Raw genomic sequence first — 56,727 nt, 5'->3', positions numbered from 1 at the left:
AGTTTGATGATTATTTTTAATGTGCTATGAGCAGTACTGAATCATTCATTGTACCTTGTACAAAAGTTTTAGGAATGCATGCAGTGTGGGGATCCATAAGAATGATAAAATGTGAACTGGACCAGTTTGAAATTGACAAGTCTATGCAAAAGATGGTGATGGTGAAAGATTGGTATGAAAAGAAGTATGAATGTCAGCAAAAAATGATAGCAAGGTTAGGTTAGGAATCACTAGTGAAACATGGTATGTACCAAGAAGGTGAATTAGCTAGTTGGAGAGAAGGGATGGATGGAACTGTGATGGGTAATGCATAGAAATAGAACAATGGAGGAGGGAATGGTAGCCGGGTAAATGGTGAGCTCATGGATTATAGGAAACATAAGGCATTTTGTGAATATATACAAAGTAATATAGAAAGTAAGTAGCACTGCGTGATGTTATGTTGGTGTTGGAGAGAATTTTTCTTTGCCCTTTAGAATGTTGGTGTTGGGAGAGTGTAATTTTTCTTTTCCCTTCGGTATTAACTAGGGGAGATCTTTTATAATGCAGGGGTTAATCCCAGTCTTTGCTATATTGCAAAGGTTGTAAGTCATTTCACTTAATATGTTGGATGTTTGTAGATGTTTTTCATGTTAAAAAGTTTTCAGCACTTTACAATTTAGGACAAACTTAAACCAAGTCTCCTGAAGTCAAGATAAATAACCTACAGGATAACTGAATGATGCTGAGGTAAGTAATTCCTCTTCCAACAGTAATTACCATTTCCATATTGTCTGATATACCATAGTCTAATAACAATAGATAGCAAAAATGGGTATGTTTGAAGGAATAGTGGTTCCAACAATGTTATTTGGTTGCGAGGCGTGGGCTATGGATAGAGTTGTGTGGACTCCTGGAGGGTGGATGTGCTGGAAATGAGATGTTTGAGGACAATATGTGGTGTGAGGTGGTTTGGTCGAGTAAGTAATAATAGGGTAAGAGAGATGTGTGGTAATAAGAAGAGTGTGGTTGAGAGAGCAGCAGAGGGTGTTTTGAAATGGTTTGGCCTCATGGAGAGAATGAGCGAGGAAGTATTTACTAAGAGGATATATGTGTCAGAGGTGGGGGGAACGAGGAGAAGTGGGAGACCAAATTGGAGTTAGGAAGATGGGAGTGAAAAAGATTTTGAGTGATCGGGGCCCGAACATGCAGGAGGGTGAAATGCATGCATGGAATAGAGTGAATTGGAACGATGTGGTATACCGGGGTCGACATGCTGTCAATGGATTGAACCAGGGCATGTGCAGTGTCTGGGGCAAACCATGGAAAGTTCTGTGGGGCCTGGATGTGGAAAGGGAGCTGTGGTTTCGGTGCATTATTACATGACAGCTAGAGACTGAGTGTGAAAGAATGTGGCCTTTGTTGTCTTTTTCCTACTGCTACCTTGTGCACATGCGGGGGGAGGGGGTTGTTATTTCATGTGTGGCGGGATGGCGATGGGAATGACGGTTCACATGCCCTGATTCAATTCATTGACAGCACATTGACCCTGGTATGCCACACCGTTCCAATTCACTCTATTCCTTGCGTGCCTTTCACCCTCCTGCATGTTCAGGCCCCAATCACTCAAAATCTTTTTCACTCCATCTATCCACCTCCAATTTGGTCTCCCACTTCTCGTTCCCTCCACCTGTGACACATATATCCTCTTTGTCAATCTTTCCTCACTCATTCTCTCCATGTGACCATACCATTTCAAAACACCCTCTTCTGCTCTCTCAAACACTTTTTATTACCACACATTGGGGGGGGGGGGGGGGGTGGGCCATTTCTTTTGTCTGTTTCCTTGCGCTACCTCACAAACGCGGGAGACAGCGACAAAGTATAATATAAATATATGAAAATATATCTCTCTTACTCTTTCATTACTTACACGATCAAAACATCTCACACCACATATTGTCCTCAAACATCTCATTTCCAATACACCCACCCTTCCCTGCACAAATCTATCTATAGCCTACCCCTCGTGACCATATAACATTGTTGGAACCACTATTTCTTCGAATAAACCCATTTTTGCATTCCGAGGTAATGTTCTCGCCTTGCACACATTTTTCAACGCTCCCAGACCCCCCCCCCCCCCCCCCCACTGTGACTCGCTTCTGCTTCCATGGCTCCATCCGCTGCCAAATCCACTCCCAGATATCTAAAACACTTCACTTCCTTCAGTTTTCTCCATTCTGTATGTCCCTCAACCATACTGTACCTAACAACCTTGCTCTTATTCACATTTACTATCAGCTTTCTTCTTTCACACACTTTACCAGACTCAATCACCAGCTTCTGCAGTTTCTCACCCGAATCAGCCACCAGCACTGTATCATCAGCGAACAACTGACTCACTTCCGAAGTTCTCACATCCACAACAGACTGCATACTTGCCCCTATCTCCAAAACTCTTGCATTTACCTCCCTAACAACTCCATCCATAAACAAATTAAACAACCATGGAGACATCACGCACCCCTGCCACAAACCCACATTCACTCTCTTTCTACTCGTACACATGCCTTACATCATCGATAAAAACTTTTCACTGCTTCTAACAACTTGCCTCCCACATCATATATTCTTAGTACCTTCCACAGAGCATCTCTATCAACTCTTATCATATGCCTTCTCCAGATCCATAATGCTACATACAAACCTATTTGCTTTTCTAAGTATTTCTCGCATACATTCTTCAAAGCAAACTCCTGATCCACACATCTTCTACCACTTCTGAAACCACACTGCTCTTCCCCAATCTGATGCTCTGTACATGCCTTCACCCTCTCAATCAATACCCTCCCATATAATTTCCCAGGAATACTCAACAAACTTATACCTCTAATTTGAACACTCACCTTTATCCCCTTTGCCTTTGTACAGTGGCACTATCCAAGCATTCTGCCAATCCTCAGGCACCTCACCATGAGTCATACATACATTAAATATCCTTAACAACCAGTCAACAACACAGTCACCCCCCTTTTTTAATAAATTCCACTGCAATACCATCCAATACCTTGCTAGCTTTCATCTTCTGCAAAACTTTTACTACGTCCTCTCTGTTTACCAAATCATTCTATCTAACCCTCTCACTTCACACACCACCTCAACCAAAACACCATATATATCAGCCACTCTATCATCTAACACATTCAACAAACCTTCAAAATATTCACTCCATCTCCTAACATCACCACCGCTTGTTATCACCTCTCTATTATCCCCCTTCACCAATGTTCCCATTTGTTCTCTTGTCTTACGCACTTTATTTACCTCATTCCAAAACATCTTTTTTTTTCTCCCTTTATAAAAGTTAATGATACTCTCTCCCCAACTCTCATTTGCCCTCTTTTTCACCTCCTGCACCTCTCTCTTGACCTCCTGCCTCTTTCTTTTATACATCTCCCAGCCATTTGCTCTATTTCCCAGCAAAACTTGTCCAAATGCCTCTTTTCTTTCACTAATAATCTTACTTCATCCCACCACTCGCTACCCTTTCTAATCTGCCCACCTCCCACGCTTCTCATGCCACAAGCATCTTTTGAGCAAGCCATCACTGCTTCTCTAAATACATCGCATTCCTCCCCCACTCCCTTTACGTCCTTTGCTCTCACTTTTTCCCTTTCTGCACTCGGTCTCTCCTGGTACTTCCTCACGCAAGTCTCCTTCCCAAGCTCACTTACTCTCCTCACTCTCTTCACCCCAACATTCTCTCTCTCCAGAAAACCTCTACAAACCTTCACCTTCGCCTCCACAAGATATTGGTCAGACATCCCTCTAGTTGCACCTCTCGGTACATTAACATCCACAAGTCTCTCTTTCGCGCACCTATCAATTAATGCGTAATCCAATAACGCTCTCTGGCCATCTCTCCTATTTACATTCTTATGTATATCTTTTTAAACCAGGTATTCCCAGTCACCAGTCCTTTTTCAGCACACTCATCTACAAGCTCTTCACTATTTCCATTTACAACACTGAACACCCCATGTACACCAATTATTCCCTCAACTGCCACATTACTTACCTTTGCATTCAAATCACCCATCACTATAACCCGGTCTCGTGCATCAAAGCTACTAACACACACTCAGCTGATCCCAAAACACTTGCCTCTCATGATCTTTATTCTCATACCCAGGTGCATATGCACCAATAATCACCCATCTCTCTCCATCCACTTTCAGTTTTAGCAATATCAATCTAGACTTTACTTTCTTACACTCTATCACATACTCCCACCACTCCTGTTTCAGTAGTAGTGCTACTCATTCCCTTGCTCTTGTCCTCTCACCAACCTCTGACTTTACTCCCAAAACTTTCCCAAACCACTCTTCCCATTTACCCTTGAGCTTTGTTTCACTTGAGCCAAAGCATCCAGGTTCCTTTCCTCAATCGTACTACCTATCTCTCCTTTTTTCTTGTCTTGGTTACATCCACACACATTCAGACACCCCAATCTGAGCCTTTGAGGAGGAGGAGCACTCCCCATGTGACTCCTCCTGTTTCCCCATTTAGAAAGTTGAAGTACAAGGAGGGGAGGGTTTCTATCCCCCAGCTCCCGTCCCCTTTAGTGGACTTCTATGACACGTTAGGAATACGTGGGACGTACTTTCTCCCGTCCCCAGGGATATATATATATATATATATATATATATATATATATATATATATATATATATATATATATATATATGAAAGCTTTGCGGAAGATGAAAGCTGGCAAGGCAGCAGGTTTAGATGGTATTGCAGTGGAATTTATTAAAAAAGGGGGTGACTATTATTGACTGGTTGGTAAGGTTATTTAATGTATGTATGACTCATGGTGGGGTGCCTGAGGATTGGCAGAATGCGTGCATAGTGCCATTGTACAAAGGCAAAGGGGATAAGAGTGAGTGCTCAAATTACAGAGGTATAAGTTTGTTGAGTATTCCTGGTAAATTATATGGGAGGGTATTGATTGAGAGGGTGAAGGCATATACAGAGCATCAGATTGGGGAAGAGCAGTGTGGTTTCAGAAGTGGTAGAGGATGTGTGGATCAGGTGTTTGCTTTGAAGAATGTATGTGAGAAATACTTAGAAAAGCAAATGGATTTGTATGTAGCATTTATGTATCTGGAGAAGGCATATGATAAGAGTTGATAGAGATGCTCTGTGGAAGGTATTAAGAATATATGGTGTGGGAGGCAAGTTGTTAGAAGCAGTGAAAAGTTTTCATCGAGGATGTAAGGCATGTGTACGTGTAGGAAGAGAAGAGGGTGTTTTGAAATGGTTTGGGCACATGGAGAGAATGAGTGAGGAAAGATTGACCAAGAGGATATATGTGTCGGAGGTGGAGGGAACGAGGAGAAGTGGGAGACCAAATTGGAGGTGGAAAGATGGAGTGAAAAAGATTTTGTGTGATCGGGGCCTGAACATGCAGGAGGGTGAAAGGAGGGCAAGGAATAGAATGAATTGGATCGATGTGGTATACCAGGGTTGACGTGCAGTCAGTGGATTGAATCAGGGCATGTGAAGCGTCTGGGGTAAACCATGGAAAGCTGTGTAGGTATGTATATTTGCATGTGTGGACGTATGTATATACATGTGTATGAGGGTGGGTTGGGCCATTTCTTTCGTCTGTTTCCTTGTGCTACCTCGCAAACGCGGGAGACAGCGACAAAGCAAAAGAAAAAATATATATATATATATATTATAATCCATGGTTGTAAGGGAGAATATACTTCTTACAAGTAGCAATTGGTCACAGTAGTGCGCATGATATACTGGTTGCAGAAACACAATGCAAGAATGTGATTGAAGACGTAGAACAGTCAGTTGATATAGAGGGAAGAGATATAGATGAGACGTTATTGGTAAGCAAGCTTGTTTACGAGTGGCATCTTGGCTCTCCTCCTTGTAATGAACGGACTGTTCTATGTCTTCCTTCCCTTTCTTGTATCTCCTCTCACGATGTGATCATTTAACGAAAGTGCACTTGGGTACTCATCATGTCTTAGCAAATACTACCATGAAGTAAAGATTGCCACATCCAGGGAAGGCGACTCGGGGGCAAGAAATTCACTAGTGTCATACTCTAGAAACACCTAAGCTACTTACTATTATTTTGAGGGCCTTATCTGTTCAAGACACTACCTCGCTCACACACAAATTTGTGAAAATGTATAAGAAAGAAATTAAGTATTTTTTTTCCATGTTTAATGACCTTTACTTCCTTGCACCACACATTACAAAACTGAATGTCTTACTGTAAAACCCAGAGATGGGAAAATTGTAAAAAAGATGTAGATTTATAGAAGACTAGTCTGGTGTTTCATTTGTTGCATGAATCTCATGAAATATTGGATTTGCAGCTTGAATGTCTTCTTTAGTCTTATCGCCACACGAGCTGCCTTTACTCTCTGCTAACACTCAGTACATGGGCAGTTTGATGGTAAAGTGGCTTGAACGGAGGGTAGAGAACTCCTAACCCCATAAACTTCCTCAATGAAGTGTCAAGTTTGGTGCCTACTGATCAAGAGATGTGCCATATTTTTAAGGTGCCACTCTGATGCTTTTCTTGGGATCACGCAGCACCCAGCTTTTGTGTGTGTGTGTGTGTGTGTGTGTGTGTGTGTGTGTGTGTGTGTGTGTGGGGGGGGGGGGGGGGGGGGCGTTACACCCTTTTAAATGCTTCCTGGGAGAATCATTTGTTTGCAGCTTGGGAGAATCATTTGAGCATATGCTTACGAAGTGCTGTGGTGCCAAAATTTGTTGAAGTGTAAATAGTGAAAAACAATTCAGAGAGAACTTGGAGATTTGAAATGAAATCATCTGCGGCAAAGCCAAAGGGGAAAAGGAATACTTCCCACATATTCCATGTGTTGTAAAAGGCGACTAAAGGGGGCTGGAAACCTTATTCTAATTGTATTTCAGTTTCTAAAGTAAGATAAGAAAGAGATAGGTAGTATGTCTGACGAAAGAAACCTGGATGTTCTGGCTTTGAGTGAAACGAAGCTCATGGGTGAAGGGGAAGATAGGTTTGGAAAATTCTTGTGAGTAAAGTCAGGGGTTGGAGAAGACATTAGTTAAGGAAAGAGTAACACTACTACTGAAGCAGTTGTGGGAGTGTGATAGTGTAAGGAAGTTTATTCTAGATTTATGTTAAAGTGGATTGAGAGAAAGGGGTGATCATTGGTGCGTATGACAGTTGAGGGTATATTTGTTGCACATATGGGTATTAATGTTGTGAATGGAAATGAACTTGTGGATCTGTGCTGAAAAAGACTGGTGATTGGATGTTAACGTGCTGAGATGGGCTCCTGGTGGGATGTCTGATCATTATTATCTTGTGGAGGCAAAGGTGAAGATCTGCAGAAGTTTTCAAAAAAGAAAGAGTTAGTGAATTTGGAAAGGGCACTGGTGAGGAAGTACCAGGAGAGAATAACTAGAATGGCAAAAGGTATGAGCAAATGAGGTGAGAGGAGTGGGTGAGGAATGGGATGTATTTAGGGAAGCAGTGATGGCATTTGCAAGAGATGCATGTGGCATGAGAAAGGTGAGGTGGGTAAATTAGAAAACAGTAAGCGCTGGGATGACGTAAATTTGTTGAAAGAGAAGAGAAAGGTGTTTGGACGATACTTTCAAGGATGGAGCGCAAATGACTGGGGGACTACAAGAGAAAGTGGCAGGAGTTCGAGAGGAAGGTGTAATGGTTGGAAAAGAGCAAATGAGAATGGACAAGAGTATCATTAAACTTTCGGATGAATAAATAAATGTTTGGGAAGGATGTAAATATCGTGTAAGACGAGAGCAACTGGGAATATAGGTGAAGGGGGAAGTGATAACTGAGTAATGGAGTGAGTATTTTGAAGGTTTGTTGAATGGGTTTGATATCAAGATAGAATGGCAGATCTAGAGTGTTTTGGTCGGGTTGGTGTGCAAAGTGAGCAAGGGGCAGTGGTTGGTGAAAGTAGAAGAGGTGGTGAAAGACTTGCGGAAGATGAAATCAGGGAAGGCGGCGGCTTTGGATGGTATTGCAGCTGAAGTTATTGAGAAGGCTTGACTTGTAGTTGATTGGTGGTAAGTATATCTAATGTATATTTGGGTCATGGTGAAGTGCCTGAAGATTGGCGGAATGTATATATAGTGCCTTTGTACAAAGGGGATAAAGGTGAGAATTGAAACTACAGATGTATGTTTGTTGAGTATTCTTGGAGAAATGTATGGGAGGGTACTGACCGAGAGGGTGAAGGCATGGACAGAGCAAAAGACTAGGGAGGAGCAGGAGCAGTGTGGTTTCAGAAGTGGTAGAGGATGTGTGGAGCAAGTGTTTTCTTTGAAGAAAGTGAGAAATACTTAGAAAAACGCATGGATTTGTGTGTGGAATTTATGGATCTGGAAAAGGCCTGTGTGATAAGGCTGATAGGATGCTCAGTGGAAGGTCTTAACGAATATATGGTGTGGAAGGTAAGCGGCTAGAAGCAGTGAGATTTTATCAAGGGTGTATGACTTAAGGATTAGCTTTGGAATGAAATGTAAAGGTGAAGGTACGTAGGGTGTTCAAGAAATTCCCACAGGTGGTGGTGTCGGTGAACAGGGTTGACATGTTTCATTGGTGCCATATATAGTGTTGTACACACCACACTATTCAAGGGGATCTTAAATTTTTCCCTCTGTTGGCTCTCTATTCATGATCAATTCGTGACGTTGCTGTGAGACATGCAAACTCCTAGGGGTTGGTCGATAGGTGTTCTGAGAGGAAGGTTAACGACTTGATCTCTTAATGTAAGTTTTCAGATTAATTTTTTTTTTTTATTAAAGACTGGATTATGAATAGGGTGTAGCGTATTACATGTGGCAGAGAGGACCAAACTGACCCATTTTCGTTAATGATGCTGTAAGTATCGTGTGAATAATGTGGTATAATTACTTCTTGATACCATCTTGTCACACTCACAAATGTTACTTTGCTGAGTAACGCTGATTTGACCCATGGTCAAAAATCGAATGTTCTCTAGTATTATTTGTCCTTCCTTTCTCTGCTACTACTACTACCTTTCATTACTTTCTTCCTTCCCAAATCTTCTGCGTTCATCACTCTTCCTATCTTCCCTCTCCCCACTCATTCTTCATTCCTTAAATGTTCTACATTCATGACTCCGCTTCTTTCCTTAATCATTCGTTCTATCACAATTTTCTCGTGCACCTTTACCTCTGTTCGCCATTTTTCTTGATCCACTTCTACGGTCTAATCTTTTCCTCGGATTTTAATAATTCCTGCTCGCAATGAAAATCATAAGAGGATCGGTGTTGCTTCTCTTGGGAGTCTCGTGTCTTCTGCTCTCCTTCACTTCTGACCTGATAAGTTACTCTTTGTCGCGGCGGTATGCGGGGCCGTGGGTGGCCCAGGAGGTGAGGCGGACCCACACTATCCTGAGCGAGGCCCTCAGGAGCCGCCTCCGCATGTACCGTGATGTGTCCCGTCAGGAGGAGGGGCCTGGTCTCGGCTTCCTGTCAGGGATGCAGTTGGGTGTCTACCTCCACCCATTCAGCTGGCAGAGGGAGGCAACACACGTCGGCATCTTCCAGGAGACTGGCGTCATTGCCTACCGCTTTACCGTTCATGATGGTAGGGTGTGGACGTCGGAGGTTCCCCAGAGATCCAATTTCACGGTCCGGGAGTCTTTCCTGAACGTGAGCCCTCTGGGTCTAGGGGAGGAAGGTGTCGTCAACAGTTCCTTGTTGGAGAGGGTCAATCTTCTGCTGGAGTTCGTCGACGACTTGTCATGGGAGGAGAGCAGGGCGCACCAGGTGAAGCTGGGTGGCGGCCTGCCCTCCATCTGGGGACCTGCCTCTTCTTACAGCCTTCCTGGCTTGGATGTCCTTTGGGAGTACTGGCAGAGCAGGTACTGTATGGGTGTTCAGGTGGACCAGTATTTCCTACAGGGTGTGTGGACGCAGTTGCTGCGCCCCGGCATCATATTAAGAGCTGTAATGGACGCCATTGGTGTCGAATTGTCGGCCCCCGGCACTAGCCGCTACCTTCCCGTCACCTCCAGGATTTCTGTACAGCCGGATCGAGCCGCTGTCTTGGACGTGTACCGGCCGTTTGGCTTCCCCGTGAGCGGGTCTATGGCTGTCCAGGTCAACGTGCGGGTGCCCTCTACGCCACAATATGGGCCTCTGGGTAACATGACTGTGCCATTCCTGTGGGCGAACGTGACAGTGGAGGAGCTGCCGGAGGTGTTGCTTGTCAAGCTGAACACGTTTCTCACCCTCAGGACGACTCTAATTGTCATCCTGAGTATAACGGGTTGTGTCTTCACGTCACTAGGGCTGTTGGATTTGCTAAAGGACCCAGTGAAGGAGTATGTTTTGCTCGCAAGGGGAAAACTAACTCTCAGTAGGCGGTTGCAGGTTATGCCTGTCTGATCTTTATTTTCACTACGAATGTTTCGTCAGAACATAGCTTCACTATCTACTAAATTTTTACTGCATGTATCTTTTTAAACATTAGTAAGTGCTCAAGGGAAGAGGATTTTTTTTTTGTTTTTGCGTTAAGGGCGTTTTCAATATGTGTTCAGGGAGGGTATCAGGTGTTCAGATGGGGTGGTCAATGTTCACTAAGAATGGTAAGTGTTCAGGAAAAGTGATAACTGTTAAGGGAGGGAGGTGAGTACGAAGTGTTCAGAGAGGATGGAAAGTTCAGGGAAAGGGGAGGAGTGACTTCATGGGAAGATTCCGTCTGGGTTGTTGCTGAGGTGTCTGGTGTGGTGATTATGAATGTACTTAAAGTGCCTCCTGACAATGCGCGTGCGTAGTAAAGAACTGCGTACTTTGTAGGGTGGGCACTGAACCCGACTGGGTAGTCTGCCCACTAGCGAGGGATTGGTATTGCTGAGCGGGTTGGTACGCCTGCTGAGAGATATACCGCTGCGGTCGTTACGGGGGGCCCGTGTGGGTTGTGGGGTGGAATAAGACGTCGGTTGCTTGAGGGTCGATGATGGTAGCTGTGATGACCTGTATTGTCATCACAGAGGCAGTTGACACACTTGTAGTGTACGTCCTCCCCTGATCTTTGTCCAGGCACTCCCACGAGAGGTGGTGTCCCGCACAGGACCTGCCTGCAACGGGGGGCGTGACGTGCCCGCCTTCGTGGCGTGATTTCGCCTACTGCACTTGCCACACGTCGTCGGTTGTTGCCGCTAGGGTTCGATGTACAGGATCACGGCCAGAGACTTCGAAAAGATGCTCCGAGGGAATTCACCCTTCCAGAATCCTACTATCATTGTTGTGCGAGCCTGATGGGATTTGAATGGTCTAGACCCATTTGCCCACCAACGTGAGACGAAGGGTATTCGATTACATAGTAATCGAAATAATTTTCCTGTTAGGGGCGATCATAGCCTAGCCGTAGCGTTCCCACCTGCCATGCATTAATATATAACTATAGATCACAAAGTCCTTCTCTCCGAAGAAAGATTTAAGGATGCACAGAGGAGTTTACACCAGGGAAAAGCCATATTAAGGTAAAGACTTCATTAAGGCTTTCACGCATATTTATTCAACAATGTACTCAACAGATTTATTCAGAATTTACACTGGGGAGAAGCTGTACGAATGTGAGAAGTACGAAAAACCCTTCTCTCCAAAGTTTAATCTGAGGAAAGACGCGAGTTTACACGGGAAAATAACTAAGAATATGTACATTATCAAAAGGGCTTCCCATAAGAATAAATTCAAGCTCGTATGAAACTTCACACTGGGTAGAAGCTGTATGAATGTGAGGAGTACGAAAGAGCCTTCTCTGAAAAGCTTTATGTAATGATACACGTGAGTTAATCATTAATGATACACGTGAGTTTAAACTGGATTGTAACTTTAAGAATGTGCACACTACCAAAAGGCCTTCTACAAAGAGCAAATTCAAACTCCTATGAAATTTCACACTGGGGAAAAAGCCATATAAATGTGAAGACTGCAAAAAAGTCATTTTCCCAGAAGTCATTCAAGCATGCACACAAGACGTACGAATATTTACCAAACAGCTTTAAAAAGCTCTCGATGACTTGAAAATGCATACAAGTGTTCATGCTAAGGAAAGCTGCATAAATGTAAAGATTGCATAAAGCCTTCCTCTCAGGGAAATATGTTTAGAAAGCATGAGATCTCACAATGGAGAAAACCTATGTGAATATTCAGATTGACAAATGGCATCTTAGAAATAAGACTCGCATTTCAAATACAAGAGGGCAGAGGTAGAGATTGGACTTTGTGAACAATGGAAGAAAAAAAATGTCTTTGCACACTGCACAAAAAAGGACCTACTAGAAGATCGCTCTAGGAATGCATATGAGAGCTCGCCATGGGGAAGAGCCGTATAAATGTAAAAATTACATGAAGTCGTCCTCACATTTACTTAAGGATGCATATGAGAATTCACACTGGGAAGAGACCATATGAATGTGACCATTGCAAAAAGGCCTTCTCTCAGAAGTTGAATTAATGGAAATATGTTAAATAATACTTTTTCACCTTCAGTGTTGCCAAAGTGTCACATGGGTGCATATTACAATCACAACCTAGTTGATGTCTACCTTATCACTGCGGATTAACTCGGTGGCATTCACAGCTACATGTTCTGTTATCTCTGGGTTGTATGCTGGGTTGTCTTGCCCTGAGAGTTTAACCTGGCCATCAGAGGCGGCTGGAGTGGGCACATCCTTGCCACCGTCTGAGAAGGTAAAACTTTTGAATCTTTTTATTCGTCCAACAGAAATAATATATAACATGCAAAGAAAATGTTCACTCAGACTACATACATACCTTTCCCTTTTCCCCTGAAGGATTTCATATGTAAATGATCTCCAAATTTGTGACAACAACACAGGCATCACAAATAAACATTTGAGTAAGAATACAGTGCATGAACCAGATGACATGGGTCATGCACTGGGTACAACGGGACATGTACTGGGTACAGGGCATGCACTGCATGATATGGTGTGAGCAGTAGGTTATACAGGGTGTGGATCAGGTCATTCACATTCCACGCACTTGAAGTGTGTGGGTCACGTACTAATACACAGTAAGGCTGGGCGTTGCCACCGCACCCTCCAGTATTTGCTGTGAACTCTCCTGCCCATTCCGCTAATCTCGGGGCTGACATTATAAGATCATGGCACCTCACAAACATCCTACAATTGCTTCTTCCTCACAAGAGGCCCCACAGGAAGACATCCCTGGGGATAGGGGAGAAAGTATACTTCCCACGTATTCCCTTCGTGTCGTAAAGGCGACTAAAAGGGGTGGGAGCGCGGGGCTGGAAATCCTCCCCTCCTAATTTACTTTTCCAAAAGAAGGAACAAATGCGGGCCAAGCGAGGATTTTTCCCTCTTAGGCTCAGTCATCTGTTCTTGACGCTACCTCGCTAAAGCGGGAAATGACAAATAAGTGTGGATCGGGTATTTGTTTTTAAGGAATGCGTGTAAGAAATACTTAGAGAAACAGATGCATTGTATGTAGCATTTATGGCTCTGGAGAAGGCATATAATAGGGTTTATAGAGTGATTGGTTCCCAGTGAAAGTCGGTCTGCGGCAGGGGTTTGTGATGTCCCCATGGTTGTTTAATTCATTTATGGATGGGGTGGCGATGGAGGCAAAAGCAAGAGTTTTGGAGCGAGGGGCGAGTATGCAGTATGATGGGGATGAGAGGGCCTAGGAAGTGAGTCAGTTGTAGTTCGCCGATGATACAGCGCTGGTGGCTGACTCGAGTGAGAAATTGCAGAAGCTGGTGACAGACTGGAAAAGTGTGTGAAAGGAGAAAGTTGAGAGTGAATGTGAATAAGAACAAGGTTATTAGGTTCAGTAGGGTTGAGGAACAATTTAGTTGGGATGAAAGTTTGAATGGAAAAAACTGAATAAGGATGGCTTGATCAGGATGCTTTGACAATAAGGATGGCTTGATCAGGATGCTTTGACAATAAGGATGGCTTGATAATAAGAATGGTTTGATAATAAGGATGGTTTGATATCGATGGTTTGATAATAAGGATGGTTTGATAACAAGGATGGCTTGATAATATGGATAGTTTGATAAGGATGGCAAGATATTAAGGATGGTTTGATAATATGGATGGTTTGATGATAAGGATGGCTTGATGATACGGATGGCTTGATGATAAGGATGGCTAGATAATATGGATGGTTTGATAATAAGGATGGTTTGATAATAAGGATGGCATGATAATAAGAATGGTTTGATAATAAGGATGGTTTGATATGGATGGTTAGATAATAAGGATGGCTTGATAATAAGGATGCCTTGATAATAAGGATGGCATGATAATGAGGATGGTTTTGATAATAAGGAAGGCTTGACAAGTTCAGAATGCACCAGATGCTTATGTCCTCCACAAAAGATTGATAAAGAAGGTGGGTCTTCAGGCAGGTGTAACATGTTTTCCCTTGGAATGAAAATGTCAGAGCTAACTTTTAGTCGTCTAAGGGTAAGCAATAGGGTGCCACATTGATCAGTTACAGGACCACTATTATACAGTATCTATTTTCATGAATTTCCACACCTGATCATGTTTGCAGATGATGTTATGGTCATGAGGGAAGCAAGGAATGACAAGGTTTGCATCAACTTACAAATAGGTAATTATGCAAGCTCCAGAGTTGTGCTGATACACTGCTGATGTAGTTCAACTTGAGCAAACGTAAAGTGATGATGATGGAACTCAGTGAAAGAATATTCTAAACATGACTGTAATCTGAGAGCAGTAGATAGAAACATTACGTGAAGTAGTAGGTAGGAACATTAGGTAGGAGCATTAGGTAGAAATAGTCAGTAAGAACATTTGGTACGAGCCTCTGCATGCAAAGTGCTAGGCTTGCCCTCTGCCAGTGGCCTGTTCAGGGTGAGGCACTAAAGGCACTGGAGTTCACTAGATATGGAGATTTTATTGCTGTGGACATCCCCTTGAGGGAGTTCCAGAAGCAAGTAGATAGATAGATAGATAGATGGATAGAATCTGAGAGGAAACAAGCCACATGAGAAGGACTTAATGGTCAACCCATCGCTACAACACAATGTTACAATCTTTTTGGAGGCAACTTATCTGCTCATTGGTATCAACCTTGTGTTTAAAGGCATGGAGAAAAATCTTACATAAAAAAACTATTTGAAACTTAGGCCTAAATTTGAATATGCATGATAAATTTGGTCACCACAATTAAAAGAAGCAAAGATTCAATAAGAAGGTCTACAGATGGACAAAGAAGATGGTACCTGCAGTAAGAAAGCCAGGTTAGATGGAGAAGTAAAAAGCTACAAGTTAGCCTATCCTGGAGGAGACAACAATACGGGCACACTTAGTTACAAGAACAATCAAAGTTCCTTACTAGAAACCTGTTAAAAAAGATGTAAACAACTTCTTCTATCACATTAGAATTATGGACGAATGGAAGGAACAACACAATGAAATTACGACTGCAGATATTACAGATATACATAATGTTGCATCACTGCGAAGAAAGTTCAAGAGATGGGGTTCTGTTCAGAGCAGATATTCTTTCCATACTTTGCAAATAGGTGATCAAAAATGGATAACTCATTACCAGGATCAACATGAAGTAATACAAAAAGGACCTGATTAATACACAATGTTATTAAAGCATAGCACCAATATGTTGACTCATCATAATCACTAAGACTTGATAATACCAATATATGAACTCCAGTATAGTATACCACCACTGATTCAACAATCCTTATCAATAAAAGAGGAACATCAAGCAGGATAACATATCATTATCATGGCATGATAATACCAAGAGATAACTCACTATCAGGATCAAGAAAAGTTGATAACACCAGCATACTACGTCCCACCAGGATCACCAACACAACAACACTACCCAGAGTAGGTTGATAACACCAGCATACCACGCCCCACTACCCAGAGTACTTACCAGGACGTCCAAGGAGGATCTTCTCGAGGCTGATGATGGGCGCCTCCACAGTGAGTGAGACCAGCACTGCTACGCTGCCAGTTATCATGATTGTACTCACTGTCTCTATAATCTGGATATAGATAGAATATTTTTACTCACTGAAAACTGACAATTTATTTTTTTTTCAGTCATATGTGACAAGAAATTCTGGAGATGGGGCAGGGAAAACAACATGCAATATATGAGATGTGCAGCTAGTGGTCTTCAGAGGGTGACCAAGTTTGATCTGATTAATTCAACTTTGGTTTAAACAAGAAATAGAAATGAGCAGAAAATGGAAAGACTCAGGAGAAAAACAAATGATTATGAGAGAATCATATTATGGTATTATGATGTGTCCTGCTTTTTAATGACTCTTATTTATAATACCTTATTTGATACTGAAAAACAATAATTTTGTGTTGCCTTTCATAAACAGCTTCAAATTGTAATAATTTAATTTTTTTCTGTTTATATTAAGATACAGTATTCATTTATCTAATTTCTCCCTTATACAAGTTTAAGCTACATATTCTTCCTTTACTCTTGAACTTAGCAATCTGCTCCATACGTGGGGTGCAACTTCACTGAAAATGCAGTTCTTCTTTTCTGATTGCTTATTTCATGTTTTAATCCTTTAAAGTAATTTTCGACATATGTTTCAGAATTACCTTGTATGCCAGTTTGGCTGATTACTCATTACTTGTTAGATAAAATGCAAACTCGCTTATAAAGGCTGCAGACCGTGACCTGGAGAAAGTGTATGATGAGGTTGATAGAGAAGCCTTGTGGAAGGTGGAATAATATATGATGTGAAAGGAAAGTTACTAGAGGCAGTGAGAAGTTCTTATCAAGAGAATAAGGCAAGTAGGAAGGGAGGAGGGTGAGTGGTTCCTGGTGTGCAATGTCACCATGGCTGTTTTATCTGTTTATGAATGGGGTGGAGGAGGAAGTAAGTATGAGGCGTGCTGGAGAAGGGGGCTGGGTCCACAGTATGTGGGTGATCGAGTCAGTTGTTTACAGATAAAATGGCCGTGGAGGCAGACTCACCTGAGAAACTGCAGAATCTAGTGTCTGAGTTCAAAGGAGAGTGAGAAAGTAGGAAGCTCAGAGTTGATGTGAATAAAAGTAAGGTTATGTGGCTTAGATGGGATGAGAAACAGGCTGGTTCAAGTGTATGTTTGTATACAAGGACTTAGTAGAAGTGGAATATCTCGGATAGCTAGAAATGGACATGACAGCAGATGGAACTATGGAAGCCTAAGTGAATCACAGGGTGGGTGAGAGGGCAGATTCTTGGATGCATCATGGAGTGCGTGGAAGAAGTGGTTATTGTCTCTGAGGGCAAAATGGGTAAATCTGATGGTATATTAGTCCAAATGATGTTGATAACTGTGTTGATAAATGGATAAAAACAGAGGAGGGTGGATGTAATGGAAATGAATTACTTGAGGTCCATATGTGGTAAGACGAGGACTGATCATGTAAAGAATGATAGTGTAAGAAAGAGGTGTGATGGAAAGATAAGTATGACTGAAAGAGCTGAACAGTGTGTGCTGAAGGGGTTTGGACATATAGAGAGGATGAGGGGGAGACCAAAAATGAGATGGAAATATGCACTGAAAGATGCTTTGAGTTATTGAAGAATGAACATGCTGGAGAGTGAGAGGTGTACAAAGGAATGGAATGAATTGGTTTGGTGATATACAAGGAGTGATGTGCTGTCAGTGAGCTGAACTAAGGCATACGAACTGATCAGGGGAAACCACAAAAATGTCTGTGGGGCTTGGCTATGCATATGGGGCTCTAGTTTTGGTGAATTTTACAAAGAGAGTGGTTGTGGGCAAATGAGGCCATCCTTCATCTATTGCTGGAACTACCTCAACAAGTGCAAAAGCTTTATATTCCTCAGATTTTAAGAATATAATTCAACAATGGTATAATAATGACAGTAAGTGCTATCAAAACGAAATATACTACCTTGTTCACATGTGTGAAGTAAAAAGGACTCCTGCTACAGTATGCAATTGCATACTGCAATGGGAAGGCCACAAGGTATATGTCATAAGTCAAGCGACTCATGGGCTGCCACACAGGATGGGACAGGAACCCATCTACCACCCCTGAAGTGGAAAGAAAACTAAGAACTAGTTTATGGAACATAATGGCAGGGGGAAAATATTCTTTGACCTATGAATATATACTTTAAAATATTATATGTACACATCTATCCCTTGCTTTATGAGGGGGTCATGTTCTGCAATAACCTTGTTCAAACAGAAATCACACATAGTGAACCAATAAATGTTTCTTTTTTTTTTTTTTTTTTTACTTTGTCGCTGTCTCCTGCGTTAGCGAGGTAGCGCAAGGAAACAGACAAAAGAATGGCCCAACCCACCCACATACACATGTATATACATACACGTCCACACATACAAATATACATACCTATACATCTCAACATATACATATATATACACACACAGACATATACATATATACACATGTACATAATTCATACTGTCTGCCTTTATTCATTCCCATCACCACCTGCCACACATGACATAACAGCCCCCTGCATGTGCGCGAGGTAGCGCTAGGAAAAGACAACAAAGGCCACATTCGTTCACACTCGGTCTCTAGATGTCATGTAATAATGCACTGAAACCACAGCTCCCTTTCTACATCCAGGCCCTACAGAACTTTCCATGGTTTACCCCAGACGCTTGACATGCCCTGGTTCAATCCACTGACAACACGTTGACCCCGGTATACCACATAGTGAACCAATAAACATACAGTGTATTACTCCCAACCCTGGCCCATGCAACCAAACATGGATATGGGATGGGTCATAGAAGTCAAGGATCCAGGCTGTGAAAGTGAGATATCTGAAAGGAGCATTTGGTATGTTTTTGTACAACTGGTAGCTCATGATGAGGATTCTTACATTTTTGGTTCTCTAATAGATGACTAAGGTGATCTACTAAATAAAGCAGTTATACAGAAAACAAGACATGTTACATGTAGTTATGTCAGGTCACACTTATGTGAAAGCACATCCTGTGAACTATCCAAAAGACTTACCCTACACCTACAAGAAGGCTCCATCAAATTTCATATCAAGAAGCATAACGCTGCTCTCACACGAAAGACAATTGTCAAATTTACAAGGATACTGAACCATTAACTAGACACAAGTTACCAACACATTGCTGAAGCACTAATTACTAAGGAACAATAATTGAAACACAGGCCAAAACACTACTACAGCTACATGCCCCAGCATTGTGTGACAACCAATAAGCATGGCATGAGACATGCTTGTCCGCCTACTGTTATCACCCAGCCTCATCTAGCTACCAAAATATGATTTAATGCTTCAAACTGAAAAGATAGGACAACCTTGTAAGTGTCTTACACAACTTCCCCACCAATATAAAAAGAGACATTAGACAACTTGAAAAATTCAGAATGAATCTGATGTGAAAAGCTATCAGGTCATTTTAGAAGGATATGTTTACAAGAAAAAGTTGTGGGTAAATGTGAATAAAAGCAAGATTATTAAGTTTAGCAGGATTGAGGGACAGGTTAGTAGGGATGAGAGTCTGAATGAAAAAAATTGGAGGAAATGAAGCATTCTAGATATCTGGGAGTTGACATGGTATAGAATGGAACTATGAGGGGGGTGATGGTTCTGGGAGCATTGACAAATGTGTGGAAAGACTTATCCTTACCTGGGAGGGCAAAAATGAGTTTGTTTGAAGGTACTGGTCACAATAATATCATATGGATGAAATGCATGGGCTACAGATAAGGATGTGTTGGAGGAGGGTGGATATGTTGGAAATGAAATGTTTGAGGACAATATGTGGTGTGAGGTGGTTTCAGTAAGTAATGAAAGAATAAGAGAGGAATGTGGTAATAAAAGGAGTGTGGATGAGAGAGCAGAAGGTGTATTGAAATGGTTTGGTAAGAATGAGAGGAAAGATCAACAAAGAGGATATATGTGTCAGAGGTGGAGGGAACGAGAACTGGGAGACCAAATTGGAGGCGGAAGGATGGAGTGAAAAAGATTTTGAGTGATCAGGGATCAAACATACAGGAGGGTGAAAGGAACAGAGTGAACTGGAACAATGTGGTATACCGGGGTGGACGTGCTGTCAATGGATTGAACCAGGGCATGTGAAGCGTCTGGGGTAAAGCATGGAAAGTTTTGTGGGGCCTGGATGTGGAAAGGGAGCAGTGGTTTTGGTTCATTACACATGATGTCTCCTCATGAGAGAAAAGTGTTAACATTGTGGAGTCTCACCTCCATAGCCATGATGGCAAGCATAAACAACCCAGGCAACAGCAGCAGCCCAGGCAGTACGCTGTAGCCCCCCATAAACCACCTGGGTGACCAGGTCATACTGGGCTCTTGGATGCACTGTGTTGTAACTCCAAGCACCAAACAAAACCAGGAGGCCTGTAGCTACAGCCACTGTCCACCCACTCACCACATGCCACTACAAAAAGTGAAAGACAAAGTATGATCTTAATGCATCTCTGCATAATTTGCAAATACAGTATTTCACCACATACATGAATTCTCTGGTGTAAAAAGTACATGTATACATAAAGCCTTGATAACCTAGAACAATCATACTACTGACCATATTATGTTTGTATGTACTAATGTTTAGTAATATATATCTAAAAGTCAACTAAATTAGTAGTAGGTAAGTAGTAGCTGGTAGGCAAATGTACCAGTACATACTACCCCCTGGGTATTAAGAGGGTTAGCGATGGCTGCTTAGTGAGCCAGCACTTCAGTGGTTGTCAAGTTACACTCCTCTGACCCAGGTAGCTGTTTTTTCTTTCTGCCTCACCAACACATAGACTACTAGCTTTCTGTCTGCAATTACACGTCTCCTTGTCACATCTAACACTCGACAACACTTAACTCGCACAACTAATCCTTCGTGACTCTGGATTTTCCTGCGGCTAGCACTATTACGTAGAAGTAACAGGTACAAATATTAGGTAGGAGCATTGGGTAGTAGTATTCAGTAGGAATCTTAGGTAGAATCCTCTGCAAACACTGTGCTAAGCTTGTCCTCTGCCAGTGGCCTGTTGAAGGTGAGGCACTAAAGGCTAAGAAGAGGCACTAGAGGTCACTGGTCATGGAGACTCTATTGCCGAGACCACACCTCAAGAGAGTTCCAGAAGGGAACAGGCATCAGATATATAGATATACAAATAGATAGACAGACAGACAGATAAACCAAATGTTAAGACCATACACTGAGAAATAGTTATAAGAAGCAACTACAGTTTTAAGGCTCTTTTTTTTTTAGTCACATTCTTGTGAATTTTGTTCCTTCTGACAACTATAATGTGCCTCGTATAATAATGCTCTGTTATATGACAATCTAAGAAATCAATAAATAATTAGTTCATACACTAAGGAATATATCTGTTTGAATATGCCTCATATAATAATGCTCTGTAATATGACAATCTAAGAAATCAATAAATATTTAGTTCATACACTAAGGAATACATTTATGTTTAAAAATTATTATATAAAGTTTATATAAATGTAAATTTACTTTTTGCGCATTTCATCAAGTATGAAAATACTTTTAAAAGACTCCTACCACCACTTTACATACTCGTGACAATTGATGTATTTTCTCACACCTTCTTAAGGGTGACCTTCTGTTTTTCTTGTTTATAGAAGGTATAACCAAGCCAGATACCCACCAACCAAGGCCCTGCACGACACCATGGTGTTATGTAGACTTTCTCAAAGAACTCTGGATTCTTGCTGAAATTTAAATTTGTATATCACTTGCTAGGCTGGATAAGTGAAAATCATACATAATTCATTTATGTCTCAGCAGTTAATATGGCTAAACTGTGTGCAATTAGTCAACACGATTTCGTAATGTACTGTAATATAAATCAGATTCTTCTTAAAGGAATTATGCATACATGTAGCAACCTAATAATATGGTTCTACAACATTAACATTAGGGTAGATATGTATGTTAATGAGACTGGTGCTAAGAGTAATAGATGAATACATAAATATATACTGAGTTAACTTACGGATTAAAGAAAAACGATGAAGGAGGTAAATCATTGGCATATATGATGCTGGCAGGAATGATGACAGATGCTAATGTTAGCACGTACAACCACACCTCACCTGCAACAGCACATCATATACATAAAAATACACATCAAAAAGTCTTTTCCATGCACTATGCAGATTACACTCATCGTTGTGATTTTTACATATTTAAATTTCGCTGGTGGTACAAAAGCTATCATGGTAAAGTAGGTTCTGGTAAGGCATTAAGAGCATATAAATGTGTTTACATCACCATTTGATAGAACAAGCGCAATGATGGGACTCACTTATCTTAGGATATATGACAGATGTGGAGGAGGAGGAAAGGTGGGAAATCCCATAGGTACAACAATGACTCACCTGCAAGATTATAGAAGAAAAGGGGAAGGATGATAATGGGAGCCACCAGATAGAGCTGTGTGTCTACTGCCAAGTACCAACACTGCACCAAACACTGAGGAGAGACAAGTTATTAGTGATCAAGAGGCACTACATTCATAAACTGTTACTTATGCATATTCCGTGGAAAAATATGCTGAGTAAGACAAAAGAAAAAACTCAGGACACAGTTTTCACATATGCCTACCTTTATCAAAATTATATACAGAATACTATATGCAGATCTAATTCTTAGAAATATGGAACAATACTAGAATCTTTGGTGATCAGAGAACAAACTGAAAGAACACATCCCTGATAACCTACATCACCTCCAATGTTTAATGAAATCGGATCATTAACAAAATTGTCAATGAATAGAATATCTCGCCACCAGGTACTCTGACAGGTGTCTTGCCAATAATTCCAGTTGTGGGAATAAGGACCAAACATGAATAAGTGTACAACTGTTGAACACAGTCCAACAGTCAGGCCGATAGGTGGAATCAACCTGCGGAGAAGATCAATATTACATTTTACAAACAAATGACAGAAAATATTGGTAGTTAAGTTGAACCAACAGATTTTCACATTTTCCAGATGAAACTGACTTAACCTGACTATTTGGTGAGGTCAACTGTGTATAACTACCAAATATTATTGTACAAACAAAGGATCACCAAAGCAGGGGTTACAATCTAACTTTAGTGAGTAAGAAGGCAAATGTATGCTTACGAAGTGGTCAGTATGCAAACTGATCAGCATGCAAAGAAATCAGTGCTATACACATTGGCCAAACTTGAATAAGGGACATCAAACATTCTGTTCTCATGGGATGGAAGTTCAACGTATTCCCCCTAATACTTACTATCACAAAAAGCTTTTCTTGTAAACACTGTCAAGAGGTCATCATTTAACCATCATTCTAAGCAAGAGTGAACATACAGATTTCTTCATAAACATATTGGGAGTTTGCCAACAACACAAGTTTAAGCATTACTCAATATATTGCTAAAAAGTTATACATGGTTAAACAAGTGCAACCTACCTACAATATAAATAGTGTAAATGAAAAGAATGAAGGTTTCCTGAATGTGTATATACACTGGAGAAAAGAGTGATTGTGAAAGAGGAAAATAGATAAGCAATCTCTAATCCAACTAAGGCAAGGAATTCCAATCTTTTTCTTTTGCAGACTCTCATGTAAAATGCAGTGTGCATGAGGATCCCCCTCCAAACCAATCCCTCCAACATTACCATAAAGATGAGATGATGATGTCTCTCCCATGGTAATGGTTCCATTTATGACTAGTCAATAATTATTTTCACCTTATTTTCATGCTAAGGTCATGAGGGAAGTCAAGAATGACCAGGATATCATCAAAAAGGTCAGAGGATCTTAGAAAAGCTCAAGGATTATTCAGTTACATGACTGAAGTTCAACCCAACTAAATACAAATGGGATATAGTGAAAATGGTTCTCAACATGATTACAAACTGGAGGGAAATAGGTATGAAAGGGACTTACAGGCAGACACAGCATTTACTCTTCAACCAAAATGCAACATTAGGAAAATAGTTAACATAGACAACTGTCTGCTGATTTATATTGGGGCTGCATTGTAGGAACATGGATAAGGAAATATTCACTAAACTCTTTACAGTTTGATTACCACACTAAATGAAACAACAATTTAAATGAGGAAGTCCAGAGTAGGGCAATAAAGATGGTATCTAAAATACATGAATCAGGATACAAAGAGAGGTCAGAGGTGGTGAATTTACCTTCCATGGCAAAGAAAAGAATAAGTTTCTCAATCAATTTCATGATGCTGAGTGTGAAATATTCCCTGAAAGATGCAAAGAATGGGTATCAAGAAGACATATCGAGAAATTTAGCAAGAAACACATTAGCAAAGATTCAAAAAAGTAATCTTGTCAGATCATTCAACATAAACCCACTGATGAACCTGATGACAATATACAGACATTAAAAAGTTGTCCAGTCATAAAAGATCAAGTGATGTGGCCCCATCAGTGTAGAATAGAATTCCCTCCAACTACACAGCCTCCAAAACCTACCCATACCCATAAGAAATGCAGTAACTTAATTACATAATTATCATTTGCATAAAAGTATCTTAGTCATTTACAATCAAGACAAAATATAACATCATACTATAATGTTAGTAAGGTAATCCCTTTTTCAGACTTTTCCAAGTGTCACCTTCAGCAATATAGTTCAGGTGCAATACTGGTCAAGGTGCCACCTTTAGCAGCACTGGTTCAAATGCCATCTTTAGCAGGTTCAGGAACCTTTAGTACTATAACTGATATGATTTATTTTATGAAGGTGGAAATATAAATATTCACTTTTCTTTCTTGTAATGAGCCTACCTAATGAATGGACAGAAAATGACCACAAAACAAGCCAAAGCAGATGTTGCCCTCTTCCTGGATAATGACCCATGTATAAAACTTTTTTTACTTCTATGTTAAGCATAAAGTGAAAAATGACTGACCTTACCTAATTAATCTGTGTATGTAAAACACAAAAAGGTTGAATCTTTCAGTCCTCTTAAGCTGCTTCAAGACGTTATAAGCAAGCAAAACACCACTAATGAAGAAGAAGGTGTCCACGCTGAAGTAAGCATTGCCAATTACTTGGAACAGGAGGCCATTTATTTTCTTGAAAGAGGAAGATATCATATCATTATTATTAAACTCTGTTGCTGTCTCCTGCGTTAGCAAGGTAGCGCAAGGAAACATATGAAAGAATGGCCCAACCCACCTATATACACACGTATATACATAAACATCCCCACACACACAAATACATACCTATACATTTCAAAGTATACATAAATATACATACACAGACATATACATATATACACATGTACATAATTCATATCTGCTGCCTTTATTCATTCCCGTTGCCACCCTGCCACACATGAAATGACACCCCCTCCCCCCACACGTGCAAGGCAGTGCTAGGAAAAGACAACAAAGGCCACATTCGTTCACACTCAGTCTCTAGCTGTCATGTATAATGCACCGAAACCACAGCTCCCTTTCCACATCCAGGCCCCACAAAACTTTCCATGGTTTACCCCAGATGCTTCACATGCCCTGGTTCAATCCATTGACAGCACGTTGACCCCAGTATACCACATCATTCCAATTCCCTCTATTCCTTGCACGCCTTTCACCCTCCTGTATGTTCAGGCCCTGATTGCTCAAAATCTTTTTCACTCCATCTTTCCACCCCAATTTGGTTTCCCACTTCTCCTCGTTCCCTGCACCTCTGACACATATCCTCTTTTACCTGCAAAAATCATCCAAATGCCTCTCTCTTCTCTTTCACTAAAAATCTTACTTCTTCATCCCACCACTCACTACCCTTTCTAATCTTCCAAACTCCCACCCTTCTCATGACACATGCATCTTTTGTGCAAGCCATCACTGCTTCCCTAAATACATCCCATTCCTCTCTCACTCCCCTTATGTCATTTGCTTTCACCTTTTTCCATTTTGCACTCAATCTCTCCTGGTATTCATCTCACAAGTCTCCTTTCCAAGCTCACTTACTCTCAACACTCTCTTCTTCCCATCATTCTCTCTTCTTTTCTGAAAACCTCTACAAATCTTCATCTTTACCTCCACAAGATAGTGATCAGAAATCCCTCCAGCTGCCCCTCTCAACACATTAACTTCCAAAAGTCTCTCTTTACATGCCTATCAATTCTTTTTTTTATACCTGAACACTGTCTCCTGCATCAGTGAGGTAGCACCAGGACACAGACGAAGAATGGCCCATCCACTCATATACACATATATATACATAAACACCCATACAAGCATATATACATATCAACATATACATATATATACACAGACAAATAAATATGTAAATATTCATACTTGCTTGCCTTTATCCATTTCTGACACAACCACGCCCCACAGGAAACAGCATCACTACCCTTTGTTTTAGCAAGGCAGTGCCAGGAAAATGGACAAAAAAGACCACATTTGTTCATACTCAGTCTCTAGCTGTCATGTGTAATGCACACTTTCATTGAACACATAATGCCCTCTGACACCGAGGACTTGAACCCCTTACAGTTTGAGTGGTTGCTGGGTTTACTTAGGCAAGTAGTTAGCATACCCAACTATCATATAAACAGCAAAGGGTATAAATCCTTACTGTTGGAGACACTGTGTATTATATGAATTCAAATGTAAATTTTTTTTTGCATAAACACAAAAAATGAAAAGTAACTAACCGGTAATGCTCCATATAAGTTGGCTGGATACATCAATGTTGTCATCTGCTGGTGACCATACACTACCCAGGTCATGGAGAGCACCCTGAGCAAGTAGAATGGTTGAGAAAACCACAATGATATCAAAATGATCCATTATAATGTATAACTTACTCATACACATGATCTTCATCACACTGATTATTTTTTGATACTTGATTGCCGTTTGCCGTGTAATTCCCTCACATCACTCTTACTCTTTATTACTTAATCGATCAAACCACCCAACATCACATACTGTACTTGAACATTTTATTCCTAACATATCCACCCTCCTCCACAGAACCCTATCTATAGCCCATGCCTCATATCCACATTGATGGGACACTACTATGCCTTCAAACATAGCCATTTTTGCCCTCCCACATAATGATCTCTCTTTCCACACCTTCTTTAGTACTCCCAGAAACTTTGCCCTCTCCCCTACCAGATAACCCACTTCTGTATCCATAGTTCCATTTCCTGCCACGTCCACTCCCAGATATCTAAAACACTTCACTTCCTACAATTTTTCTCCATTCAAACTTACATTCCATCTACGTTATCCCTCAATTCTGCTAAACCTAATAACCTTGCTCTCAACTTACTCCTTTCATACACTCTTCTAAACACAGTTACCAACTTCCACAGATTCACACTTGAATCTGCCAATAGTGCTGTATCATTAGGAAACATCAACTGACTCACTTCTCAGGATCCGTCATCCCCCACAAGCTGCATACTAGCCCCTTCTACAAGGCTCTTGCATTTACCTCCCTCACCACCCCAATCCATAAACAAATTAAACAACCATGATGACATCATACACCCCTGCTGTAGACCAACCTTCACTGGAAACCAACCACTCTCCTCTTTTCATACTCGTACAGATGCCATACACTCTTGATAAAATCTCACTGATTCTAGCAGCTTACCTCTCACTCCACAAGGAACCTCTATCGACCCTATCATATGCCTTCTTTAGATCCATAAATTTTATGCCACATACAAATCCATCTGTTCTAAACATTTTGTACACACATTCTTTACAGCAAATACCTGAACCACACATCCTATACCACTTATGAAACCACACTGCTCCTCACTAGTCTGATGCTTTATATTTGCCTTCATCCCCCTAAATCACCACTCTTCAATACAACTGAACAGGTATATTCAACAAACTTACACCTCTGTAGTTTGAACACTCACCGTTATCCCCCTTCCCTTTATACAAGCCACTCCACATGCATTCTGCCAATCTTCGGGCACCTCACCTTCATCCATACATACATTGATTATCCTTACCAACCAATCAACAACACAGTTGCTCCTATCTTGGTAAATTCAACTGCAGTACCATCCACTTGAGCCATCTTGCTGCATTCCATCTTACACAAGTTTCACCACTTTTTCTATTTTCACCAAACCTCTCAGCATGACTCTCTCACTTTGCATACCACCCTGACCAAAACACCCTACATCTGTCACTGTCTTCAAACACATTTAACAATCCTTTAAAATATTCACTATATCTCCTTATTTTATCACTACTTGTAATCACTTTTCCTTTTTCCCTCCTTCAGTGATGTTCCCATTCATTTTCACGTCTTTCACACATTATTCATCTTCAAAACATCTTTTTATCCCCCCTAAAGTTTACTGATACTTGCTCACCCCAACCCTTATTTTCCCTTTTTTTCAACCCCTGCAGCTTTCTCTTAACCTTTGGCCATTTTCTCTTATACAACTTCCAATCATATGCACTTCCTCCCTATAAATGCAACCCAAACAGCTCTCTCACTATTAACTTTACTTCTTTATACCACCCCTCACTACCCTTTCCAATCTGCCCACCTTCCACCTTTTGCATGCCACAGACATCTCTTACACATGATATCACTGCTTCCTCAACCACTGCCCTCACTTCATTTACTCTCACCTTCTGCCATTCTACACTCAATCTTCCCTGGTATTTCCTCAGACAAGTCTCCTTTCTAAGTTCACATAGTCTCATCAGTCTCTTCTTTCCAAAATAATTTCCTCTTTTTAGCAAATCTCTACAAATCTTCACCCCTGCCTCCACAAGATAATGATCAAACATCCTACTATTGCCCCTCTCAACACATTTACATCCAAAATTCTCTATCTGAAATGCCTATCAATTAATATGTAGGCTAATAATGTCTGCTGACCATCTCTCCTCCTACTCACATATATATATATATATATATATATATATATATATATATATATATATATATATATATATATATATATATATATATATATATATATATACCTACACAGCTGTGTAGGTATGTATATTTGTGTGTGGACGTATGTATATACATGTGTATGGGGGTGGGTTGGGCTATTTCTTTCGTCTGTTTCCTTGCGCTACCTCGCAAACGCGGGAGACAGCAAAAAAAAAAAAAAAAAAAAAAAAAAAAAAAAATATATATATATATATATATATATATATATATATATATATTTTTTTTTTTTCATACTATTCGCCATTTCCCACATTAGCGAGGTAGCGTTAAGAACAGAGGACTGGGCCTTTGTGGAATATCCTCACCTGACCCCCCTCTGTTCCTTCTTTTGGAAAATTAAAAAAAAAAAAAAAACGAGAGGGGAGGATTTCCAGCCTCCCGCTCCCTCCCCTTTTAGTCGCCTTCTACGACACGCAGGGAATACGTGGGAAGTATATATTATGCCTGGGGATAGGGGAGAAAGAATACTTCCCACGTATTCCCTGCGTGTCGTAGAAGGCGACTAAGAGGGGAGGGAGCAGGGGGCTGGAAATCCTCCCCTCTTGTTTTTTTTTTTTTCATTTTCCAAAAGAAGGAACAGAGAAGGGGGCCAGGTGAGGATATTCCCTCAGAGGCCCAGTCAGGTCTATAGGAATTTATAAGAGACGGTGCTTACAGGTCTAGAGGAACATGTAAGAAACTGTTAGTCTAGTCGCCTCTGTTCTTAATGCTACCTTGCTAATGCGGGAAATGGCGAATAGTAGTTTGAAATATATATATATATATTTTTTTTCATACTATTTGCTATTTCCCGCGATAGTGAGGTAGCGTTAAGAACAGAGGATTGGGCCTTTGAGGGAATATCCTCACCTGGCCCTCTTCTCTGTTCCTTCTTTTGGAAAAAAAAAAAAAAAAAAAAAAAAAAAAAAAAAAAAACGAGAGGGGAGGATTTCCAGCCCCCCCGCTCCCTTCCCTTTTAGTAGCCTTCTATGACATGCAGGGAATACGTGGGAAGTATTCTTTCTCCCCTATCCCCAGGGAATATATATATATATATATTTTTTTCATACTATTCGCTATTTCCCGCGATAGCGAGGTAGCGTTAAGAACAGAGGACTGGGCCTTTGAGGGAATATCCTCACCTGGACCTCTTCTCTGTTCCTCCTTTTGGAAAATTAGAAAAAAAAAAAAAAAATAAAAATAAAAACGAGAGGGGAGGATTTCCAGCCCCCCGCTCCCTTCCCTTTTAGTCGCCTTCTACGTCACGCAGGGAATACGTGGGAAGTATTCTTTCTCCCCTATCCCCAGGGAATATATATATATATATATATATATATATATATATATATATATATATATATATATATATATATATATATATATGTATATATATATATATATATATATATATATATATATATATATATATATATATATTCTTTTTTTTTTTCTTTTTTTTGCTTTGTCGCTGTCTCCCGCGTTTGCGAGGTAGCGCAAGGAAACAGACGAAAGAAATGGCCCAACCCACCCCCATACACATGCCTTGATTCAATCCACTGACAGCACGTCAACCCCGGTATACCACATTGCTCCAATTCACTCTATTCTTTGCCCTCCTTTCACCCTCCTGCATGTTCAGGCCCCGATCACACAAAATCTTTTTCACTCCATCTTTCCACCTCCAATTTGGTCTCCCTCTTCTCCTCGTTCCCTCCACCTCCGACACATATATCCTCTTGGTCAATCTTTCCTCACTCATTCTCTCCATGTGACCAAACCATTTCAAAACACCCTCTTCTGCTCTCTCAACCACGCTCTTTTTATTTCCACACATCTCTCTTACCCTTACGTTACTTACTCGATCAAACCACCTCATGCCACACATTGTCCTCAAACATCTCATTTCCAGCACATCCATCCTCCTGCGCACAACTCTATCCATAGTCCACGCCTCGCAACCATACAACATTGTTGGAACCACTATTCCTTCAAACATACCCATTTTTGCTTTCCGAGATAATGTTCTCGACTTCCACACATTCTTCAAGGCTCCCAGAATTTTCGCCCCCTCCCCCACCCTATGATCCACTTCCGCTTCCATGGTTCCATCCGCTGCCAGATCCACTCCCAGATATCTAAAACACTTCACTTCCTCCAGTTTTTCTCCATTCAAACTCACCTCCCAATTGAATTGACCCTCAACCCTACTGTACCTAATAACCTTGCTCTTATTCACATTTACTCTTAACTTTCTTCTTTCACACACTTTACCAAACTCAGTCACCAGCTTCTGCAGTTTCTCACATGAATCAGCCACCAGCGCTGTATCATCAGCGAACAACAACTGACTCACTTCCCAAGCTCTCTCATCCCCAACAGACTTCATACTTGCCCCTCTTTCCAAAATTCTTGCATTCACCTCCCTAACAACCCCATCCATAAACAAATTAAACAACCATGGAGACATCACACACCCCTGCCGCAAACCTACATTCACTGAGAACCAATCACTTTCCTCTCTTCCTACACGTACACATGCCTTACATCCTCGATAAAAACTTTTCACTGCTTCTAACAACTTGCCTCCCACACCATATATTCTTAATACCTTCCACAGAGCATCTCTATCAACTCTATCATATGCCTTCTCCAGATCCATAAATGCTACATACAAATCCATTCGCTTTTCTAAGTATTTCTCACATACATACATATACATATATACATATTTATCGAGGATGTAAGGCATGTGTACGTGTTGGAAGAGAGGAAAGTGATTGGTTCTCAGTGAATGTAGGTTTGCGGCAGGGGTGTGTGATGTCTCCATGGTTGTTTAATTTGTTTATGGATGGGGTTGTTAGGGAGGTGAATGCAAGAGTTTTGGAAAGAGGGGCAAGTATGAAGTCTGTTGTGGACAAGAGAGCTTGGGAAGTGAGTCAGTTGTTGTTTGCTGATGACACAGCGCTGGTGGCTGATTCATGTGAGAAACTGCAGAAGCTGGTGACTGAGTCTGGTAAAGTGTGTGAAAGAAGAAAGTTAAGAGTAAATGTGAATAAGAGCAAGGTTATTAGGTACAGTAGGGTTGAGGGTCAAGTCAATTGGGAGGTAAGTTTGAATGGAGAAAAACTGGAGGAAGTAAAGTGTTTTAGATATCTAGGAGTGGATCTGGCAGCGGATGGAACCATGGAAGCGGAAGTGAATCATAGGGTGGGGGAGGGGGTGAAAATCCTGGGAGCCTTGAAGAATGTGTGGAAGTCGAGAACATTATCTCGGAAAGCAAAAATGGGTATGTTTGAAGGAATAGTGGTTCCAACAATGTTGTATGGTTGCGAGGCGTGGGCTATGGATAGAGTTGTGCGCAGGAGGATGGATGTGCTGGAAATGAGATGTTTGAGGACAATGTGTGGCATGAGGTGGTTTGATCGAGTAAGTAATGTAAGGGTAAGAGAGATGTGTGGAAATAAAAAGAGCGTGGTTGAGAGAGCAGAAGAGGGTGTTTTGAAATGGTTTGGTCACATGGAGAGAATGAGTGAGAAAAGATTGACCAAGAGGATATATGTGTCGGAGGTGGAGGGAACGAGGAGAAGTGGGAGACTAAATTGGAGGTGGAAGGATGGAGTGAAAAAGATTTTGTGTGATCGGGGCCTGAACATGCAGGAGGGTGAAAGGCGGGCAAGGAATAGAGTGAATTGGATCGATGTGGTATACCGGGGTTGACGTGCTGTCAGTGGATTGAATCAGGGCATGTGAAGCGTCTGGGGTAAACCATGGAAAGTTGTGTGGGGCATGATTGTGGAAAGGGAGCTGTGGTTTCGGGCATTATTGCATGACAGTTAGAGACTGAGTGTGAACGAATGGGGCCTTTGGTGTTTTTCCTAGTGCTACCTCGCACACATGAGGGGGGAGGGGGATGGTATTCCATGTGTGGCGAGGTGGCGATGGGAATGAATAGAGGCAGACAGTGTGAATTGTGTGCATGGGTATATATGTATGTGTCTGTGTGTGTGTATATATACGTGTACATTGAGATGTATAGGTATGTATATTTGCATGTGTGGACGTGTATGTTATATACATTGTGTATGGGGGTGGGTTGGGCCATTTCTTTCGTCTGTTTCCTTGCACTACCTCGCAAACGCGGGAGACAGCGACAAAGCAAAATGAAAATAATAATAAAATAATAATATATTTATATATATATATTTTATTTATTTTTATATATATCATTTTATTATTATACTTTGTCGCTGTCACATTAGCGAGGGAGCGCAAGGAAACAGATGAAAGAATGGCCCAACCCACCCACATACACATGTATATACATACACATCCACACATGCACATATACATACCTATAATCTCAACGTATACATATATATACACACTCAGACATATACATATATACACAAGTACATAATTCATACTGTCTGCCCTTATTCATTCCCATCGCCACCCCGCCACACATGAAATGACAGCCCCCTCCCCCACATGTTTGTAAGGTAGCACTAGGAAAAGACAACAAAGGCCACATTCGTTCACACTCAGTCTCTTGCTGTCATCTATAAAGCACCGAAACCATAGCTCCCTTGCACATCCAGGCTCCACAGAACTTTTCATGGTTTACCCCAGACGCTTCACATGCCCTGGTTCAATCCATTGGCAGCACGTCGACCCGGGTATACGACATTGTTCCAATTCACTCTATTCCTTGCACACCTTTCACCCTCCTGCATGTTCAGGCCCTGATTGCTCAAAATCTTTTTCACTCCATCTTTCCACCTCCAATTTGTTCTCCCACTTCTTGTTCCCTCCACCTCTGACACATATATCCTCTTTGTCAATCTTTCTTCACTCATTCTCTCCATGTGACCAAACCATTTCAAAACACCCTCTTCTGCTCTCTCAACTACACTCTTTTTATTACCACACATCTCTCTTACCCTTACATTACTTACTCGATCAAACCATCTCACACCACATATTGTCCTCAAACATCTCATTTCCAGCACATCCACCCTCCTCTGCACAACTCCATCTATACCCCACACCTTGCAACCATATAACTTTGCTGGAACCACTATTCCTTAAAACATACCCATTTTTGCTTTCCAAGATAACGTTCTTGACTTCCACACATTTTTCAACGCTCCCAAAACTTTCGCCCCCTCCCCCACCCTATGATTCACTCCCACTTCCATGGTTCCATCTGCTGCCACATCCACTCCCAGATATCTAAAACACTTCACTTCCTCCAGTTTTTCTCCATTCAAATTACCTCCCAATTGACTTGTCCCTCAACCCTACTGTACCTAGTGAATGTCAGTTTGCGGCAGGGGTGCGTGATGCCTTCATGGTTGTTTAATTTGTTTATGGACGGGTGATTAGGGAGGCGAATGCAAGAGTTTTGGAGAGAGGGGCAAGTATGCAGTCTGTTGTGGATGAGAGGGCTTGGGAAATGAGTCAGTTGTTGTTCACTGATGATAAAGCACAGGAGGCTGATTCGGGTGAGAAACTGCAGAAGTTGGTGACTGAGATTGGTAAAGTGTGTGAAAGAAGAAAGTTAAGAGTAAATGTGAATAAGAGCAAGGTTATAAGGTTCAGTAGGGTTGAGGGACAAGTCAATTGGGAGGTAAGTTTGAATGGAGAAAAACTGGAGGAAGTGATGTGTTTAAGATATCAGGGAGTGGATTAGCAATGGATGGATCCATGGAAGTGGAAGTGACTCACAAGGTGGAGGAGGGAGCAAAGATTCTGGGAGAGTTGAAGAATGTGTGGAAGGCAAAAATGTTATCTCAGAGAGCAAAAATGCATAAAATGGAAGGATGGAGGGAAAAAGATTTTGAGTGATCGGGGCCTGAACATACAGGAGGGTGAAAGGCATGCAAGGAATAGAGTGAATTGGAACAATGTGGTATACTGTGGTAGACCTGCTGTCAATGGATTGAACCAGAGCATGTGAAGCATCTGGGATAAACCATGGAAAGGTTTATGGGGACTGGATGTGGAAAGGGAGCTGTGGTTTCGGTGCATTACACATGACAGCTAGAGACTGAGTGTGAATGAATGTGACCTTTTTTGTATGTTCCTGGCACTGCTTCGCTGGGTGTGTGAGTGTGTGTGTGTGTGTGTGTGAGTGTGTGTGTGTGTGTGTGTGTGTGTGTGTGTGAGTGTGTGTGTGTGTGTGTGTGTGTGTGTGTGTGTGTGTGTGTGGGGGGGGGGGGTGCTATTTCTTGTGTGGTGGAGTGGCAACAGGAATGGATGAAGGCAGCAAGTATGGATAAGTACATGTGTATGTATGTATATGTCTGTGTATGTATATGTATGTATACATTGAAATGTACATGTCTGTACATGTGTGTGTGTGGGCGTTTATGTATATACATGCGTATGTGGGTGGGTTGGGCCATTCCTCGTCTGTTTCCTTGCGCTACCTCGCTAATGCGGGAGACGACGGTTAAGTATAATAATATAAATAATAATGTTTATATTATATAATATATATAATGTTTGAGGACAACATGTGGTGTGAGGTGGTTTGATCGAGTAAGTAATGTAAGGGTAAGAGAGATGTGTGGAAATAAAAAGAGTGTAGTTGAGGGAGCAGAAGAGGGTGTTTTGAAATGGTTTGGTCACATGGAGAGAATGAGTGAGGAAAGATTGACCAAGAGGATATATGTGTCAGAGGTGGAGGGAATGAGAAGTGGGAGACCAAATTGGAGGTGGAAAGATGGAGTGAAAAAGATTTTGAGTGATCGGGGCCTGAACATGCAGGAGGGTGAAAGGCATGCAAGGAATAGAGTGTACTGGAACGATGTGGTATACCGGGGACGATGTGCTGTCAATGGATTGAACCAGGGCATGTGAAGCGTCTTGGGTAAACCATGGAAAGTTCTGTGGGGCCTGGATGTGGAAAGGGAGCTGTGGTTTTGGTGCATTATTACATGACAGCTAAAGACTGAGTGTGAATGAATGGGGCCTTTGTTCTTTTCCTAGCGCTACCTCTCACACATGAGGGGTGAGGGGGTTGTTATTCCATGTGTGGCGAGGTGGCGATGGGAATAAATAAGGGCAGACAGTATGAATTATGTACATGCGTATATATGTATATATCTGGGTGTGTATATATATATGTATACATTGAGATGTATAGGTATGTATATTTGCGTGTGTGGACATGTATGTATATACATGTGTATGTGGGTGGGTTGGGCCATTCTTTCGTCTGATTCCTTGCGCTACCTCGCTAACGCGGGAGACAGCAACAAAGCAAAATAATAATAATAATAATAATAATAATAATAATAATAATAATAATAATAATAATAATAATGTCATCACATGTATAAGCTCCCCATAAAAATGGGAATTACTTATATATAACTTTTCTCAGTGGGGAAAATCATTAGCTAAACATAATGAAGGTCATGCCATTAAAGATATTGGAAATAAGAGGTTTTTGTGCATACCTGATGCCATGTAGACAGGTTACTGTGCTGGGGGACTTCTCTGTGGAAAGGTGGAAGAGCTTTCTAGTGTTGGTGTAGACTGAGAATGGCAGGAGGAACTTAAGATTACCTGTGGGTTTGGTATTGATCATTAAAAAACGAAAACACTGAATATGTTTAAAATACTGCAAGGGTTATGAGATAGTAAGAAGTGTGTACTGCATAAACTTACAGAGACACCGAGGCATGTTCAAAAGCTGGTCTGATATATAATTGATAAAAATTAACTCAATTACATGCAAGGTAATGACAATGGGAAACTGCAAAAAAAGACCTTAAAACAAATTTAATCTAGCAGCAAGCCAGCTACAAGAATGTGCAATAGAGACTTGGTAGTCAACACTGTACCTGACCTGTTGACAGAACATAACCTTAAGAGAACTATAAGAGACAAATTTGGCTGAAGAATATAAAAACATGGATGGGAAAAGGTTCAACAAGTTATCAATAAAGTATATCAACCCTAAATTGCAATATGCTTCTATGATTTAGTCACCACACTTAAAGAAGCAAAAAATATTCAATGGAGGTCCACATGAGGATAATAAAAATGTTGCATGAAATAAGAAAGCTGTCACAAGGGGTGGTTGTAGTGATTCTGCCCACAAAAAAAGTAAGAGGAGACTTTATCATACCCCTCCAGTTACTAAATGAGTTTAACAATGGTGACAGTGAACAATTCTTTGTGAGATGCAAAGAAGCACTTTTAAAATGTCAGAGTAGGATATGAATGACATGAATTGTGTGATACTGTGAGTGCTGAAAAAAGTATGCAGATCCTCAAAAAAGTCATATCATAATAAAGTTCAAGAGATGGGGCCTCAGAAGTGTAAATTACAGTAATTTTTCTTTTTCACTCAATAACTTATAAAAAGAACAAGTGTAACAAATGTAAATTCTGAAGGATAATAAACCATTTCTCTATCATTGGAGGAGCCATATGAGCATTTTTCCTTTCCTGATGTGTCTGCAATTTCAACCTTCCTAAAGTGTGTCCAACTTACATCTTTCTGTACTGTCTACTACTTCCCTCTTCTTAAAATGTCTACATCTTCCATCTTCCTGAAGTGTCTACAACTTCCATTTTCTTAAAGTCTACAACTTCCATCTTCCTAATGTTTCTAAAACTTCTGTCTATGTAAAGTGTATACAACTTCTATCTCCTTGATATGTCTGCAACTTTTATCTTCCTAAAATGTCTACAAGTTCCATCATCTTCCTAAAGTACCTACAACTCCCAACTTCCTAAAGTATCAATGACTTCCAGCTTCCCAAAGCATCTACAAGTTCCATCATCTTCCTAAAAAGTCTGTAACTTCTGTCTTACATTTAACATATTCCATTCTCATTTCAATCACTTGTATAGACCTCCATCTTCTGCTAAAAGAAGCAACAGGCGAGCTAATCTCACCCGAGGCATATTATTTTCATCCGAGGGAATATTCGCAGAGCTGACAGGCTTCATAACCCCAACCCAGTAGGCTTGAAAAAAATGGCAAGGACTGCCACTTCCCTGAGGTATATGAACTATGCTGCTACCCAGGACAGCAATCTTGAACATAAGAATCAATGAGTTTTCTAATTTGGATAAAAAAGAATCCAACTTGACTGACTGGAAGTAATGACTGGAAACTAAACATCAGATCACATGCTGATATATATAAGTTATACATGATGGCTCAATCTTTATACTTGAAAGGAGGATCATGATATGTTACTACATAATATGCCTCCCCAATGGGAAAAAACACTGCTTTAGGTATGTTTCTTTTTTGTTACCTTTATCTATTTAATTTGTTCTTTCAAACAATCAGCACCTTAACTCTGGTATAGGGAAGATCCATTTAACATAACCCACAAGGGTTAAGTCACATACATTTTCAGGGAAGGTAAGCATGTCAAGGGTATAGCAAAGACAATGTGCAGTGAAGATAAGGGTGTTGTTAAGACAGTGAAGTAAAGATGAGGATGCACTAAAGATAAGAGTAGTGAAGACGAGAATATAGCAAGAATGAGGGGGTAGTGAAGATGGTTTCTGACCTAACATCAGTGAACATGATGAAGAGCAATCTAATGTAGGAGGAAATATACTGATATGATCTAATACCATACACCTAGCAATCAGAAACTAACATCTTGGAAGTATATTAAGATGTGCCACAATACATACATCCCATTGGACTGTGTGGATACAGAAAAGAAACATTTGGATAATTTCTGAAGTATCTGCAGACCAATATGTGTCACCATCCAATCTTCAAGAAGGGAATCAATGTTAACTAACCTTTAGCCAGTGTTTTGTTGTTGGTTTTCTCTATATATATGTCAACAATGCCAGCCATTACTATCAGGAGGAGTAAGAAGCTGACTACAGTGCTGTTAGAGAGAAGGATGGCTTCATTAGGTATCATTTATCTGCAGGTTACTGCCTATGGGAAAATTAGATCAATGCATTCACTTTCATAAAAAATGAGAAATCATCTTTAAAACGGATTTGGAGAGACAATAGGACTGATATTTTTCTTTACAACAGAACAAACACTAAGAAATTGAACTGTATCTGTATATTCTATCAATGTGGCACAACAGTGTCACAAGCTGATATGGGAACAATGACCATTTTCCTGCCATCATATCAATAAAATAATGTCATTCAAACTTTTCCATAAAATTGCATATTTTTATTACATCAACTCTTTGCTTGATATTCTGTTGATATCATTCCATATTTCTTGAAAGGAAAGTAACTAGTTTCAGGCAAGAATTCTGAAGGGTTACTACACCTTTGATGACTCTATATGCAACAACTCAGCTTTTTCGCACAATGAAAAAAGGTGTTGGTGAATTCCACGGCAGTTATGGCACATTAAAAAAAAATTCTATTCAGGTTTATTCCTGTAAAGTTAGCCAAAAATTGGGTACCATATCATATTAAATACTATCATGTGATACATTGTACATGCCTTATAATTCTAGTTAATGGCTTATCCATTACAGCTAATGGGGACTATGTTGTTTATACTTCTGTGCATGTCATTTGTTGTGCAGCACACACCAGCAAATTTTAGGGTTAACAAAAGCCCCACAGTACATTTGCTATTCAGGGTAATTCTTGTCATATCTATCCATAGGTAAATGGGTACTCATAGGTAAGTATGAACAGACATTTTCTTATAACTTGGTTTGTCCTTCCATACTATTCAAACAACATAAAAAATTATTTCTTTATGCTTTCTCTCACAATTTCTTACTTAGATTCATGTTATGGCCTCTTGTTGCTCTACCCTTGCATGAGCGAAGAACTGTTTACTGTCATTATTGTCAAACTGGCTTAGAAATGAGGGTTCTGATCAAATCTCCTCTTCCTATTCACTTTTCCTTTGAAGGAAACATATAACCTTTTCCTGAGCCTCAGCTCTTTTGTTTCAGGTACCATTTTCATTGCCCTTCTCTGAACCTTCTTTATTGATTCTTTGTGTTTAAGTGTGATGACCAAAGATGAGAACTGAGTTCCAATTTGGTCTAATATATATTATGAATAGTTTCCTAAACATCTCCCTGCCCATGACCTTAAATGCAATTTCTGTATTTGTAAGTATACACCCTGTTTCCTTTGCAATTCTCCTGAGATGGCATTCTAGCAACAGGTTAGATACAAAGTCTATTCCCAAGTCCCTATAAAAAAGATTATATAAAGGCTCCTGCCACTTGTTTCCTACAAGATTATATTCAACTGAGGACTTTACTCAATGTGTCCCATCCTCATTATCATGCACTTTCAATACTTCATCAATACTTAATAAGGATGTAAAGAAATACTTTCACAGTTTAAGTGGTGGATGATTAGACCAGTCTGACTGAGGACAAGGTTAATGCAGACAGCATACATAAATTCAAATGGATATGATAGTAGAGGGTGTTTAAAAGATGGAGCCCAAAAATGTAAATCTCTCTTTCCATAAAGTACCAACAGGTAATTACATGTCTTTCATTAATTTAGCTTATGGATGAGAAGATCTACTTCAACAACAACAAGCAGACAGAAAAAATTAAAATGCAACATATATTTCTGTGTACAAAAAACAAATATAATTATGTTTATACTTACATGAAAGCAATATCTCCAGGTGAGAACACAGGGACTGAGTCATCTGGATGACAGTATGAGTTCGTGACCTCATACTTGGTCCCATTCAGCTCCTGACTAACACTATCCTGGCATGGGGTATGTCAAGGGGGTTAGAGCTTCAACATTTAATGTAGTACATTATGCAGTAAAAACAGAAAATGGAATGAGAAAAAAATCCACAAAAACGACAAAACAATCCACTGATTTTTACTGTAATTCTACCATCACTTGAAAGAAAGTTGGTATTTACTAACATTAGGTGATCTCATGTTAACACTCTCTTAGCATCAATATTTTTTTTCTTGACTCTCACAATATAAAGAAACCATATGCTTCATAACTGCTCTTTTCACTTAACATGATGACATACCAAACGGTCAAATGCAACATGCAAATCAAGTTTAAGGCAGATTCAATGACCAGTATTAAAAAAAAAAAAAAAAAAAAAAAAAAAAAAAAAAAAATCAAATATGACCTGTTTTTATTCATGCAATAATTAATCACTTATCTGAAGAAGGAGACAAATATGCAAATGATATGAAAGAATCTGTCAAATGGACTGTAATCTTTAATAAAAATGTTGGTTATACGGCAAGAAGGTCCATGTCAACAACTACCAACACCTGGACAAACATGGTACAGCATTACCTGGTATAAAAGTGACAAGAAATGACTCCCAAGGTATGGAGTATTGTATTTATTTATTCATATTTACTTATCATACTCAACTGCCGTCTCCTACGTTAGTGAGGTAGCACAAGGAAACAGACGAAAGAATGGCCTAACCAACCTACATACACATGCATATACATAAACGACCAAACACGCACATATACATACATATACACTTCAGTGTATACATACACATACATACTCAGACATCTACATGTATACACATGTACATATCCAAACATGCTGCCTTCATCCATTCCCGTCGCCACCCTGCCACACACGAAATAGCATCCCACCCCTCCCCCTCCAGCAAGGCAACTCCAGGAACAGACAAAAAAGGCCACATTTGTTCACACTCAGTCTCTAGCTGTCATGTGTAATGCACCTAAACCACAGCTCCCTTTCCACATCCAGGCCCCACAGACCTTTCCATGGTTTACCGCAAACACTTAACATGCCCTGATTTAATACACTGCTAGCACATTGACCCTGGTATACCACATCGTTCCAATTCACTCTATTCTTTGCATGCCTTTCACCCTCTGTATGTTCAGGCTCCACTCACTCAAAATCTTTTTCACTCCATCCTTCCACTTCCAATTTGGTCTCCCGCTTCTCCTTCTTCCCTTCACCTCTGACACATATATCCTCTTTGTCAATCTTTCCTCACTCACTCTCTCCGTGTGTCCAAACAATTTCAATACACCCTCTTCTGCTCTCTCAACCACACTCTTTTTATTACCACACACCTCTCTTACTCTTTCATTACTTAATCAAACCACCTCACACAACATATTGTCCTCACACATTTCATTTCCAACACATCCACTCTCCTCCACACAACCCTATCTATAGCCCATGCCTCGCAACCATATAACATTGCTGTAACAACTATTCCTTCAAACATACCCATTTTTGCTCTCCGAGATATTATTCTCACCTTCCACACATTCTCCAACACTCCCAAAACCTTCACTGTCTCCCCCACCCTGTGACTCACTTCCATTTCCATGGTTTCATTCGCTACTAAGTCCACTCCCATATATCTAAAACACTTCACTTCCTCCAATTTTTCTCCATTCAAACTTACCTCCCAATCAACTTGTCCCTCAACTCTACTGAACCTAATAATCTTGCTCTTATTCACATTCAATCTCAACTTTCTTCTTTTATCACACACTTTACCAAACTCAGTCACCACCTTCTGCAGTTTCTCACCCAAATCAGCCACCAGCACTGTATCATCAGCAAACAATGACTTACTCACTTCCCAGGCCCTCTCATCCACAGCAGACTGCATACTTGCCCTTCTGTCTAAAACTCTTGCATTCACCTCCCTAACCACCCCATCCATAAACAAATTAAACAACCATGAAGACATCACACACCCCTGCTGCAAACTGACATTCACTGGGAACCAATCACTTTCCTGTTCTCTTCCTACTTGTAGACATGCCTTACATCCTTGGTAAAAACTTTTCACTGCTTCTAGCAACTTACCTCCCACACCATATACTTTTAATACCTTCCACAAAGCATTTCTATCCACCCTATCATATGCCTTCTCCAGATCCATAAATGCTACATACACATCCATCTGTTTTTCTAAGTATTTCTCACATAAATTCTTCAGAACAAACACCTGATCCACACATCCTCTCTCACTTCTGAAACCACACTGCTCTTCCCCAATCTGATGCTCCGTACATGCCTTTACCCTCAATCAATACCCTCCCATATGATTTCCTAGGAAAACTCAGCAAACTTATACCTCTGTCATTTGAACACTCACCTTTATCCCCTTTGCCTTTGTACAATGGTACTAAGCATGCATTCTGCCAATCCTCAGGCACTTCTCCATGATCCATACATACACTGAATACTGGAGTATTGTGTAATTGTAAATGGCTGAACTACATGTTATGTAGGCAACTAATGTACAAGAATCAGCAAATTGGCCCATAATGTAAGAAGGTGCATACCTGGTGTTTATGTGACCACTAACAGTGACAAAGATATGGAAGTATCTGATGTACCTTGGTCAACACTTGCCGTACCAGATGTTAAAGTACCTACCATACAAATATAATCACTGGGCTAACAATGTATATCTTGGGTATAGGGACAAAACCAAGGTAGAAAGATACCTGCAGGTCTTCCTGGGTGCAAGCATCAGGTATACATGTACTGTACATCATTACATTTGTAGCTGCTTCCAGAGGTGTGCCAATACTAATTGGAGGCAGGTGAAGGTCAGGAAGGTTGGCCTTTATCCTCATGTGGTTGATTTTCGACTCCTTTGTCTTGTCATCAGGTTCTACCTTCCTGAAAGTGTAGATTGAAAAGTAGAATGCAGAATATAAACAATGCCTACCATTTGCAATCTGCAGATGATTGAATAGCCTTTTACCAAAATCACTGCTTCCTGATTAATGCTGATCTTTAACATCATAAACAGTAAGAAAAAAAATAATGCGCCATAAAGATGAGAGGAATTATCCATTAAAGTCAAATCATTCATATTAGACAGCTACTTGGACAACATTATTCTTATATATGTGCAGCTATTACCTAACTTCAAGTCATGCCTGTGAAAAAAAGTCAATTGGAAAAGCAAATCCTGTTGACAATATCAATGACCACACACAAGCTTGCATAACTTTAGCTCTAAGAGATCATTTCCCTTCTTCCAACAGATCACTTCCTCCCTTCCAACATATTACTTACCCTATTCCAACAAATCACTTTCACTTCCCCCTTTCTAACATATTACTTCCCTTACTCCATAAGATAATTTCCTTCCAAAAGATCCTTTCCATGTTCTAACAGATCACTTCCCCCCGTCCAACAGATCACTTCCCTCCATCCAAAAGATCACATCCCCCCTTCCAAGATATCACTTCCCCCCTCCCAAAATATATCCCCTGATCTAAGCCACAATCATGAGCCTTAGGTAGAGGACCCGGATGCAATCATTGGTCTTGAAAAGAAGAAAAAAAAAGAAGCAAACTTACTGTTAAAAGAACCATATCTCTGAACTTACAGCAAATTGACCTTGACATCTGTACCTGTTTTATGAAACTGGGGGTCCTCATTTTTAGATGTCGAAACTTCTCTCCTGAAAAGTTACTCCGTTTATAAAAGGGACTGATTTGTCCTCGTATGGAGTACTGCTCTCACATTTAGGGTGGTTCTAGCTCTGCATCTTTACTTGACAGAGTTAAGTTGAATGCGGTTGGGCTTATAAGCTGTCCCAGGCTAACTTCCAAACTTGATCCTCTTGCCCTATGCCGCAATGTTGTTTCACTTTCCTTCTTCTATAGGTATAAATTTGGTTCTTGCTCTCGAGAGGTGGCTGTTTGTATGCTCCCACCACTAGCTAAACCTTGCAATACTTGACAAGCTGCTGCGTCACATGATTACTGTGTGGCTATCAGTAACTCAAGGGTGGGCTGTTTTGACAACTGCTTCTTTCCCTACATGTCGAAGCTTTGGAATTCTCTACATTCTCATGTATTTCCTAGTACCTAAACCTGGCTCATTTTAAAAGACAGGTTTTCAATTCCTCCAAAATTCATTAATACTTTCCCTTGTCTTTTCTTTTTACGTTTCAGAATTCTCTCTGTATTTCAATTAAGGTCCGGCCTTGATGTGGACTTATGTCTGTGATTGGAGCCTTTAACATATCAAAAAAAAATTACAGTGAAACATTAAACCTTATTTCACATAGGTTCTTCCTATATATATATATTCTTAAAGTTAAAAAATCAATTTTGATGTAGATTCCTCTGAAGGCCGAGGCAAAAACCATTTTGCTAAGCTCCAGGAAGTTAACCCAAGAATGTCTAAGAACAAAAAGTTAAACTTCTGAATTCCACAAGTGATTGGATTAACCAATCTATGGAAAAAGCCATCCTTAAATATATCGTCATTTGTGTAGTCAAGAAGGTAAAAAGGAAAACTGAGGAATGAATATTTACAACTGACTGAAATATATAAATTCACAATAGCTTGCATTACTTTATCTTTTCCTTGTTACTGACTTGACTCAACTCAGGAGTGTGACCCTCACATCTTACCTGATATTAATATTGCAATATCTGCCTTGGATACTGCCATCAGGTGTCTTGGCTGCCACACATTCATCGTACATTCCCGCATACCTGAAGTTGCCGAACAAGATGCCATCGGCTGACTTGCCCCAGGAGTCGACCACTGCAGCCAGGAGAGACATGGTCACACACTGGTCAAACTTTACATATACATGGTTACACTGGTCAAAGTTTACATATACATGATTACAATGGTCAAAGTTTACATATACATGATAAAACTGGCCAAACTTTACGTATAATGATAACTGGCCAAACTTTACGCATACATGGATACACTGGTCAAACTTTACATATACATGATTACTCTGGTCAAACTTTACATATACATGATTACACCGGCCAAACTTTGCTTAAAGATGATTATGGCCAAACTTTGCGTATAGATGATTATAATGGCCAAACCTTACGTACAGATGATTACACTGGCCAAACTTTGCGTAAATATGATTACACTAGCCAAACTTTATGTATAGATGATTACACTGGCCAAAATTTACGTATAAATGATTACACTGGCCAAACTTTACGTATACATAATTACTCTGGCCACACTTTTACAATAAATAATTGTAACGACAAAAAAAATCAATACTCTTGATCTGTCCGTAATCATACACAAGTAAGGAAAAAAATAATAAAAGTAACAATCTCTTATAATTCTAAATTCATACATACAAAATATTTCCTTAACAACAAAAGAAAAAGCTTACTCTTGATAGCCCAAGTTTCATTCAGCTTGAGTGAGTCCAGCATATGCTGGAGGGCCAATCCACACTTGCTCTCTGGCTCAACATGACTTGGTACATACATAGACCACACATCGACTGCTTGACGAAGTAATAATCTTCTTCCTGCATAAAGACATTAGACAAGTAATTTCATCTCATGTCATATTCTGCAATGAAAGCAGGTTTAAGGCATGTCAGTCTCATATACAATGATTGCTGATTCCCATGGAAGCAAGGTAGCTCCAGGAACAAACGGGAAAAAAAGAAAGGCCCAGTTTGCTCACATCCATTCTCTAGCTGTCATGACCCATGTACTGAAACCACAGCTCCCTTTCCACAACCATCCCCCACAGACCTTTCCATGGTTACCCCGGCCGCTTCATATGCCCTGGTTCAGTCCAGTGACAGCATGTTGACCCCTGTATACCACATCATTCCAGTTCACTCTGTCCCGCGCACGCCTTTCACCCTCCTGCAAGGTCAGGACCCGATAACTCATTTTTTTTTATTCCATCTTTTTCCAGTTAGGTCAACCCCCTTCCCTCCATTTCTGACACATATATCCTTTATCAATCTTTCCTCACTCATTCTCTTCATATGTCCGAACCATTTCAGCACACCCTCTTCTGTTCTCTCGACTAATCTTTTTCTATTACTTCGCCTCTCTCTTATACTTTTACTACTTACTCGATCATACCATATATTATTCTCAAACATTTCATTACCAACACATTCACCCTCCTCCTTCAAACATACCCATTTTTGACTCCAAGACAACGACCACTCTTCCCATACATTCTTCAGTGCTCTCAAAACTTTTCCCACTCGCCTATCCTATGACTCACTTCCGCTTCCATGGCTCCCTTCGCTGCCATGTTCACTTCCAGATATTTAAAACTCTTCACTTCCTCCAATTCTTCTCCATTCACACTTACATCCCAACTGACTTGTCCCTCAACCCTGCTGAACCTAATAACCTTAGTATTAGTCTCATTTACTCCCAACTTTCTTCTTTCACACACTCTTCCAAATTCAGTCACCAACTTCTGCAGTTTCTCACTCGAATATGCCACACGTGCTGTATCATCAACAAACAACAAATGACACCCCCCCTCCCTCCGGCCACTGCAGACTGCATTTTCACCCGTCTCTCCAGGAATTTTCTTGCTTTTACCTCCCTCACCACTTCACCCATAAGCAAATTAAACAGCCAAGAAAACATCACACACCCCTACCTCAAACCAAACTTCACTTGAAACCATTCACTCTCCTCTTTCCACTCGTACACATGTCTTACACCCTTGATAAAAACTTCTCACTACTTCTATAAGCTTTCCTCCCATACCAAATATCCTTAAGACCTTCCTTAAGGCGTCTATATCAATCCTATCATATGCCTTCTCCAAATCCATAAATGATAAACACAAATCTTTTTGTTTCTCAAAGTATTTTGTCTACAGCAAACATTTGATCCATCCATCCTCTATCACTGCTGATACCACACTGTTCCTTCCCAATCTGATGCCCTGTACATACCTTCACCCTGTCAATCACAAGTCTCCTCTACAACTTACTAGCAACACTGAACACGCTTATATCTCTGGAGTTTGAACACTTGCCATTATACACAGTGGCACTATATATGCATTCTGCTAATCCCCAGGCACCTCGCCATGATCCATTCATACAATGAACATCCTATCTAAGCAATCAACAACACAGTCACCCCTTTCTTAAAAAATGCAACTGCAGTACCATCCACTCCCACCATCTTGCCACACTTCATCTTATTTAAGATTCACCACCTCTTCTCTCTTCAGCAAACCATTCTCCATGACTCTCTCACTTTGCATTCCAACCCTGACATAAACACCCTACATTTGCCACACTATCATCAAATGCATTCAACAAACCTTCAAAATACTCATTCCATCTCCTCCTAATTCCCCATTTGCTCCCTTCATCGATGTTCCCATTTGTTCTCTTCTTTTTCGCACAATATTTACCTCCTCCAAAACATCGTTTTAGTCTACCTAAAATTCAATGGTACTCTCTAACCCCAACTCTCATTTGCCCTCTTTTTCATCTTTGCATCTTCCTCTTGACCTCATTTGTAACCACCACTAACATACCTTTTTTTCTAGCAACTTCACTTCATCATCGCACCACTCACTAGCCTTTCTAATCAGCCCACTTCCCACCTTAAGCAAGACATATGTATCTGTCGCAAGTCCTTAAATACCTCCCATTCCTCACCAACTCCCTTCGCTACATTTACTCTCACCTTCTGCCATTCTACAAGTCTCTTTTCTAAACTCTTATTCTCACCACTCTCTTTTCACCTATAATGTTTCCTTTTTTTTTTCCCCAAAAACTTCTATAAATCTTCATTCTTGCCTCCATAAGGTAATGATCAGATATTCCCCTCTCAGTGCATTCACATCCAAAAGTCTCTTTTGCACCCCTATCATTTAGTATGTAATCCACTAATGTCTAATGACCATATTTCCTACTCACATACTTATATCTGTGTATGTTCCTCTTTTTAAACCTTTATCAGCACAACTTCAAAAGCTGAAGACCATTTCCATTCACTCTACAGAATTCTCCATGCCCCACACTTATACGCTCAACTGCCGCATTACTCACGTTTACATTCAAATCACCCACCACTAATACCCAGTCTCGTGCACTAAAACAGCTGACATACTCACTCAGCTGCCCCCAAAACACTTGCCTCTCATGATCTTTCTTCTCATGGCTAGGTGTATGAGCACTGATGTTCACACATTTCTTGTCATTCACTTAAATGTTTCCTGCATCAGTCTAGAACTCATTTCCTTACACTCAAACGTTCCCACAACTCCTGCTTCTGGAGTAGTGCTACTCCTTCCTTAGCTCTTGTCCTTTCACTAATCCCTGACTTTACTCCTAAGCAATTTTCAAACCATTCTTACCCTTTACCCTTGAGCTTCGTTTCACTCAGAGCCAGAACATCCAGGTTTCCTTCCTCAAACATACTACCTATCTCTCCTTTCTTCTCATCTTGGTAACATCCACACGAATTTAGCCATCCCAGCCTGAACCTTTGAGGAGGATGAGCACTCCCCGCTTGACTCCTTCTTCTGTTTCTACATCTCTGATGCCTGTTCCCACCTGGAACACCCTCACTGATATGGCCACGGCAATAGAGTCTCCATAACCAGTGAACTCCAGTGTCGCTTTTTAGCCTTTAGTGCCTCACCCTCAACAGGCCACTGGCAGAGGGCAAGTCTAGCACAGTGCTTGCACAGGCTTCTACCTAATGTTCCCACTGACTTCATCTACCTAACGCTCCTGACAGATGCTCCTACCTACTGTAACATCCACTCTGTCTTGAAAGCCCCACTGGGAGTCTTGTTTAGATTTGGAAACTTCTTTTATTCTGAACAGTTACTCTGTTTATACAAAGGATTGATTCGTCCTTGTATGGAGTACTGCTCTCACATCTGGGGTGGTTCATGCTCCGCATCCTTACTTGACAGAGGAGAGTCGAAAGCGGTCTGACTTATAAACTGTCCCAGGCTAACTTCCAAACTTGACCCTCTTGCTCTTCGCCGCAATGTTGGTTCACTTTCCTTCTTCTTTGTGTATGACAGGTTTTTGCTCCCGAGAGCTGGCTGCTTGTGTGCCCCCCAAGCACACAAGCTGCTGCGTCACACTATTATTGTGAGGTCATCGGCAACAGTGGGCCGTTTTGATAACTGCTTCTTTCCCTACACGTCGAAGCTTTAGAACTCTCAACCTTCTCATATCTTTCCCAATAATTATTACCTGGCACATTTCAAAAGATAGATTTTTCACTACCTACAAAATTCTTAAATATTTTCCGTTCTCTCTCTCTCTCTCTCTCTCTCTCTCTCTCTCTCTCTCTCCTTTCATTATTCTCTACATTTCATATCAATGCCCGGCCTTAATGTGGACTTTAGTCCGTGACTGGAGCCTTCAACATATGAGGTAATAAACCTTACCTCTACTCAAAGCTTCTACCTAATGCATCTGCCTTGTGTCCCAACCTATCACTCCTACCTAATGTTCCTGCCTGATGCTGCATTTCTTATTATCATTATCAATCTATTACCAATTGTTAGTGCGGGATAGTAGGAGACTAACTATTAGGAAAGGGGGGTGGGGGGAGAGAGGACACTAACGTAGTGTCGATAGTGAAGCAAGTTGTTAATCAGAGATGTGTGGGTCATCAAGAGGAAGGTAACAGATCAGACTGCAGATAGCAAAGGCAGAAGAAGTAAGGAGACAGCAGCGACAGTTCGGGAAGGTGGTTCGATATATCCTTACACCCCCCTCGAATCTCAGTACGATCCCCCATCCTCGCACACCATCCAGCGCGGCCTGACGGACAGGAGCAGCAGGCTTACCCTGCCGAAATGTTTACTTTTCCCGCTACGTCAAAACCGCCATCGGGAACTGGTACCTGCCATGGTAGCACGACCAGATCCCGCCCTCCACAAACGCACAAAAGGGGGCGCCATCCGTGCCAACACCAGATGTTTACAGGCAGGATGACCGACCTTCACCCGTGCTCTTGGACCACATCCTGTAAAGGGAATGGGTCCAGGTAAGGGCCTCCACGCAGCACACCCCAGGTCCCGGTAGGAAAGCCCTAACTCCCTGAGACCACTCGCACTCTCCTGACACCATGCGCCTCGCCATTTCAGAGTAGCTGACGTGACCTACATGGAGTCAGCATTTCCCGCACGCCGTGTAGGACTTCCGGGGTGCCGTAATAGCTGCACTTGTGTTCGTGTGCAGCTCAGAGTGTAAAGCAAACTCCAGAGACTTGTGTGTCGATAATTACCATCTCTGTACCTTTGGCCACAGTGCTTGGCTTCCGGAAGGTCCCAGCAATGGGGATACGAGGCTCACAAACCACATCGTATGCCTTCTGTCTCAGTCGGCCGGCCACACATAGTTGTCGATGTTGTTATGTCTTCTAACCCCCGTGGGTACATGGGCATACGTGGGCGATATGCCCAAGTGTACTGGGTATGTGACATGCGTGACAGAGGTTAGAGATCTCCGGCCGGCCTCTAGCAGCCCTAGCGGGGGGTAGGTAAGGTGCCAGCCCTCACTTGGATAGCCTTAACGTAGTCTCTACCCGTGAGAGAGCGGGTCTCCCTGGTGACCCATCTGCTAACCTGGGGTACGGCTGTAGAGGGAGCGAGACCCATCCCATCACTGGTACTGACTAAGTTTGGCCTCCTTGCGTGATGGCGTTCGTTTTTTATTGCTCGCCTGCCGACCTGCTAGTGCGTGCGTGAAGGGGGTTAATGCGGAGGTGATAAGTAGTGGTGAAGTGAGAGGGAGATGGAGTGAGTATTTTGAAGGTTTGTTGAATGTGTCTGATGATAGATTGGCAGATATAGGGTGCTTTGGTCGAGGTGGTGTGCGAAGTGAGAGGGTAATGGAGAATGGTTTGATAAACAGAGAAGAGGAAGTGAAAACTTTGCGAAAGACGAAATCCGGCAAGGCGGCGGGATCGGATGGTATTGCAGTGGAATCTATTAAAAAAAAGTGGTAACTGTGTTGTTGACTGGTTGGTAAGGATATTCAATGTATGTATGGTTCATGGTGAAGTGCCTGAGGATTGGCGGAATGCATGCATAGTGCCATTGCACAAAGGTAAAGGGGATAAAGGTGAGTGTTAAGAGGTATAAGTTTGTTGAGTATTCCTGGGAAGTCATATGGGAGGGTATTAATTGAGAGGGTGAAGGCATGTACAGAGCATCAGGTTGGGGAAGAGCAGTGTGGTTTCAGAAGTGGTAAAGTATGTCTGGATCAGGTGTTTGCTCTGAAGAATTTGTGAGAAATGTTTAGAAAAACGGATGGATTTGTATGTAGCAATTATGGATCTGGAGAGGGAAAATGATAGAGTTGATAGAGATGCTCTGTGGAATGTATTAAGAGTATATGGTGTGGGAGGTAAGTTGCTAGAAGCAGTGAAAAGTTTTTTATCATGGATGTAAGGCATGTGTACGAGTAGGAAGAGAGGAGAGTGATTGGTTCCCAGTGAATGTCGGTTTGCGGCAGTGGTGTGTGATGTCTCCATGGTTGTTTAATTTGTTTATGGGTGGGGTTGTTAGAGAGGGAGCGAAGGCTCTGGGAGCGTTGATGAATGTGTGGGAGGCGAGAACGTTATCTCGGAGAGCAAAAATGGGTATGCTTGAAAGAATAGTGGTTCCAACAATGTTATATGGTCGCGAAGCTTGGGCTATAGATAAGGTTGTGCGGAGGAGGGTGGATGTGTTGGAAATGAAATGTTTGAGGACAATATGTGGTGCGAGGTGTTTGATCGAGTAAGCAATGAAAGGGTAAGAGAGATGTGTGGTAATAAAAAGTGTGGTTGATAAAAACTTCCCACTGCTTCCAGTAGTTTATCTCCCATACCATATATTCTTAAGACCTTCCACAAAGTATCTATATCAACCCTATCGTATGCCTTCTCCAGATCCATAAAAGCCACATATAAATCCATCTGTTTTTCTATGTATTTCTTACACATTCCTCAAAGCAAACACCTAATCGACACATCCTTTACAACTTCTGAAACCACACTGCTCCTTTTCAATCTGATGCTCTGTACATGTCTTCACCCTCTCAGTCAATACCCTCCCATACGATTTATCAGGTATACTCAACAGCCCTATACCTCTGTAGTCTGACCACTCACCTTTATCCTTTTTGCCTTTATACAGTGGCACTATACATGCATTCCGCCAATCCTCAGGTACTTCACCATGATCCATACATACAATGAATATCCTCACCAACCATTCAATAACAAAGTCACTTCTTCTTAATAATTCAACTGCAATACCATCTACTCCAGCCGCCTTGCCGCATGATCATTTTCCGCAAGGCTTTCACCACTCTTCTCTCTTCACCAAACCATTCTCCCCAACTCTCTCACTTCGCATACCATCCCGACCATAGCACCATACATCTGCCACTGTCATCAAAATACTCACTCTGTCTCCTTCTCACTCCATCACTACCTGTTATCACTTCCCCTTTTGCCCCCTTCACCGATGTTCCCATTTCTTCTCTTGTCTTTAGCACATTATTTACATCTTTCCAAAACATCTTTTTATCCTCCTTAAAGTTTCATGATACTCTCTCACCCCAACTCACACTTGCCCTCTTTTTCAACCCATGCTCCTTCCTCTTGAACTCCTGCCGTTGTATCTTATATATTTCCCGGTCATTTACACTCCTTCCTTGTAAGTACCGCCCAAACGACCTCCCTCTTGTCTTTCACGAGCAACGTTACTTCTTCATCTCACCACTCACTCCCCTTTCTAATCTGCCCAACTTCCACCTTTCGCATGCTACTTGCCTCACTTGCGCATGTCATCTTTGCTTTCTCAAATACCTGCTATTCCTCATCTGCTCCCTTCACTTCATTTGCTCTCACCTTTTGCCACTATACACTCAATTTTCCCTTGTATTTCTACACACAAGTATCTTTTCCAAATTCAATCACACTCATCACTCTCTTCTCCCCGACAAAAACCTGTACAAATCTTCACCCGAGCTTCCACAAGATAGTAATCAAACATCCCTGCAGCTGCCCCTCTCAGCACCTTTACTTCCAAAAGTCTCTCTTGCACGCATATCAATTGATACGTAATCGAATAATGCCCAGTGACCATCTCTCCTACTTATCTAAGTATACTCGTGTATATCTTTCTTTTAAAACCAGATATTCCCAATCACTAGTCTTTTTTCAGCACTCATAATCAGTAATGCTAACAACCTCTACACCATGGAGGCCCGAGTGTGTGTGTTGTGGAAGGTGGGTCGGGGAGGGTATTGTCAGGCAGCATTTATTTACGTTTTATTACGTAAAATCATGACGACGAAGCACTTACTTCATTATCTGGGAGTGACCAGCCAGTATCAGCAAGTGACTCCAGCCGTCGTGGTCACCACCGGCAGGTGTGTTATGTTGCATCATGAGAGGGTTCCTCATAGCGTTATCATCCGATTATCTTTTTTGGGTCAGCGTTACACAGCACCCACAAGTCTCGTGTAATTACTTATTTGTACTGCACGAAAAGGACGTTTTACACTCGTGGGGCCACACCCTCTTGAAACAATGTTTGTTGTCTGCATTAACCATGTCCTCTGTCATTCTGTTCCACTCATCCACCACTCATACTATACAAGTATTTCTTTACATTCTTAATATCGTTTCATAATTTCATGAAATGTCCCTCTGCCCACCTCACACCCGAACCCCAACGGCGTGGGCCTCCAATCCCACACGAGCGAAGATATTGCCATAACCCGTGCAGTAATAAAAAGGACCCAATCACCAGTGTAGCAATCTCTCTGAGATAAACACGACTGCCTGTGTCTTCCTGTGACTAACCCTACAGGGTCAACCCTCTCGTTTGAGACTGCAACCCCAGCTCCCTCGTGAGTGGCAAGAATGCCCTGGTCCTCAAATCGCTCGAGTGACACAACAGTTCCAGGTCCTTTTAGAGTGACTGCTTTAGCCCCCTCCTGAGTAGCGTAACAGCCCTAAACCCGTTTGGAGTATCGTCCCCACCCTAACCCTTTTTGAGTGATACTACTATCGCAATCACGAGTGATAGGATCCCATTCTTCCGAAATACTTTAGGGTGCCAGCAGCTGCATCAGCCCAATCCTGACAGGAAGTATTAAGAGTCTGAGGGGTAATACGGAGTGCTATTACGAGAGCGACCTCCTTCCTGCGTGATGCTAATAGCCTAGCCCCTCCGTCAGGTTTGCTGTTGCATGTCACCTCTCATTGACGCACAGTACCATTCTCTCCTTATATTCACTGAGGTAGTACTATCTTACCTCGTTTCAATCATGCCTCAGTACCATTCTGTGGCCATCATTCTTGTTCCCTTTTAAAGTATTCTATTCGATCTTACGCTTCATTCAATTCGAAGTTCGACAAAAAATATACTCCAGCTGCTGGTTGACCCGTCGCAGACCTTCTTAACTTACACAACTCCCTTAAACCCTTCCCAAACAACGTAATGGCCCTGATCCCTTACTGGTGGTTTCTTTCATTCTTCAGCCAATTATCCCCAAACTCCATTACTTGCAAGCAGGCCCTTAAGAAACTGCCTAACTTACCTAGCATTCCATAAAGTCAAGTGGGTTGAGAATATTCTCCTAGTGCCGTGCAAACAGGAAAACAATAATACTCAGTACGGTGTCTTCCAGTCATCTTACCTTGCAGCTGGAACCAACTTTGGGCTTCGTGGCAGCCACCGCCGTTGAAGCACACAAAGAACAGCGCACTCGCCAGCCAGATGCCGTCCCTAGCCAACATCATATTATCATGAATGTGGCGACCTTTACAGCCACTGACCAACAGGTACTTTTGAGGAAACTCCGTCACTGGCTTAGCACCCACTTGCCACTACCGTCTTCGGTAACTCTTTACACACGACTGCTGCTATCGCTGAAGTGTTGCCACACAAATCCAGCTCCGGAAAAAAAAAAATGTTTTTCACATGCTTTAAGCAGTCATCAAAGAAAACTCTCAATCTTAAGGTAGACTATAGTAGATTACATTTCCTCAAAATGCCAGAGCATTAATTAGGCTTCATGTAAAGTGGTTACAATTTTTTTTGTCTGATAACATAAAAGTCGTGATACTGACCCATGAATCGGTAATGATACTATGAAGACAAGAGGTGTCGTAAATTATGACAGATTCATCCGGTCTTAACATTTCTGGCCCAGTGACCACACAGCAGTCGATGGCCATTCAGTCCACCGTCCCAAGAAAGTTAGGCCGAGAAAAATTACCAATGAAAATAACCCGAATGATTGCAGTCCACTGAGGACGTGATAAGTTAAATCAAAGCTTGGATGAAGAGGAGAGAAACCCGAGTGACAGATGGAAACCCCCAGTGCTGTCCAGCGGAGTACACTAAAAAAAAACTGCAGCCTTTTCTCCTTTCTGTGCTGCTGTTTTGCTGTTATTTTTCTATCTTGCTTGTCATCATTTTTTCTTGTTTGTATGGTGGTCAACGAGAGTATTAATGAAATTTTGAGGGAATAACGTGAAGAGAGCAAAAGAACAAATGGGAGTAACAGTGATAGGAACTGAGGGTTGTGACTGGCAAATAAGAGGGGTAAAAAAGAGACGGAGTGATTATTGTGAAAGACTGTTAGTGTGTAGGATGATAGGGTGGCAGATATGGTGTTTCTGGTATGAGGTGGTACGCAGAGAGAGTCCTGGCAAATTGTGGTGAAAGCCCTGTATAACATGAAGCATAGCAGAGCCTCAAGAGTGGAAGGGATTACAGTTCAGATTCCCAGGCTATCCAACGTGTGCGCGGCCCTTAAGTGTGGTGCCCACGGACTGAGAGAGGGACAAAAGTAGGTGTCAGAATGACGGAGTTATGTCAAACAAGTAGTATGCCTGTAAGCTGTGTGGGGGGAAAGTGGTTATTGAGA

At 41.2% G+C, this 56,727-nt stretch overlaps 1 protein-coding gene across 2 annotated transcripts; it reads right to left on the bottom strand.

The window, feature by feature from the left end:
* Window positions 1–11,555: 11,555 nt before the first annotated feature.
* On the bottom strand, window positions 11,556–55,713 carry LOC139756774 (nose resistant to fluoxetine protein 6-like). Of its 2 annotated transcripts, none has more exons than XM_071676547.1 (17): window positions 55,492–55,713; window positions 46,204–46,344; window positions 45,458–45,593; window positions 43,526–43,703; window positions 40,686–40,792; window positions 38,862–38,953; window positions 36,539–36,647; window positions 26,797–26,881; window positions 25,038–25,198; window positions 22,838–23,021; window positions 22,493–22,586; window positions 22,108–22,207; window positions 21,697–21,823; window positions 20,324–20,519; window positions 17,992–18,134; window positions 15,991–16,102; window positions 11,556–12,748 (listed from the first exon to the last, which is right to left on the bottom strand). In XM_071676547.1, the coding sequence occupies exons 1-17, from the start codon at window positions 55,592–55,594 to the stop codon at window positions 12,597–12,599; spliced, it is 2,220 nt and encodes a 739-aa protein (XP_071532648.1). In that variant the 5' UTR covers window positions 55,595–55,713; the 3' UTR covers window positions 11,556–12,596. The 2 variants fall into 2 exon arrangements, with proteins under 2 accessions (XP_071532648.1, XP_071532649.1); XM_071676548.1 differs by having other exon boundaries at window positions 21,760–21,823.
* Window positions 55,714–56,727: the final 1,014 nt, after the last annotated feature.

This window comes from Panulirus ornatus, chromosome 23 (assembly GCF_036320965.1).
Source record: "Panulirus ornatus isolate Po-2019 chromosome 23, ASM3632096v1, whole genome shotgun sequence".
Classification (NCBI taxonomy): Eukaryota; Metazoa; Arthropoda; class Malacostraca; order Decapoda; family Palinuridae; genus Panulirus; species Panulirus ornatus.
This window is presented reverse-complemented; position numbering and strand designations above follow the sequence as displayed.

Bases quoted from the DNA above. Each gene is read 5' to 3' on its own strand.
- LOC139756774 (XM_071676547.1), bottom strand. From the start codon at position 55,594: ATGATGTTGGCTAGGGACGGCATCTGGCTGGCGAGTGCGCTGTTCTTT. The intron at 45,594-46,203 runs GTAAGCTTTTTC...TCCTGGCTGCAG, and splicing joins TGAAACTTGGGCTATCAAGA to TGGTCGACTCCTGGGGCAAG. The intron at 25,199-26,796 runs GTTAGTTACTTT...TCCTCTTTCAAG, and splicing joins ACTTATATGGAGCATTACCG to AAAATAAATGGCCTCCTGTT.